Source organism: Taudactylus pleione, unplaced genomic scaffold (assembly GCF_031769625.1).
Source record: "Taudactylus pleione unplaced genomic scaffold, aTauple2 ptg002376l, whole genome shotgun sequence".
In the NCBI taxonomy this organism is placed as follows: Eukaryota; Metazoa; Chordata; class Amphibia; order Anura; family Myobatrachidae; genus Taudactylus; species Taudactylus pleione.
Window position 1 is genome coordinate 5,450 of NW_028286764.1, and position 72,089 is coordinate 77,538.

General features: G+C 46.3%; 2 protein-coding genes across 2 annotated transcripts; both read left to right on the forward strand.

The window, feature by feature from the left end:
• The first annotated feature begins 2,509 nt into the window (after positions 1–2,509).
• CASP9 (caspase 9) lies at positions 2,510–37,905 on the forward strand. The gene is made up of 9 exons (XM_088466068.1): positions 2,510–2,755; positions 22,702–22,909; positions 25,764–25,804; positions 26,555–26,731; positions 26,807–26,896; positions 31,194–31,341; positions 33,794–33,973; positions 35,429–35,538; positions 36,839–37,905. The coding sequence occupies exons 1-9, from the start codon at positions 2,624–2,626 to the stop codon at positions 36,929–36,931; spliced, it is 1,179 nt and encodes a 392-aa protein (XP_088322194.1). The 5' UTR covers positions 2,510–2,623; the 3' UTR covers positions 36,932–37,905.
• Positions 37,906–51,797: 13,892 nt separating this feature from the next.
• CTRC (chymotrypsin C) lies at positions 51,798–59,198 on the forward strand. Its single transcript, XM_088466064.1, has 7 exons — positions 51,798–51,837; positions 55,292–55,383; positions 55,472–55,572; positions 57,310–57,432; positions 57,935–58,071; positions 58,433–58,578; positions 58,998–59,198. The coding sequence occupies exons 1-7, from the start codon at positions 51,798–51,800 to the stop codon at positions 59,196–59,198; spliced, it is 840 nt and encodes a 279-aa protein (XP_088322190.1).
• The last annotated feature ends 12,891 nt before the right edge of the window (positions 59,199–72,089 follow it).

A 72,089-nucleotide genomic window follows, 5' to 3' on the forward strand; every position in this document is an offset into this window, starting at 1 on the left:
GGGGGCAGCTGCCTAAGGGCTCTGGAACATGAGGGGGTAGCTGCCTAAGGGCACCGGAACATGAGGGGGTAGTTGCCTAAGGGCACCGGAACATGAGGGGATAGCTGCCTAAGGGCGCCGGAACATGAGGGGGTAGCTGCCTAAAGGCGCCGGAACATGAGGGGGTAGCTGCCTAAGGGCGCCGGAACATGAGGGGGTAGCTGCCTAAGGGCGCCGGAACATGAGGGGGTAGCTGCCTAAGGGCGCCGGAACATGAGGGGGTAGCTGCCTAAGGGCGCCGGACAATGAGGGGGTAGCTGCCTAAGGGCGCCGGAACATGAGGGGGTAGCTGCCTAAAGGCGCCGGAACATGAGGGGGCAGCTGCCTAAGTGCGCCGGAACATGAGGGGGCAGCTGCCTAAGGGCGCCGGAACATGAGGGGGCAGCTGCCTAAGGGCGCCGGAACATGAGGAGGCAGCTGCCTAAGGGCGCCGGAACATGAGTGGGCAGCTGCCTAAGGGCGCCGGAACATGAGGGGGCAGCTGCCTAAGGGCGCCGGAACATGAGGGGGCAGCTGCCTAAGGGCGCCGGAACTTGAGGGGGTAGCTGCCTAAGGGCGCCGGAACATGAGGGGGTAGCGGCCTAAGGGCACCGGAACATGAGGGGGTAGCTGCCTAAGGGCACCGGAACATGAGGGGGTAGCTGCCTAAGGGCACGGGAACATGAGGGAGTAGCTGCCTAAGGGCACCGGAACATGAGGGGGTAGTTGCCTAAAGGCGCCGGAACATGAGGGGGTAGCTGCCTAAGGGCGCCGGAACATGAGGGGGTAGCTGAGTAAAGGCGCCGGAACATGAAGGGGTAGCTGCCTAAGGGCGCCGGAACATGAGGGGGTAGCTGCCTAAGGGCGCCGGAACATGAGGGGGTAGCCGTCTAAGGGCGCCGGAACATGAGGGGGTAGCTGCCTAAGGGCGCCGGAACATGAGGGGGTAGCTGTCTAAGGGCGCCGGAACATGAGGGGGTAGCACGCTGAGGCTGCCTAGGAGAAAAATGAAGGATTTCTAGACCAGGGGTCAGCAACCTTTTTACTTTCCAATGCATTATTATATATAGTGCATCCGGAAAGTATTCACAACGCTTCACTTTTTCCACATTTTGTCATAGTACAGCCTTATTTAAAAAAATGGAATACCCCATAATGACAACATGTGAAAAACATTTTTTTTTAGATTTTTGCAAATTTAATAAAAAAAAAAAAAAAAACACTAAGAAATCACATGTACATAAGTATTCATGGCCTTTGCCAGAAAGCTCAAAATTGAGCTCAGGTGCGTTTCCACTGATCATCCTTGAGATGTTCCTATAGCTTAATTGGAGTCCACCTGTAGTAAATTCAGTTGATTGGACATGATTTCGAAAGGCATATACCGGTCTATATAAGGTCCCACACTTGACAGTGCATGTCAGAGCACAAACCAATCATGAAGTCCAAAAAATTGTCTGTAGACCTCCTAGACAGGAGGCACAAATCTGGGGAAGGGTACAGAAAAAGTTTTCCAAACTGCACCTGAAGGACTCTCAGACCATGAGAGACAAAGATTGAACTCTTTGGCGTGAATGCCAGATGTTCTGTTTGGAGAAAACCAGGCACCGCTCATCACCAGGCCAATACCATCCCTACAGTGAAGCATGGTGGTGGCAGCATCATGCTGTGGGGGTATTTTTCAGCGGCAGGAACTGGGAGACCAGTCAGGATAGAGGGAAAGATGAATGTAGCAATGTACAGAGACATCCAGGATGAAAACCTGCTCCAGAGCGCTCTTGACCTCAGACTGGGGTGACGGTTCATCTTTCAGAAGGACAACGACCCTAAGCATACAGCCAAGATATCAAAGGAGTGGCTTCAGGGCAACTCTGTGAATGTCCTCGAGTGGCCCAGCCAGAGCCCAGACTTGAATCCAATTAAACATCTCTGGCAAGCCTATGTACAGTATAGGGGGCCATAGATTTGTGGCGTCATACTCTCTTACAGATATACTTAGAATTGGCCGTATTAATGATCGGTATTCACCCAGAGAATAAAATCTCTCCAGCACACAGAAGTGTTACATGTAATAAATACAGTGCGGACATCCCCGGCTGTATTTCAAGAGGAAACACAATAAATTAGTCTAAAAGATTAAAGTTAGTAAAGATCCTAAAGGAGAAACTAGTTAAAGGTTGATGCTAAAGCTTTACTGTGTGACCCTGTGCACAACTAAGTGAAAATTTGATTAGCTATGTACTAAGATGGTAAAGTGCACCTTGAAATGCGCTAAAAGTAAGCGCATTTGCCCACCTAATGCGTATCTCAGGATTTCCTGTTGGTAAAGGACCCATAACAAGGTGTAATTCCTTTAGATCAGTTACAGCCAGCTACACATCATGGATCTAGATTCCTATCACATGGCCTATGCAATGTCACCCTATTGGAATGGAATGAAAAGGTTTAAATTGGGTGTACTGACATGGCCGCCCAGCGCTTCAAAGCGGAGAGTACACATATGGCAGCCAAGCCGCGCAGGCGCAGAGGGGAAGCCGCGCAGGCGCAGTGCTGGAGCTGAGCCTTGTTGCCGGAAGTAGACAGTGACAGAGACACACAGGTGAGTATGGAGGAGCGACACCGGCAGCGGCTGCGGCGGAACCGGATGGCGCTGGTCACCTCCATGCAGGTGGCAGATCTCTGGGACCCACTGGTGCAGAATGGGGTCTTCAGCAATGACATGGTGGAGGAGATCCAGGTGAGGCGGCACCGGACGTATGGGGCAGTGGCTGGGGGCAACGGGGACATTACCCTCAGGAGGGGTAGTAATGGTATTACACGGAGGGGCTGTAATACCTGTTCTTATAGTGAGGGGAGTGTGTATGTGTATGGGGTAGTAATGATATTACATAGAGGTGTAATAGTGACATAGTGAGGAGAGTGTGTATGTGTATGGGGTAGTAATATATTATATAGAGGGGTAATAGTGACATTATAGTGAGGAGAGTGTGTATGTGTATGGGGTAGTAATATATTATATAGAGGGTAATAGTGACATTATAGTGAGGGGAGTGTGTATGTGTGGGGGTAGTAATGATATTACATAGAGGGGTAATAGTGACATTATAGTGAGGGGAGTGTGTATGTGGGGGGTAGTAATGTATTACATAGAGGGTAATAGTGACATTATAGTGAGGAGAGTGTGTATGTGTGGGGGTAGTAATGATATTACATAGAGGGGTAATAGTGACATTATAGTGAGGAGAGTGTGTATGTGGGGGGTAGTAATGTATTACATAGAGGGTAATAGTGACATTATAGTGAGGAGAGTGTGTATGTGTGGGGGTAGTAATGTATTACATAGAGGGGTAATAGTGACATTATAGTGAGGAGAGTGTGTATGTGTGGGGGTAGTAATGATATTACATAGAGGGGTAATAGTGACATTATAGTGAGGAGAGTGTGTATGTGTGGGGGTAGTAATGTATTACATAGAGGGTAATAGTGACATTATAGTGAGGAGAGTGTGTATGTGGGGGGTAGTAATGTATTACATAGAGGGGTAATAGTGACATTATAGTGAGGAGAGTGTGTATGTGGGGGGTAGTAATGTATTACATAGAGGGTAATAGTGACATTATAGTGAGGAGAGTGTGTATGTGTGGGGGTAGTAATGATATTACATAGAGGGGTAATAGTGACATTATAGTGAGGAGAGTGTGTATGTGTGGGGGTAGTAATGATATTACATAGAGGGGTAATAGTGACATTATAGTGAGGGGAGTGTGTAAGTGTGCGGGGTAGTAATGTATTACATAGAGGGTAATAGTGACATTATAGTGAGGGGAGTGTGTATGTGGGGGTAGTAATATATTATATAGAGGGGTAATAGTGACATTATAGTGAGGAGAGTGTGTATGTGGGGGGTAGTAATATATTATATAGAGGGGTAATAGTGACATTATAGTGAGGAGAGTGTGTATGTGTGTATGGGGTAGTAATGTATTACATAGAGGGGTAATAGTGACATTATAGTGAGGAGAGTGTGTATGTGGGGGGTAGTAATGATATTACATAGAGGGGTAATAGTGACATTATAGTGAGGGGAGTGTGTATGTGTGGGGGGTAGTAATGATATTACATAGAGGGTAATAGTGACATTATAGTGAGGAGAGTGTGTATGTGTGTGGGGTAGTAATGTATTACATAGAGGGTAATAGTGACATTATAGTGAGGAGAGTGTGTATGTGTATGGGGTAGTAATATATTATATAGAGGGTAATAGTGACATTATAGTGAGGAGAGTGTGTATGTGTGGGGGTAGTAATGATATTACATAGAGGGGTAATAGTGACATTATAGTGAGGGGAGTGTGTATGTGTGGGGGGTAGTAATGATATTACATAGAGGGTAATAGTGACATTATAGTGAGGGGAGTGTGTATGTGGGGGGTAGTAATGTATTACATAGAGGGTAATAGTGACATTATAGTGAGGAGAGTGTGTATGTGTGGGGGTAGTAATGTATTACATAGAGGGTAATAGTGACATTATAGTGAGGAGAGTGTGTATGTGGGGGGTAGTAATGTATTACATAGAGGGGTAATAGTGACATTATAGTGAGGAGAGTGTGTATGTGGGGGGTAGTAATGTATTACATAGAGGGTAATAGTGACATTATAGTGAGGAGAGTGTGTATGTGTGGGGGTAGTAATGATATTACATAGAGGGGTAATAGTGACATTATAGTGAGGAGAGTGTGTATGTGTGGGGGTAGTAATGATATTACATAGAGGGGTAATAGTGACATTATAGTGAGGGGAGTGTGTAAGTGTGCGGGGTAGTAATGTATTACATAGAGGGTAATAGTGACATTATAGTGAGGGGAGTGTGTATGTGGGGGGTAGTAATGTATTACATAGAGGGGTAATAGTGACATTATAGTGAGGAGAGTGTGTATGTGGGGGGTAGTAATGATATTACATAGAGGGGTAATAGTGACATTATAGTGAGGAGAGTGTGTATGTGGGGGGTAGTAATGATATTACATAGAGGGGTAATACTGACATTATAGTGAGGAGAGTGTGTATGTGGGGGGTAGTAATGATATTACATAGAGGGGTAATAGTGACATTATAGTGAGGGGAGTGTGTATGTGTGGGGGTAGTAATGATATTACATAGAGGTGTAATAGTGACATTATAGTGAGGAGTGTGTATGGGGTAGTAATATATTATATAGAGGGGTAATAGTGACATTATAGTGAGGAGAGTGTGTATGTGTGGGGGGTAGTAGTAATGTATTACATAGAGGGGTAATAGTGACATTATAGTGAGGAGTGTGTATGTGGGGGGTAGTAATGTATTACATAGAGGGGTAATAGTGACATTATAGTGAGGAGAGTGTGTATGTGTGCGGGGTAGTAATGTATTACATAGAGGGGTAATAGTGACATTATAGTGAGGGGAGTGTGTATGTGGGGGGTAGTAATGTATTACATAGAGGGTAATAGTGACATTATAGTGAGGAGAGTGTGTATGTGGGGGGTAGTAATGATATTACATAGAGGGTAATAGTGACATTATAGTGAGGAGAGTGTGTATGTGGGGGGTAGTAATGTATTACATAGAGGGTAATAGTGACATTATAGTGAGGGGAGTGTGTATGTGTGGGGGGTAGTAGTGATATTACATAGAGGGGTAATAGTGACATTATTGTGAGGAGAGTGTGTATGTGTGGGGATAGTAATGTATTACATAGAGGGGTAATAGTGACATTATAGTGAGGAGAGTGTGTATGTGTGGGGGTAGTAATGTATTACATAGAGGGGTAATAGTGACACTATAGTGAGGAGAGTGTGTATGTGTGGGGGGTAGTAGTGATATTACATAGAGGGGTAATAGTGACATTATAGTGAGGAGAGTGTGTATGTGGGGGGTAGTAATGTATCACATAGAGGGGTAATAGTGACATTATAGTGAGGAGAGTGTGTATGTGGGGGGTAGTAATGTATTACATAGAGGGTAATAGTGACATTATAGTGAGGAGAGTGTGTATGTGTGGGGGTAGTAATGATATTACATAGAGGGGTAATAGTGACATTATAGTGAGGAGAGTGTGTATGTGTGGGGGTAGTAATGATATTACATAGAGGGGTAATAGTGACATTATAGTGAGGGGAGTGTGTAAGTGTGCGGGGTAGTAATGTATTACATAGAGGGTAATAGTGACATTATAGTGAGGGGAGTGTGTATGTGGGGGGTAGTAATGTATTACATAGAGGGGTAATAGTGACATTATAGTGAGGAGAGTGTGTATGTGGGGGGTAGTAATGATATTACATAGAGGGGTAATAGTGACATTATAGTGAGGAGAGTGTGTATGTGGGGGGTAGTAATGATATTACATAGAGGGGTAATAGTGACATTATAGTGAGGAGAGTGTGTATGTGGGGGGTAGTAATGATATTACATAGAGGGGTAATAGTGACATTATAGTGAGGGGAGTGTGTATGTGTGGGGGTAGTAATGATATTACATAGAGGTGTAATAGTGACATTATAGTGAGGAGTGTGTATGGGGTAGTAATATATTATATAGAGGGGTAATAGTGACATTATAGTGAGGAGAGTGTGTATGTGTGGGGGGTAGTAGTAATGTATTACATAGAGGGGTAATAGTGACATTATAGTGAGGAGTGTGTATGTGGGGGGTAGTAATGTATTACATAGAGGGGTAATAGTGACATTATAGTGAGGAGAGTGTGTATGTGTGCGGGGTAGTAATGTATTACATAGAGGGGTAATAGTGACATTATAGTGAGGGGAGTGTGTATGTGGGGGGTAGTAATGTATTACATAGAGGGTAATAGTGACATTATAGTGAGGAGAGTGTGTATGTGGGGGGTAGTAATGATATTACATAGAGGGTAATAGTGACATTATAGTGAGGAGAGTGTGTATGTGGGGGGTAGTAATGTATTACATAGAGGGTAATAGTGACATTATAGTGAGGGGAGTGTGTATGTGTGGGGGGTAGTAGTGATATTACATAGAGGGGTAATAGTGACATTATTGTGAGGAGAGTGTGTATGTGTGGGGATAGTAATGTATTACATAGAGGGGTAATAGTGACATTATAGTGAGGAGAGTGTGTATGTGTGGGGGTAGTAATGTATTACATAGAGGGGTAATAGTGACACTATAGTGAGGAGAGTGTGTATGTGTGGGGGGTAGTAGTGATATTACATAGAGGGGTAATAGTGACATTATAGTGAGGAGAGTGTGTATGTGGGGGGTAGTAATGTATCACATAGAGGGGTAATAGTGACATTATAGTGAGGTGAGTGTGTATGTGGGGGGTAGTAATGTATTACATAGAGGGTAATAGTGACATTATAGTGAGGAGAGTGTGTATGTGTATGGGGTAGTAATGATATTACATAGAGGTGTAATAGTGACATAGTGAGGAGAGTGTGTATGTGTGGGGGTAGTAATGATATTACATAGAGGGGTAATAGTGACATTATAGTGAGGAGAGTGTGTATGTGTATGGGGTAGTAATGTATTACATAGAGGGTAATAGTGACATTATAGTGAGGAGAGTGTGTATGTGTATGGGGTAGTAATGTATTACATAGAGGGGTAATAGTGACATTATAGTGAGGAGTGTGTATGTGGGGGGTAGTAATGTATTACATAGAGGGGTAATAGTGACATTATAGTGAGGAGAGTGTGTATGTGTGCGGGGTAGTAATGTATTACATAGAGGGGTAATAGTGACATTATAGTGAGGGGAGTGTGTATGTGGGGGTTAGTAATGTATTACATAGAGGGTAATAGTGACATTATAGTGAGGAGAGTGTGTATGTGGGGGGGTAGTAATGATATTACATAGAGGGTAATAGTGACATTATAGTGAGGAGAGTGTGTATGTGTATGGGGTAGTAATGATATTACATAGAGGTGTAATAGTGACATAGTGAGGAGAGTGTGTATGTGTGGGGGTAGTAATGATATTACATAGAGGGGTAATAGTGACATTATAGTGAGGAGAGTGTGTATGTGTATGGGGTAGTAATGTATTACATAGAGGGTAATAGTGACATTATAGTGAGGAGAGTGTGTATGTGTATGGGGTAGTAATGATATTACATAGAGGGGTAATAGTGACATAGTGAGGAGAGTGTGTATGTGTGGGGGTAGTAATGATATTACATAGAGGTGTAATAGTGACATTATAGTGAGGAGAGTGTGTATGTGTGGGGGTAGTAATGTATTATATAGAGGGTAATAGTGACATTATAGTGAGGAGTGTGTATGTGTATGGGGTAGTAATGTATTATATAGAGGGTAATAGTGACATTATAGTGAGGAGAGTGTGTATGTGTGGGGATAGTAGTGGTATTACATAGAGGGATAATAGTGACATTATAGTGAGGGGAGAGTGTATGTGGGGGGTAGTAATGTATTACATAGAGGGTAATAGTGACATTATAGTGAGGGGAGTGTGTATGTGGGGGGTAGTAATGTATTACATAGAGGGTAATAGTGACATTATAGTGAGGAGTGTGTATGTGGGGGGTAGTAATGTTATTACTAAGAGGGGTAATAGTGACATTATAGTGAGGAGAGTGTGTATGTGTATGGGGTAGTAATGTATTACATAGAGGTGTAATAGTGACATAGTGAGGAGAGTGTGTATGTGTGGGGGGTAGTAATGATATTACATAGAGGGGTAATAGTGACATTATAGTGAGGAGAGTGTGTATGTGTATGGGGTAGTAATGTATTACATAGAGGGTAATAGTGACATTATAGTGAGGAGAGTGTGTATGTGTATGGGGTAGTAATGTATTACATAGAGGGGTAATAGTGACATTATAGTGAGGAGTGTGTATGTGGGGGGTAGTAATGTATTACATAGAGGGGTAATAGTGACATTATAGTGAGGAGAGTGTGTATGTGTGCGGGGTAGTAATGTATTACATAGAGGGGTAATAGTGACATTATAGTGAGGGGAGTGTGTATGTGGGGGGTAGTAATGTATTACATAGAGGGTAATAGTGACATTATAGTGAGGAGAGTGTGTATGTGGGGGGTAGTAATGATATTACATAGAGGGTAATAGTGACATTATAGTGAGGAGAGTGTGTATGTGGGGGGTAGTAATGTATTACATAGAGGGTAATAGTGACATTATAGTGAGGGGAGTGTGTATGTGTGGGGGGTAGTAGTGATATTACATAGAGGGGTAATAGTGACATTATTGTGAGGAGAGTGTGTATGTGTGGGGATAGTAATGTATTACATAGAGGGGTAATAGTGACATTATAGTGAGGAGAGTGTGTATGTGTGGGGGTAGTAATGTATTACATAGAGGGGTAATAGTGACACTATAGTGAGGAGAGTGTGTATGTGTGGGGGGTAGTAATGTATTACATAGAGGGTAATAGTGACATTATAGTGAGGAGAGTGTGTATGTGTATGGGGTAGTAATGATATTACATAGAGGTGTAATAGTGACATAGTGAGGAGAGTGTGTATGTGTGGGGGTAGTAATGATATTACATAGAGGGGTAATAGTGACATTATAGTGAGGAGAGTGTGTATGTGTATGGGGTAGTAATGTATTACATAGAGGGTAATAGTGACATTATAGTGAGGAGAGTGTGTATGTGTATGGGGTAGTAATGATATTACATAGAGGGGTAATAGTGACATAGTGAGGAGAGTGTGTATGTGTGGGGGTAGTAATGATATTACATAGAGGTGTAATAGTGACATTATAGTGAGGAGAGTGTGTATGTGTGGGGGTAGTAATGTATTATATAGAGGGTAATAGTGACATTATAGTGAGGAGTGTGTATGTGTATGGGGTAGTAATGTATTATATAGAGGGTAATAGTGACATTATAGTGAGGAGAGTGTGTATGTGTGGGGATAGTAGTGGTATTACATAGAGGGATAATAGTGACATTATAGTGAGGGGAGAGTGTATGTGGGGGGTAGTAATGTATTACATAGAGGGTAATAGTGACATTATAGTTTATAGTGAGGGGAGTGTGTATGTGGGGGGTAGTAATGTATTACATAGAGGGTAATAGTGACATTATAGTGAGGAGTGTGTATGTGGGGGGTAGTAATGTATTACATAGAGGGTAATAGTGACATTATAGTGAGGGGAGTGTGTATGTGTGGGGGGTAGTAGTGATATTACATAGAGGGGTAATAGTGACATTATAGTGAGGGGAGTGTGTATGTGTGGGGGTAGTAGTGATATTTCATAGAGGGGTAATAGTGACATTATAGTGAGGAGAGTGTGTATGTGTGTATGGGGTAGTAATATATTATATAGAGGGTAATAGTGACATTATAGTGAGGTGAGTGTGTATGTGGGGGGTAGTAATGTATTACATAGAGGGGTAATAGTGACATTATAGTGAGGAGAGTGTGTATGTGGGGGGTAGTAATGATATTACATAGAGGTGTAATAGTGACATAGTGAGGAGAGTGTGTATGTGTGGGGGTAGTAATGATATTACATAGAGGGGTAATAGTGACATTATAGTGAGGAGAGTGTGTATGTGTATGGGGTAGTAATGTATTACATAGAGGGTAATAGTGACATTATAGTGAGGAGAGTGTGTATGTGTATGGGGTAGTAATGTATTATATAGAGGGTAATAGTGACATTATAGTGAGGAGAGTGTGTATGTGTGGGGATAGTAGTGGTATTACATAGAGGGATAATAGTGACATTATAGTGAGGGGAGAGTGTATGTGGGGGGTAGTAATGTATTACATAGAGGGGTAATAGTGACATTATAGTGAGGGGAGTGTGTATGTGGGGGGTAGTAGTGGTATTACATAGAGGGGGTAATAGTGACACTATAGTGAGGAGAGTGTGTATGTGTGGGGGTAGTAATGTATTACATAGAGGGTAATAGTGACATTATAGTGAGGGGAGTGTGTATGTGTGGGGGTAGTAATGTATTACATAGAGGGTAATAGTGACATTATAGTGAGGGGAGTGTGTATGTGGGGGGTAGTAATGTATTACATAGAGGGTAATAGTGACATTATAGTGAGGAGTGTGTATGTGGGGGGTAGTAATGTATTACATAGAGGGTAATAGTGACATTATAGTGAGGGGAGTGTGTATGTGTGGGGGGTAGTAGTGATATTACATAGAGGGGTAATAGTGACATTATAGTGAGGGGAGTGTGTATGTGTTGGGGTAGTAGTGATATTACATAGAGGGGTAATAGTGACATTATAGTGAGGAGAGTGTGTATGTGTGTATGGGGTAGTAATATATTATATAGAGGGTAATAGTGACATTATAGTGAGGAGAGTGTGTATGTGTGGGGGTAGTAATGATATTACATAGAGGGGTAATAGTGACATTATAGTGAGGGGAGTGTGTATGTGGGGGGTAGTAATGTATTACATAGAGGGTAATAGTGACATTATAGTGAGGAGAGTGTGTATGTGGGGGGTAGTAATGATATTACATAGAGGGGTAATAGTGACATTATAGTGAGGAGAGTGTGTATGTGGGGGGTAGTAATGTATTACATAGAGGGTAATAGTGACATTATAGTGAGGGGAGTGTGTATGTGTGGGGGGTGTAGTAGTGATATTACCTAGAGGGGTAATAGTGACATTATTGTGAGGAGAGTGTGTATGTGTGTATGGGGTAGTAATATATTATATAGAGGGTAATAGTGACATTATAGTGAGGAGAGTGTGTATGTGTGGGGGTAGTAATGATATTACATAGAGGGGTAATAGTGACATTATAGTGAGGGAGTGTGTATGTGGGGGTAGTAATGTATTACATAGAGGGTAATAGTGACATTATAGTGAGGAGAGTGTGTATGTGGGGGGTAGTAATGATATTACATAGAGGGGTAATAGTGACATTATAGTGAGGAGAGTGTGTATGTGGGGGGTAGTAATGTATTACATAGAGGGTAATAGTGACATTATAGTGAGGAGAGTGTGTATGTGGGGGGTAGTAATGTATTACATAGAGGGTAATAGTGACATTATAGTGAGGGGAGTGTGTATGTGTGGGGGGTAGTAGTGATATTACCTAGAGGGGTAATAGTGACATTATTGTGAGGAGAGTGTGTATGTGTGTATGGGGTAGTAATATATTATATAGAGGGTAATAGTGACATTATAGTGAGGAGAGTGTGTATGTGTGGGGGTAGTAATGATATTACATAGAGGGGTAATAGTGACATTATAGTGAGGGGAGTGTGTATGTGGGGGGTAGTAATGTATTACATAGAGGGTAATAGTGACATTATAGTGAGGAGAGTGTGTATGTGGGGGGTAGTAATGATATTACATAGAGGGGTAATAGTGACATTATAGTGAGGAGAGTGTGTATGTGGGGGGTAGTAATGTATTACATAGAGGGTAATAGTGACATTATAGTGAGGAGAGTATGTATGTGGGGGGGTAGTAATGTATTACATAGAGGGTAATAGTGACATTATAGTGAGGGGAGTGTGTATGTGTGGGGGGTAGTAGTGATATTACATAGAGGGGTAATAGTGACATTATTGTGAGGAGAGTGTGTATGTGTGGGGGTAGTAATGTATTACATAGAGGGGTAATAGTGACATTATAGTGAGGAGAGTGTGTATGTGTGGGGGTAGTAATGTATTACATAGAGGGGTAATAGTGACACTATAGTGAGGAGAGTGTGTATGTGTATGGGGTAGTAATGATATTACATAGAGGGGTAATAGTGACATTATAGTGAGGGGAGTATGTATGTGGGGGGTAGTAATGTATTACATAGAGGGTAATAGTGACATTATAGTGAGGGGAGTGTGTATGTGTGGGGGGTAGTAGTGATATTACATAGAGGGGTAATAGTGACATTATTGTGAGGAGAGTGTGTATGTGTGGGGGTAGTAATGTATTACATAGAGGGGTAATAGTGACACTATAGTGAGGAGAGTGTGTATGTGTATGGGGTAGTAATGATATTACATAGAGGGGTAATAGTGACATTATAGTGAGGGGAGTGTGTATGTTTGTGGGGTAGTAATGTATTACATAGAGGGGTAATAGTGACATAGTTAGGGGAGTGTGTATGTGGGGGGTAGTAATGTATTACATAGAGGGGTAATAGTGACATTATAGTGAGGAGAGTGTGTATGTGGGGGGTAGTAGTGGTATTACACAGAGGGGTAATAGTGAGATTATAGTGAGGAGAGTGTGTATGTGGGGGGTAGTAATGTATTACATAGAGGGGTAATAGTGACATTATAGTGAGGGGAGTGTGTATGTGGGGGGTAGTAGTGGTATTACATAGAGGGGGTAATAGTGACATTATACTGAGGAGAGTGTGTATGTGTGGGGAGTAGTAATGTATTACATAGAGGGGTAATAGTGACATTATAGTGAGGAGAGTGTGTATGTGTGGGGGGTAGTAATGTATTACATAGAGGGGTAATAGTGACATTTATTGTGAGGGGAGTGTGTATGTGTGGGGGGTAGTAATGTATTACATAGAGGGGTAATAGTGACATTATAGTGAGCAGAGAGGGGGTATTAGTGGTATTACTGAGAGCAGATAGGGGGTAATAGTGGTATTACTGAGAGTAGAGAGGCTATATAAGTGGTATTATATAGAGCAAAGAGCGGTGTAACAGTGGTATTATATAGAGTGTATTACAGGTGCCATGGAATATTTTTACGCAGGGCATATTTATCAGCGATTATTTTATATGAGGGTTCTATGTGTGAATTATGTTCTATCCGTAACTTCCAGTCAGTCTTGTATATGTACAGATCTGTTCTTACATATTTTTGCTGCAGTCGGGCCAAGAAGCCCCTCTCTGTGCGCCACAGTCTGTGAGACTCTGCTAGCGCCGGAAGTCTTTTTTGCTAAAAATGAATTTGTTGCAATGCCATGAAACCTGGACACACCAGCAGCCTGTGCCGATTAATGTGATATGTGACACTTGTATATCTGTGTGTGACCGAGTCTCTGAATCTGTATATGCGGTGCTAGAATTCAGCGGTCACAGCTTTTTTCATACCAAATTCAGTTGTGCTTCATATACAGACTCGGGAGCACACAGATATACAGGTGTCACATATCACATTACTCAGCGCAGTCTCCCATATACAGACTCAGGAGCACACAGATATACAGGTGTCACATATCACATTACTCAGCGCTGTCTGCTATATACAGACTCAGGAGCACACAGATATACAGGTGTCACATATCACATTACTCAGCGCAGTCTCCCATATACAGACTCAGGAGCACACAGATATACAGGTTTCACATATCACATTACTCAGCACAGTCTCCCATATACAGACTCAGGAGCACACAGATATACAGGTGTCACATATCACATTACTCAGCGCTGTCTGCTATATACACACTCAGGAGCACACAGATATACAGGTGCCACATATCACATTACTCAGCATAGTCTCCCATATACAGACTCAGGAGCACACAGATATACAGGTGTCACATATCACATTACTCAGCGCAGTCTCCCATATACAGACTCAGGAGCACACAGATATACAGATGTCACATATCACATTACTCAGCGCAGTCTCCCATATACAGACTCAGGAGCACACAGATATACAGGTGTCACATATCACATTACTCAGCGCAGTCTGCTATATACAGACTCAGGAGCACACAGATATACAGGTGCCACATATCACATTACTCAGCGCAGTCTGCTATATACAGACTCAGGAGCACACAGATATACAGGTGCCACATATCACATTACTCAGCGCAGTCTGCTATATACAGACTCAGGAGCACACAGATATACAGGTGCCACATATCACATTACACAGCGCAGTCTCCCATATACAGACTCAGGAGCACACAGATATACAGATGTCACATATCACATTACTCAGCGCAGTCTCCCATATACAGACTCAGGAGCACACAGATATGCAGGTGCCACATATCACATTACACAGCGCAGTCTCCCATATACAGACTCAGGAGCACACAGATATACAGATGTCACATATCACATTACTCAGCTCAGTCTCCCATATACAGACTCAGGAGCACACAGATATACAGATGTCACATATCACATTACTCAGCGCAGTCTCCCATATACAGACTCAGGAGCACACAGATATACAGGTGTCACATATCATATTACTCAGCGCAGTCTCCCATATACAGACACAGGAGCACACAGATATACAGGTGTCACATATCATATTACTCAGCACAGTCTCCTATATACAGACTCAGGAGCACACAGATATACAGGTGCCACATATCACATTACTCAGCGCAGTCTCCCATATACAGACTCAGGAGCACACAGATATACAGGTGTCACATATCACATTACTCAGCACAGTCTCCCATATACAGACTCAGGAGCACACAGATATACAGGTGTCACATATCACATTACTCAGCGCAGTCTCCCATATACAGACTCAGGAGCACACAGATATACAGGTGTCACATATCACATTACTCAGCGCAGTCTCCCATATACAGACTCAGGAGCACACAGATATACAGGTGTCACATATCACATTACTCAGCACAGTCTCCCATATACAGACTCAGGAGCACACAGATATACAGGTGTCACATATCACATTACTCAGCGCTGTCTGCTATATACACACTCAGGAGCACACAGATATACAGGTGCCACATATCACATTACTCAGCATAGTCTCCCATATACAGACTCAGGAGCACACAGATATACAGGTGCCACATATCACATTACTCAGCATAGTCTCCCATATACAGACTCAGGAGCACACAGATATACAGGTGTCACATATCACATTACTCAGCGCAGTCTCCCATATACAGACTCAGGAGCACACAGATATACAGATGTCACATATCACATTACTCAGCGCAGTCTCCCATATACAGACTCAGGAGCACACAGATATACAGGTGTCACATATCACATTACTCAGCGCAGTCTGCTATATACAGACTCAGGAGCACACAGATATACAGGTGCCACATATCACATTACTCAGCACAGTCTCCCATATACAGACTCAGGAGCACACAGATATACAGGTGCCACATATCACATTACACAGCGCAGTCTCCCATATACAGACTCAGGAGCACACAGATATACAGATGTCACATATCACATTACTCAGCGCAGTCTCCCATATACAGACTCAGGAGCACACAGATATACAGGTGCCACATATCACATTACACAGCGCAGTCTCCCATATACAGACTCAGGAGCACACAGATATACAGATGTCACATATCACATTACTCAGCGCAGTCTCCCATATACAGACTCAGGAGCACACAGATATACAGATGTCACATATCACATTACTCAGCGCAGTCTCCCATATACAGACTCAGGAGCACACAGATATACAGGTGTCACATATCATATTACTCAGCGCAGTCTCCCATATACAGACACAGGAGCACACAGATATACAGGTGTCACATATCATATTACTCAGCACAGTCTCCTATATACAGACTCAGGAGCACACAGATATACAGGTGCCACCTATCACATTACTCAGCGCAGTCTCCCATATACAGACTCAGGAGCACACAGATATACAGGTGTCACATATCACATTACTCAGCGCAGTCTCCCATATACAGACTCAGGAGCACACAGATATACAGGTGTCACATATCACATTACTCAGCGCAGTCTCCCATATACAGACTCAGGAGCACACAGATATACAGGTGTCACATATCACATTACTCAGCACAGTCTCCCATATACAGACTCAGGAGCACACAGATATACAGGTGTCACATATCACATTACTCAGCGCAGTCTCCCATATACAGACTCAGGAGCACACAGATATACAGGTGTCACATATCACATTACTCAGCGCAGTCTCCCATATACAGACTCAGGAGCACACAGATATACAGGTGCCACATATCACATTACACAGCGCAGTCTCCCATATACAGAATCAGGAGCACACAGATATACAGGTGTCACATATCACATTACTCAGCACAGTCTCCCATATACAGACTCAGGAGCACACAGATATACAGATGTCACATATCACATTACTCAGCGCAGTCTCCCATATACAGACTCAGGAGCACACAGATATACAGGTGTCACAGATCACATTACTCAGTGCAGTCTCCTATATACAGACTCAGGAGCACACAGATATACAGGTGTCACATATCACATTACTCAGCACAGTCTCCTATATACAGACTCAGGAGCACACAGATATACAGGTGTCACATATCACATTACTCAGCGCAGTCTCCTATATACAGACTCAGGAGCACACAGATATACAGGTGTCACATATCACATTACTCAGCGCAGTCTCCCATATACAGACTCAGGAGCACACAGATATACAGGTGTCACATATCACATTACTCAGCACAGTCTCCTATATACAGACTCAGGAGCACACAGATATACAGGTGTCACATTACTCAGCGCAGTCTCCCATATACAGACTCAGGAGCACACAGATATACAGGTGTCACATATCACATTACTCAGCACAGTCTCCCATATACAGACTCAGGAGCACACAGATATACAGGTGTCACATATCACATTACTCAGCACAGTCTCCCATATACAGACTCAGGAGCACACAGATATACAGGTGTCACATATCACATTACTCAGCGCAGTCTCCCATATACAGACTCAGGAGCACACAGATATACAGGTGCCACATATCACATTACTCAGCGCAGTCTCCCATATACAGACTCAGGAGCACACAGATATACAGGTGTCACATATTACATTACTCAGCGCAGTCTCCCATATACAGACTCAGGAGCACACAGATATACAGGTGCCACATATCACATTACTCAGCGCAGTCTCCATATACAGACTCAGGAGCACACAGATATACAGGTGCCACATATCACATTACTCAGCGCAGTCTCCTATATACAGACTCAGGAGCACACAGATATACAGGTGTCGCATATCACATTACTCAGCACAGTCTCCCATATACAGACTCAGGAGCACACAGATATACAGGTGTCACATATCACATTACTCAGCACAGTCTCCCATATACAGACTCAGGAGCACACAGATATACAGGTGTCACATATCACATTACTCAGCGCAGTCTCCTCCCATATACAGACTCAGGAGCACACAGATATACATGTGTCACAGATCACATTACTCAGTGCAGTCTCCCATATACAGACTCAGGAGCACACAGATATACAGATGTCACATATCACATTACTCAGCGCAGTCTCCCATATACAGACTCAGGAGCACACAGATATACAGGTGCCACATATCACATTACACAGCGCAGTCTCCCATATACAGACTCAGGAGCACACAGATATACAGGAGTCACACATCACATTACTCAGCGCAGTCTCCCATATACAGACTCAGGAGCACACAGATATACAGGTGTCACATATCACATTACTCAGCGCAGTCTCCCATATACAGACTCAGGAGCACACAGATATACAGGTGCCACATATCACATTACTCAGCGCAGTCTCCCATATACAGACTCAGGAGCACACAGATATACAGGTGTCACATATTACATTACTCAGCGCAGTCTCCCATATACAGACTCAGGAGCACACAGATATACAGGTGCCACATATCACATTACTCAGCGCAGTCTCCATATACAGACTCAGGAGCACACAGATATACAGATGTCACATATCACATTACTCAGCGCAGTCTCCTATATACAGACTCAGGAGCACACAGATATACAGGTGTCGCATATCACATTACTCAGCACAGTCTCCCATATACAGACTCAGGAGCACACAGATATACAGGTGTCACATATCACATTACTCAGCACAGTCTCCCATATACAGACTCAGGAGCACACAGATATACAGGTGTCACATATCACATTACTCAGCGCAGTCTCCTCCCATATACAGACTCAGGAGCACACAGATATACATGTGTCACAGATCACATTACTCAGTGCAGTCTCCCATATACAGACTCAGGAGCACACAGATATACAGGTGTCACATATCACATTACTCAGCGCAGTCTCCATATACAGACTCAGGAGCACACAGATATACAGGAGTCACACATCACATTACTCAGCGCAGTCTCCCATATACAGACTCAGGAGCACACAGATATACAGGTGTCACATATCACATTACTCAGCACAGTCTCCTATATACAGACTCAGGAGCACACAGATATACAGGTGTCACATATCACATTACTCAGCGCAGTCTCCTCCCATATACAGACTCAGGAGCACACAGATATACAGGTGTCACATATCACATTACTCAGCGCAGTCTCCTATATACAGACTCAGGAGCACACAGATATACAGGTGTCACATATCACATTACTCAGCGCAGTCTCCCATATACAGACTCAGGAGCACACAGATATACAGGTGTCACATATCACATTACTCAGCACAGTCTCCTATATACAGACTCAGGAGCACACAGATATACAGATATCACATTACTCAGCACAGTCTCCTATATACAGACTCAGGAGCACACAGATATACAGGTGTCACATATCACATTACTCAGCGCTGTCTCCTATATACAGACTCAGGAACACACAGATATACAGGTGTCACATATCACATTACTCAGCGCAGTCTCCCATATACAGACTCAGGAGCACACAGATATACAGGTGTCACATATCACATTACTCAGCGCAGTCTCCTATATACAGACTCAGGAACACACAGATATACAGGTGGCACATATCCCATTACTCAGCAGTCTCCTATATACAGACTCAGGAGCACACAGATATACAGGTGTCACATATCACATTACTCAGCGCAGTCTCCCATATACAGACTCAGGAGCACACAGATATACAGGTGTCACATATCACATTACTCAGCGCAGTCTCCCATATACAGACTCAGGAGCACACAGATATACAGATGTCACATATCACATTACTCAGCGCAGTCTCCCATATACAGACTCAGGAGCACACAGATATACAGATGTCACATATCACATTACTCAGCGCAGTCTCCCATATACAGACTCAGGAGCACACAGATATACAGATGTCACATATCACATTACTCAGCGCAGTCTCCCATATACAGACTCAGGAGCACACAGATATACAGGTGTCACATATCACATTACTCAGCACAGTCTCCTATATACAGACTCAGGAGCACACAGATATACAGGTGTCACATATCACATTACTCAGCGCAGTCTCCTATATACAGACTCAGGAGCACACAGATATACAGGTGCCACATATCACATTACTCAGCGCAGTCTCCCATATACAGACTCAGGAGCACACAGATATACAGGTGTCACATATCACATTACTCAGCACAGTCTCCCATATACAGACTCAGGAGCACACAGATATACAGGTGTCACATTACTCAGCGCAGTCTCCCATATACAGACTCAGGAGCACACAGATATACAGGTGTCACATATCACATTACTCAGCACAGTCTCCCATATACAGACTCAGGAGCACACAGATATACAGGTGTCACATATCACATTACTCAGCGCAGTCTCCCATATACAGACTCAGGAGCACACAGATATACAGGTGTCACAGATCACATTACTCAGTGCAGTCTCCATATACAGACTCAGGAGCACACAGATATACAGGTGTCACATATCACATTACTCAGCAGAGTCTCCTATATACAGACTCAGGAGCACACAGATATACAGGTGTCACATATCACATTACTCAGCACAGCCTCCCATATACAGACTCAGGAGCACACAGATATACAGGTGTCACATATCACGTTACTCAGCGCAGTCTCCCATATACAGACTCAGGAGCACACAGATATACAGGTGTCACATATCACATTACTCACCGCAGTCTCCTATACACAGACTCAGGAGCACACAGATACACAGGTGTCACATATCACATTACTCAGCGCAGTCTCCCATATACAGACTCAGGAGCACACAGATATACAGGTGTCACATATCACATTACTCAGCGCAGTCTCCCATATACAGACTCAGGAGCACACAGATATACAGGTGTCACATATCACATTACTCAGCGCAGTCTCCTATATACAGACTCAGGAGCACACAGTTATACAGGTGTCACATATCACATTAATCAGTGCAGTCTCCCATATACAGACTCAGGAGCACACAGATATACAGGTGTCACATATCACATTACTCAGCACAGTCTCCTATATACAGACTCAGGAGCACACAGATATACAGATATCACATTACTCAGCACAGTCTCCTATATACAGACTCAGGAGCACACAGATATACAGGTGTCACATATCACATTACTCAGCGCTGTCTCCTATATACAGACTCAGGAGCACACAGATATACAGGTGCCACATATCACATTACTCAGTGCAGTCTCCTATATACAGACTCAGGAGCACACAGATATACAGGTGTCACATATCACATTACTCAGCGCAGTCTCCCATATACAGACTCAGGAGCACACAGATATACAGGTGTCACATATCACATTACTCAGCGCAGTCTCCCATATACAGACTCAGGAGCACACAGATATACAGGTGTCACATATCACATTACTCAGCGCAGTCTCCTATATACAGACTCAGGAGCACACAGATATACAGGTGTCACATATCACATTACTCAGCGCAGTCTCCTATATACAGACTCAGGAGCACACAGATATACAGGTGTCACATATCACATTACTCAGCGCAGTCTCCCATATACAGACTCAGGAGCACACAGATATACAGGTGTCACATATCACATTACTCAGCGCAGTCTCCATATACAGACTCAGGAGCACACAGATATACAGGTGTCACATATCCCATTACTCAGCAGTCTCCTATATACAGACTCAGGAGCACACAGATATACAGGTGTCACATATCACATTACTCAGCGCAGTCTCCCATATACAGACTCAGGAGCACACAGATATACAGGTGTCACATATCACATTACACAGCGCAGTCTCCCATATACAGACTCAGGAGCACACAGATATACAGGTGTCACATATCACATTACACAGCGCAGTCTCCCATATACAGACTCTGGAGCACACAGATATACATGTGTCACATATCACATTACTCAGCACAGTCTCCTGGTGCATCCTAGGCGCATCACATTGCGACTTATATGCATTTGTGGCGAAAAGAGACGCCCAGTACTAGCGAACTTGAACGGAACCTGGCGGCTCACACACACCAGGCAAGTTACGCTGCGTGGCGTATTGAGGCTAGATGTATAAGGACATCTCTTTACCGTCTCTTACATCTGACCCTGTACAAGAGCTATAGAGCGATACGCACACCAGAAAGCACTGAACGCAGAATCATGTACGTGATTGTTTTATATAAGGGTCCTATGTGTGAATTGCGTTGTATCCATAACTTTCAGTCACATTTTAGTTGTCTGTGTAATCCAAAAAAATTTAAGTGACCCCGTTGCTGGTCTGTGATAACAATGTACCGTGTGTACTTTATAACATTATGTAAGTGTCGCTCTCTAGCACTCTGATAAGGTGATAGGTCTACGTGTTCTGCTGTACTACCTGCAGCATACGGGAACACGGTTACTATCTAATTGTCATATGTGTGTGACTTACAGAGCTTTTCTCCCTTATCTTTTCACAGAGCGCTGGCACGCGACGGGATCAAGCTAGGAAATTATTGGTTGAATTGGAGTCCCGAGGTAGCCAGGCCTACCCGCTGTTCTTGCTGTGTCTGAGGGACAGCGGGCAACACAGCCTGGCTGACCTCCTACAGGACATTGGAGGTAGTTCTGAGGTTAAGCCTGCCCAAATAACACCCACACCTATACCAAGGCTCCCGGAGGAGAAACGTAAGCTTAAATATAAACCTATGGTGACGCCTGGGGAATCGTTTAGTGTTGGACTTACAGCTGTTTTATTTAATTTTTTCGCCTTTTTCCATTAGAATGCCTTACCGTACTGCGCTTGCATAACAAAAATGAGGTCCTGATTCCGAGCTTTCGGCAATGCAGACACTTGCGCAGATCGAGCGATTTGTAAGCCATTGCGCACGTGCAAATACCGCACTGTGCTTGTCCAGTTATTGTATTGCGATCACGCTTACACAGAGGGTTCACTCGCACAGTGAGTGACAGGTAGTCAGCGTTTAGGGGAGGTAACCGTTTAAACACTATTTCGTGGGCGCGCATAAATGAGCCGTTACTATCTTTCACAGCTTGAGTGCTCTTAGCGTGTCAGGAGAGACAGACTTGGGTTACTTGCTGCGTGACTGCCCGATCCCCTCCGATGTCGCTGATGATTACGCTGTTGCACGTCGTCGGACGGATGTGGGCGTCTCTATGCTGGGCTAAGCTTTGGAAGGCATTAGGCGTTCCGTAAGAGATCGCAGTTGCAAATGCATTTGCGTGAATCTCGGAATCGGGCCCCGAGTGCGCATTTTGGTTTTCATTTGGAATTAAAAACATTTTATATTAAACATGCAATTTGTCAGTAAGTAATGTTCTCCCTTGTGCCGATGACACAGCAATAACTTAATATATTGTATATGTGTGGCACAAATGCTCCTGTATACGAGCTGAACATGTCTTGAGGATGATTGCACAGAATATATACACAGACATACTGTATATATTGTGCAGTCATCCAAGACAGAGTGAACCCTAGCGGGATGGGTACGGATGTTGGCACTCGGAATCCCGGCGGTCAGAATGCCGACGCCAGCATCCCGACGGTTAGGATATCGACACCTGTCAGTAGGTATCCTAACCCCCCCCTCTCCCTACCCTAACCCTCCCTCACCGGTGCCTGAACCTAACCTCCCCCCTAGTGCCTAAACCTAACCTGCCCGCACCCTACCCTAACCCTCCCCCTCTCCCTACCCTAACCCTCCCCCTCTCCCTACCCTAACCCTCCCTCACCGGTGCCTGATCCTAACCTCCCCCCTAGTGCCTAAACCTAACCTCCCCTCTCCCTACCCTAACCCTCCCCCTCTCCCTACCCTAATCCTCCCTCACCGGTGCCTGATCCTAACCTCCCCCCTAGTGCCTAAACCTAACCTTCCTGCACCCTAACCTAAACCTCCCCCTACCCTAACCCTCCCTCACGGATGCCTAAACCTAACCTTCCCGCACCCTAACCTAACCTTCCCCCTCTCCCTACCCTAACCCTTCCTCACTGGTGCCTGATCCTAACTTACCCCCTAGTGCCTAAACCTAACCTCCCCGCACCCTAACCCTACCCTCCCCCTCTCCCTACCATAACCGTCCCCCTCTCCCTACCCTAACCCTCCTTCACCAGTGCCTGAACCTAACCTTCCCCCTAATGCCTAAACCTAACCTTCCTGCACCCTAACCAAACCCTACCCCTCTCCCTCCCTCACCGGTGCCTGAACCTAACCTCCCCCCTAGTGCTTAAACCTAACCTTCCCGCACCCTATCCTAACCCTCCCCCTCTCCCTACCCTAACCCTCCTTCACCGGTGCCTGAACCTAACCTAGCCCCTAGTGCCTAAACCTAACCTTCCTGCACCCTACCATAACCCTCTCCCTACCCTAACCCTCCCTCACCGATGCCTGTTCCTAACCTCCCGCCTAGTGCCTAAACCTAACCTCCCCGCACCCTAACCTAACCCTCCCCCTCTCCCTACCCTAACCCTCCTTCACCGGTGCCTGAACCTAACCTCCCCCCTAGTGCCTGAACATAACCTCCCCGCACCCTAACCTAACCTTCCCCCTCTCCCTACCCTAACCCTCCTTCACCGGTGCCTGAACCTAACCTCCCCCCTAGTGCCTAAACCTAACCTTCCTGCACCCTACCCTAACCCTCTCCCTACCCTAACCTTCCCCCTCTCCCTACCCCAACCCTCCCTCACCAGTGCCTGATCCTAACCTCCCCTCTAATGCCTAAACCTAACCTTCCCGCACCCTAACCTAACCCTCCCCTACTCCCTACCCTAACCCTCCCTCACCGGTGCCTCAACCTAACCTCCCCCCTAGTGCCTAAACCTAACCTTCCTGCACCCTACCCTAACCCTCCCCCTCTCCCTACCCTAACCTTCCCCCTCTCCCTACCCCAACCCTCCCTCACCAGTGCCTGAACCTAACCTCCCCCCTAGTGCCTAAACCTAACCTTCCTGCACCCTACCCTAACCCTCCCCCTCTCCCTACCCTAACCTTCCCCCTCTCCCTACCCCAACCCTCCCTCACCGGTGCCTGAACCTAACCTCCCCCTAGTGCCTAAACCTAACCTTCCCGCACCCTAACCTAACCCTCCCTCACTGGTGCCTGATCCTAACCTCCCCTCTAATGCCTAAACCTAACCTTCCCGCACCCTAACCTAACCCTCCCCTACTCCCTACCCTAACCCTCCCTCACCGGTGCCTGAACCTAACCTCCCCCCCTAGTGCCTAAACCTAACCTGCCCGCACCCTAACCTAACTCGCCCCCTTAGTGCCTAACCCCTAACGCTAATCCTCCCCCTAACCCCACTACTTACCTTTGGGATTCTGATAGTCGGGATGCCAGCACCGGGATTATGACAGATTATGACAGGTGCCAGAATCCCCGCTGTCGGGATATTGACCTCATCCCTGCCCCAGTATATGTATGCTTGTCTTGTCATTTAGTATGATGTTCAGTTGTGTAATATTTGTGATTGTTTCATAGACACATAACCTGTACACATTGAGTTGTGTTTTTTCTCTCAGGCATTGTTGACAAGACACCTAAATTCTTGGACGTGGAAAAGGTTTGTATTGTTTGTCCATGGTAAAGTTCTGTCCTGCTTCCTATAAGTAAGCTGCATTACTGCTGATAACATGTTACAGGGGGAATGGGAATGAAATCCCAACAGTGCTAGCCCGACGCGGAGGAAATCCCATCAGCGGAGTTAAGTAATCTATCCCTCCCCTCTCCCATATTTTTAAGTCCCTAAAGTGCATTTTGAAAATTCTTAAACCTAACCCCCCCCATCCCCGGCTACATCGCTACTTCCCTCCGGCGCTGGACGATCAATCTGGCGTTTTGTCGGGGTTCCGTCGTCGAGATTAACATAGGCGTCGGTAGTGTCGGGATTGAGACCGGCGGCCACATGGTTCTCTCATGTTTCCTGATCGCCATAACCAGCGCCAGAGCATCGCTGTTGTTGTACCGTTATGGCGAATGAGGGAAATTAGAAAATCTGGGCTAAAATGTTTCTCCGGACAGTCTCTAATCATCACACAAGTCCATTGTTTTACCATCAGCCTATGTGTTCTCCTTAAATAAATGCAGCATATATGTGTATGTGTATAAACGAGCATACTGTATACGTCATTCGTTTCTCGGCCTCTCCAGAGCGAGAATCAAACCTAATTAGTAGTAATTGGTAAAGTGACCTGTACCAGAAGGTGGAGGATGCGCTGTGAGACTTTCATTTAGTTTGTGGTGCATAGTGTGCGCCCAGTATAAGTGCTTGGTGAATCGTTCATCTATAAATGCTGTGACCGTCATTTCCCAGGACTACCCAATGAACTCCGACCCCTGCGGATACTGCCTAATAATCAATAATACGGAGTTCCTGAAATCCACTAACTTGTCCGACAGAACTGGTTCAAACATTGACCGAGATAAGCTGGAACGCCGAATGCGGTTGTTACATTTCGAGGTTGTGGTGAAGAATAACCTGAAGGGCGCGGTCAGTATGTTCCCTTTGTGATGGCTGACGCTTAGGTGTTACAGTCTATATAACGGTCATTGTGTACGTTTGCAGGAGATTCACAAGGAGCTGCAGGACCTGGCTACCAAGGACCACAGTAAGCGGGACTGCTGTCTGGTGGTGATCCTGTCTCACGGGTGTGAGGTGAGGAAGCCGTGATTCTAATGTGCACTATCGTCAGTTCTCATCACACGGTCATGTAGAGTAAGGGCCATATTCAGTATGGGAGCGAAAAGTCCGTGCTGGACTTTTCGCTCCACATCGGAGGTTAGAGTGGGGATAAAGTATCGGGCGCGTGCCCGCTTATCCCCGTATTCAATTAAAAAGGAGCTTAAACGGGACCCGGCGAAACTTGGATCTGTGAAGAAAAACGGGAATTTTTGGGAAATGTGCCTGGGGCCCCTCTAAAGATGTCCAGACATGGGGCATCACTATGGGTACCCCCATTTTGCCTGCTGAAGGAAGTCGGGGTTTGTAATAGCCGTGGCAGGTGCATATTTGTGGCTATGAAGAAGGGGTGGAGAATAGCACTTAGATTTTGGGGGGGGGGGGGAAATAACTATTCCTATCAAATTTGGGGTACATGAAAATGGGGGTAAGCATATTCATAAAAAAATGCACCTGCCGCTACTACCCGCATTCTTTTAAACACCTGCCGCATACTTGGGAACCCCCCTGAATTAATTTTGTTATTTAAAAATGTGTTCCCCTTGTGTTGGAGATCATGTGGAAAGGAAGGAACCTTTTTCTATACATGGTGGACCCGTGATAACCTCTTTTTGGGATCAGGTTCGTTCATTGATCTGTTATGTAATTGGAATTGATGTGCCGTTGGAGCCTGCAGTAGCTCTGTTAAATGTTCCTATACTTGGGATCTCCAGAACTCAGGACAAACTAATCATGCACATTTGTAACGCAGCCAAGTCTTTAATAGCCAAATTTTGGAAAAATCATAGTCCTCCGCCATTATCTGCATTAGAGACAAAGATTAATGATATAGCTTCCATGGAGTACATCACCAGTCTGCATAATAATGGGGTTAAGTTTCAGAAGATATGGGCCCTCATTCAGAGCCGTACGATCTGAGCAGAGCGCACGCTCTGAATGAGGGCCGGGCTCCATTTTCATGGAGCGTCCTCCTGGACGCTCGTATAGCTGTGGGTCACCACCCACAGGCTATACGAGCGTGCATTTTGATGGCCGCGATGGTCGTGACCATCGCGACCATCGAAATTGCGAGCCGGAGCCTGCGGTTGAGGTTTTCAACCGCAAGCTCCGGAGTGATTTTGGCTCTATCAGAGCCAAAATCACTCCCTCTGACATCACTAGTGATGTCAGTGGGCCGGCTTCTGACGGGAGGCGTTCCCGTGGGAACGCCCCCGTCAGGGAGGCACGCCCCCGGCACGCCCACCAAAGGGGGCGTGCTGTCAATCAACATTGAGAGCACGCCCCCTTTGATCGGACACAACGAGCGAAGGAAAGTCTTTCGCTCGTCGTGTCTGGCGCATGCGCACGACGGAGCTCCCTCCGTCGTGCGCATGCTCAGTGCAGACCATCGACCCACTTGCGGGCGGACAGCCGCTCGCGAGTGGGTCTGAATCAGGCCCATGGTCCCCATGGTTCCAATATCAATCTCTACCTACCCCAGGTCTCTACTGACTCTATAATTTTCCTCAGTATATATATATTTTTTTCCTTTCTTTCTTTTTTCTTTATAGTATTAATAGAAATATGAAGCATTTAGTATATTTATATATCTGATATCCTGTTTATGCAACATGATATTTAAGATTGTTTTATTTATCTGTATTGCAAAAAATTTTTTTTGCTGCATTTATGGGTTGACTCCCATTGTTTCTGTCATTAATAAATTTTGTATATTTTATTATTCAATAAAATGTAAAGATTTAAAAAAAAAAGTGTTCCCCCATATTTTTTATTTTTATTTTTTTAACCCCAAAATGGAATTAATAATAGGTGTCCCTATTTTTTTTTATTTTTTTTTTTAAAAAGCTTTTCCCAGGGGTGCAGGCTATTTTTTTATTTTTCTTTTAAGCCTGTACCCCTAAACCCCAATTCTGCACTTTTTTTCGCCATGTGAAACATGGTGAAAACTTTCGCACCGGCGAAAAGTCTTTGAAATTGAATACGGGGATAATTCAAACATGCGAAAATGACGTCATTGGCGATAATTTTATTCCGACTTTTCGCAGCCAAATTGAATATGGTCCTAAATCTTAATAAATGTTTATAGGGTTTTTCGTGTCTGACCAGCCCCTATTTTGCCATATTAGACTTTCAGAAACCAGAGTGAATGTTTTTGGGTAGGCGTCCACCTTTATGTGCTACCTCCACGGAACGCCATTATGGCTGTATATGTATATTTTTTTTTACTCTTTAGTCATCAATCAAAATTAACTTCAATGGACAGAAGAAACAAATGGTAAATGTTTATTTATTCTTCACAAATGGAGGTTATAAAAATGAGTGATTTATTTTCTTACTACTAAAAGAAGTGCAATTCATTGTAAATATAATATATATGTTTTTTTTTTTTTTTTTATAGCGTGCCGCCATATTATTCAGCACTTTGAATTTAATCTATAATCATTCCCCTCAGTCCCTGCCCCGTTGGAGATTGTAGTGTATTTATCACAAGCAAATTAGCCTACTAGTATGCTCTGGAGTTTGGGAGGAAAGAACATAAAAACTTCACACTGATAGGGCCTTGGTTGGCATAGAACTCAAGACCCCAGCTCTCTGCCGCTTATATAGTATTGTGTTAATATATGGAAACCTTTTTAGCCCTCAGCATTATAAATCCCAGCAGCTTGGTCTGTAGTGTATTAAACTTTTTTGGGGGAATATTCTATTTTGTGTACTTTTTGGGGGAATATTCTATTTTTGAAAAAAGGATAACAATCAGCGCTAAACCAATGAGCGTATAAAGGATCAAATATGCAAATAGGTCAAAGTAAAATTCAATAGACATAAATGATGTATGGCATGTGAAAATCAATCATATTAGACAATAGAAATGATGTGAAAAACTTTACTGTATGGATATACAATTTAAAATGGCACAACAGTAGATGTCAAATAGAATGATTACTACTGCTGTTATAGGACAAACTAAAGCGATGAGTAAATCTGTTGCTAATAGCAACCACAAATATCATGTACTGTAACCATGTCACCAAATGACTAACATACTGAGAACCTAATGATCAATGTTCAAAGTGCAATGTGCCAAGTGTAATAGCGGCGTCCCGCTTTCAATGTGACACTGATGTTAAATAAGGAAATGTGCACTGAGTATAACTTGTTGCTGTTTGTGCCCGATGTGGGTCAACATTGATCTTCTGCCCGGGTAGGAGAAAAACCACTCAGTGTGTCAGTGCAGGGACTCCGGCCTGGGCACAGAGGGCTGGTCTCCGAGTGAGTGATAGGTCTAACCAAAGACCTTATCCTACACTCCGGATGCTGAGCCCAGCAGTGCCCTGTCGAGGGAGGGGAAAGGCTGGAGTCGATCGTGCCCGATCACTGTCCGCGTCCCCCTCCTCATTCTATTTTGTGTAGTGTATTAAACTTTTTGGGGGGGAATATTCTAGCTGCAATTTCTTAATGTATCTCAGTACAGTCCTAGTATTTTAATCGCGTTTCTTGTATTGCAACTTTCTGACAAGCGAGAGCTACAAAAATGTATCGGAGGGACATATCTGTCCCACAGGACCTAGCTGGATGCTGAGAACTGTCCCTTTGTGTTCCCGGGAACATGCCCCATATTGGTAAATTAACATATTTTTCTATTGTTTCTAAGTTCCTGAGGACACAACAAATGTCCATTGTCGCACTGAGCGAGGAGATCTCTGTAACAGGCGCCCGGGTTCTGAGTATCACTATAGTGCCGCCTTGTACCTTTCGTCTTAGTCATCTATAGTCTATAGAAATACATCCGTGTCGGCATTTCATTACCGGCAACACATGCAAAGCTGGGCTAGAATGTGAATGGGCTCCAGAGCTGACTCTTTAATTCTTATTTTGCCAACAGCCTAGCTAAGAAAAACTGCTGATGTCATCACATAATGATGTCACAGCCACATGACCTTTGTCTGGCTCCTGCAGTGTGTTCTGCAAAGCTCAGACTGATACAGAATAATGGATGTGTCCGATTGGAGTTTTAGCTTTGCTGGTCCACAGGAAGATCTTTATTGTGCCACAGAAATCTCCCCGTTTAAAGATTATTATTATTATGAATATGTGACACGATTGTTCTTATCTGCAAATCTATCAGGGGAGGTTGATACGTAATGGTCAGAGCTGCATAGAATGATTGAGGGATCAGGGATAACTTTAGTGTTCCAGTATTAAAGGTCATGATGAAGGGCCCTATTCTCTGTCAGCGCTGTAAATAGTGGAACATTGTTTTTTTCATTGCCAGACGCGGCACACGCAGTTTCCAGGTGGGGTTTACGGGACTGATGGGGTGCGGATTCCTGTGGAACGGATCGTGGACTATTTCAATGGCTCCAATTGTCCCAGCCTGCGAGGAAAGCCGAAGCTGTTCTTCATCCAGGCCTGCGGTGGAGGTACTGACATGCAGCTCGCAGGGTGATGGGTCAATCAGTGTTTAGAAGACTGCCCCCCCACCCCCACCCCTCTCTGATACCCCTTTCAGACATACAACCCGGGAAATTTCCAGCTCAGACACGGCAATTTCTCCTGTGCAAATTCCCGGGTATTTGGTGGAGACCCCCCTTTCACACTACAGCGTCTACCCGGAAAATTCCCAGGTAGACCCTTTTCAGACATAAGCCGGGTTTTTTTCGTTTTTAATATTACCTGCCTCTCCTCTGCCCTTCCTAGCCCATCCCCTCTCCGGCTGCCGCTGATGATGTCATCATCATGCAGCAGGCAGCCGACCAATCACTGCAGCCAATTTTATTAAATTATTTATACCTGCCCTGGTGGTCCAGCGGGAGTGCGGGCAGCCCGCTGTGGCAGAGACCCGCTGGCGCTGTCCCCGGCGTCCGGCTGGGGTTCTCTGGACACAGCCACCGGCACGGGGGGTGGTGAGCAGCAGCGTTGAGCGTCCTATAGGACGCTCTACGCTGCCAACGCAATGTAAAAGCTGATTGGTGCAGCCCGGGAGTAAATTCCCGGGTAGCACCATTCAGACATAGGCAGGGTAATTTCCTGGTCGATTGAAGGGTCAGCTACCCGGGAACGTGTTTCCTGCTAGGTACCTTTCAGACATACGCGGCAGCCCGGGAATTTGGCTGAGGCAGGTCAAATTCCCGGGATTCTCGGTGTGTCTGAAAGGGGTATGAAAGTCCTAGATACTGTAATTGCCATTATCAAATTTAAAGGGCAATTAACACTTTAATACTTAAAATGTTATAAATGAAACATAAAGGTAAAATGACACTGTTTAGTTGTACTTGAGGTTCTACGGCAGCTATGTTAAAATTTTAAGTGCACGTGAGTAACCGGATCAATAGGGCAAAGTGCGTGGGGGGAAGGGTTCCAATACAGGACAATTTGCTTAATTAATAAAGCAAAGCTTGTCGGTTATACGTGCTGCCATTTTATGGTATTGCCTCTGTGCATCTCCGCCCGTCAGTCTCGGAGATTGCAGGCCTGTCATTCAGATTTTGGGTTTCGTCATTCTTGGTTTTTGCCAAGATGTCGCCTTTCATCAGGAGAAATGCAGCTGGTCACATACAGGAGAGATGCAGCTGGTCACATACAGGAGAGATGCAGCTGGTCACATACAGGAGAGATGCAGCTGGTCACATACAGGAGAGATGCAGCTGGTCACATACAGGAGAGATGCAGCTGGTCACATACAGGAGAGACGCAGCTGGTCACATACAGGAGAGACGCAGCTGGTCACATACAGGAGAGACGCAGCTGGTCACATACAGGAGAGTGACGCAGCTGGTCACATACAGGAGAGACGCAGCTGGTCACATACAGGAGAGACGCAGCTGGTCACATACAGGAGAGACGCAGCTGGTCACATACAGGAGAGACACAGCTGGTCACATACAGGAGAGACGCAGCTGGTCACATACAGGAGAGACGCAGCTCGTCACATACAGGAGAGACGCAGCTGGTCACATACAGTGGAGTGTAAACATCTGTTATTTCAGGGGCTATAAGAAGTTTAGGAATACACAGCGTTTGTATATTGATATGTAATGTTAACTTTTATTTGCTGTTAAAATACATTTATAGACATGCACAGAAACCATCTGGTTTATAAATGACTAATACCCAACACAGTCCAATTCTGTTTAACATTATATTGAGCATAATTAGTGTATATTATGAGGCTAGTTCTTTAAAAAATAGTAATAATAAAAAATACTTCACTTTTAAGCGCTATGAAGGCCAACTGTAATATATGTATATATGTTCCCCGCCTCCCCCTCTCCTAACGTAGCCCTGGGGTCTGTGTCAGTCAAACTTCACCATTCACCATTTAAAATTGGCATCTGTGTAGAATTGATCACAAGCCACAGCCAAGAGATTGATCCCTCCGCTCACTTCTCCCCCCTGCTTCCCTCCGCTCACTTCTCCCCCCTGCTTCCCTCCGCTCACTTCTCCCCCCTGCTTCCCTCCGCTCACTTCTCCCCCCTGCTTCCCTCCGCTCACTTCTCCCCCCTGCTTCCCTCCGCTCACTTCTCCCCCTGCTTCCCTCCGCTCACTTCTCCCCCCTGCTTCCCTCCGCTCACTTCTCCCCCCTGCTTCCCTCCGCTCACTTCTCCCCCCTGCTTCCCTCCGCTCACTTCTCCCCCCTGCTTCCCTCCGCTCACTTCTCCCCCCTGCTTCCATCATCTGCGTCACGGGTTGTGACGGGGGTTGTGAGGAGAACTGAGGAGCCCCAGGACAATCAGCTGCAGGTAGCAGGTCCTGGGGCTAAAGCTGCTGCAGGCTGAGGAGCAGATTAGTAACAAACGACGGTCGTGCAGCATTAGGTCAGAAGGAAGCTCGACTGCGGAAATGTTGATGGGACTCGTAAATGTGTCTCCGCAGATCAGAAGGACCGAGGTTTTTCCGTGGACTCAGGGGAGCCACCCAGCAAATATGATGCCCAGTCCTTGCAATCTGACGCCACCGCAGTCCGTCCGGATGTTGGGGACACGGATGAGACCGATGCCGTGGTGAGCCTGCCTACGTCCTGCGATATCCTTGTGTCGTACTCAACGTTTCCAGGTAAGAGTATATCGAGGCTTGGGGCACAGCGCTCTCCGTCTTATGTGGGAATGTCCCTAGCTGCTCCATGTAAAGAGGTGTCCCTGCCACGTAAAGAGGTGTCCCTGCCACTCAAAGCTGCCACGTATAGAGGTGTCCCTTGCCACGTATAGAGGTGTCCCTTGCCACGTATAGAGGTGTCCCTGCCACTCAAAGCTGCCACGAATAGGGGTGTCCCTTGCCACGAATAGGGGTGTCCCTTGCCACGAATAGGGGTGTCCCTTGCCACGAATAGAGGTGTCCCTTGCCACGAATATAGGTGTCCCTTGCCACGAATAGGTGTTCCTGCCACTCAAAGCTGCCACGTGTAGAGGTGTCCCTGCCTCTTGTTCAATAGATGTAGAAATATTTTTTATGGTGCGCTGTGGGATATTCCTGTTTGTCTGAATGTAATATCAAAGCTATTATGTATGTATGTATGTATGTATGTATGTATTTATGTCTTTGAATTAGTTAGGTGGAATTATATCCAAGTAAAACGTCCCCTTATCTGTTGATAGTCCAACTTGTAATCTGTAGGTCGGGTTTTCTTTAATTGTATAAAGTTTATGTGAGATCACGATGTATAGTCAAAAATGATCCTTATTAATGTCCTGGAAGGGAGCTCATAGAAAGTACATAGACAATCCATAGACAATCCCTAGATATCGATCCTGTTATGGCTGTGGGATGGGTGTTCTTATCACATAGATTGATGGGGCCGTGGCAGTCCTTGCACTCCTCTCCACCTCATATATAATGCGTTAGGTTAGGTAAGTAAATGTCTGTACTTAGTCCCTGCTGGCTCTCCTGGTCCCGGTGCTTGCTGAGGTGGTGATGAGGGTTAATCGTGTTTGCTGGTGCTATAAATTAGGCACTGTGGGCTGAAATCTAGTACAACACTATTTATTGTCTACATGAGTATAATCAGAGACTCATCAGTGTCCTGTAGTTAAAAAAAAAAAAAAAAAAAAAAAGTCCCAAAAATTATATATATTTTAGCAGAAGGTTGTCATGTCAAAGTCTATATAGTCAGGGGCATAGTCCAACGCGTTTCATCCAATATCTGGACTTTTTCCAGGGTGCTCACTCCTCTTCATATCAGTCTTTATATAAGGTGTGCAATTTACCGGAGTCCTTGCTCCCGCTGTCCGCGTCTCCCGTCTCCATCGGAGCGTCAGTCGGCCCTCTCCTCTGTTGTTCGTGTTACCTCCGCTAGAGTGTGCATTGAAGTCCTTAATTCTCTATTTACGCATGCACTGCCTTTGGCGGCCATTTTGTCTGTGTCCTGTGTGTTGCAGGACTTTCTATATGGCGGCCGTATTTTTGGTTAGAGTTGTTATTAAAAATGTTTCCAGGTAAGAGCGTCACTTACATGAGTGTGTATATATTATATATGAAATTAATCTAACGCTTAGAGACATGTTTGTGTGTCAGGTTACGTATCGTGGAGGGATAAAGTAAGCGGGACGTGGTACATAGAAGTTTTGGACGAAGTCCTAGAACAATATGCTGGAACCTTAGACCTGCAGTCATTGCTGGTGATGGTGAGTCTCTCTGTAACACATAGATCACAGACCTGCAGTCATTGCTGGTGATGGTGAGTCTCTGTAACACATAGATCACAGACCTGCAGTCATTGCTGGTGATGGTGAGTCTCTCTGTAACACATAGATCACAGACCTGCAGTCATTGCTGGTGATGGTGAGTCTCTGTAACACATAGATCGCAGACCTGCAGTCATTGCTGGTGATGGTGAGTCTCTCTGTAACGCATAGATCGCAGACATGCAGTCATTGCTGGTGATGGTGAGTCTCTGTAACGCATAGATCGCAGACCTGCAGTCATTGCTGGTGATGGTGAGTCTCTGTAACACATAGATCGCAGACCTGCAGTCATTGCTGGTGATGGTGAGTCTCTCTGTAACACATAGATCACAGACCTGCAGTCATTGCTGGTGATGGTGAGTCTCTATAACACATAGATCGCAGACCTGCAGTCATTGCTGGTGATGGTGAGTCTCTGTAACACATAGATCGCAGACCTGCAGTCATTGCTGGTGATGGTGAGTCTCTCTGTAACACATAGATCACAGACCTGCAGTCATTGCTGGTGATGGAGAGTCTCTGTAACACATAGATCGCAGACCTGCAGTCATTGCTGGTGATGGTGAGTCTCTGTAACACATAGATCACAGACCTGCAGTCATTGCTGGTGATGGTGAGTCTCTGTAACACATAGATCACAGACCTGCAGTCATTGCTGGTGATGGTGAGTCTCTGTAACACATAGATCGCAGACCTGCAGTCATTGCTGGTGATGGTGAGTCTCTCTGTAACACATAGATCGCAGACCTGCAGTCATTGCTGGTGATGGTGAGTCTCTGTAACACATAGATCACAGACCTGCAGTCATTGCTGGTGATGGTGAGTCTCTCTGTAACACATAGATCACAGACCTGCAGTCATTGCTGGTGATGGTGAGTCTCTGTAACACATAGATCACAGACCTGCAGTCATTGCTGGTGATGGTGAGTCTCTGTAACACATAGATCGCAGACCTGCAGTCATTGCTGGTGATGGTGAGTCTCTCTGTAACACACAGATCACAAGCTTTTGTGGGACTACATATCCCAGCATGCCCTGCCACAGTTTTAGCATGCCATAATAGCATAACTGTGGCACTGCATGCTGGGATGTGTAGTTCCACTGCAGCTGGAGGGCCCGAGTTTGACACCACTGCTCTAAAACAATGTTATGGAGATATTGATTCATTTAATGTAGTCTGCAGCCGGCTTTGTTCTCCTGTTGCTGAAACACTATCTTTTTTTTTTTTCCGGTTATCCAGGTCGCAAATAAAGTTTCATCGAAAGGAGTTTACAAACAGATCCCCGGATACTTTAATTTCCTCCGCAAAAATGTTTTCTTTAAAACGTGTTGACAATCGGGGTGTCAATTTGGGGGGAGCTACAGTCCCTCTGATTGTCTAAAAAAAGGGCTTATTTCCTAACTGCGGATTCAGCAACATAATTTCCAGTGATCGGGAGCCTGCGGGGAGGGCTCCCGTGCAGTCTGCAGTTGTACCTGGACTCACGCCTGTGGTTGTGTCTGTACAAATCTGTAACAGCTGTCAGATCTTCATCAGGAATATTGGATAAGAAAACTACTATGATGCCAGGAAAATGTCTGATTCCTCATTACCGCCTTCTGCTGGATTTGGCGCAGTGTAGACGGACGTGTCACTGATACAGATGCATTTAGTCACACCGTGGCCCTGAGGATATTGTGAATTCACCTGCAGTGATCACTACGCTTTCCGGCTGTACCCCTGGGATTTAAGGGGCAATTACAGTTAAAATAATGATCTTATATTAATAATTATTGAGAGGGATTTTTAAGTAACGTATAGATGTGCCAAGGTTTCAGCAATATTCATTCACATCTGCCCATTTTAAATCCATCAATTCCTCTTATAATGGAGTACAAGATAGTTTACTTTTTGATTTTAAAGGGCCATTAAACCAATGTTACAAGTTTATCCAACATGTACATATGGGACAGTTGTGATACACTGATATTTAGTTATATTCAAAAGCCATTGTTTTCTGTGATCACCCCCTTCCTAATCTGTGGCCGACTGCCCCGTGTCCTTCGTCTGGCTTTGTGTGGGGTATATCTTGTCAACATTTATAATGTCTACATGGTTTGCAGCAAGTCGTCACTGATCACATCGACACACATGTTGATACTGGTGGGATGTCTTCATGATTAGAATGTCGACAAAACATGCACTCCGCTGCCGCAGCCTAACCCTCTTTTCTGTGCTGAATGGCGACATTTTGGTGTCGGTATTAGGAATGCCGGCATAATGACTGTATCCCCTTTTTGTGGATAGGAGAAAATAAAATCGTCCATGGCTACAAAGTCTTGCGAAGTATCTCTGTGTTCCTGAAGCTTTTACATCTGTTATCTTATATTAGGGCTGATATAGCGTTGTAAGGAAATGTTCCTGTCCTATACTAGGGCCAAGATACAACTCCTAACAGGCGTATATACAGCCAAGTGCTGGTCTGCATGGGCCGTACTTGCCTGAACCTGTCCCTGACTGGACTCTGTCTACGTGAGAGGTCACCGTCCTACCCCCGTTCCCCCCCTCTAGTTATAGATGCATTTTTCATTCGCTCATTTTGTTGCAGGGCGAATTTACGAGGTGCCGCGCACATGGACATATGCCCAAATCTGTGACAGCGACTTTGCTTTATTTTAGTGCTGAATGAATCGCGGCGTTACAGGAAGCTATAGAGTAACTCTGGTGTTAGGGTTTCTGTCAGTATAATATATATAAGGTGACTCTGAATGAATCACGGCATTACAGGAAGCTATAGCGTAACTCTGGTGTCAGGGTTTCTGTCAGTATAATATATAAGGTGACTGAATGAATCGCGGCATTACAGGAAGCTATAGCGTAACTCTGGTGTTAGGGTTTCTGTCAGTATAATATATAAGGTGACTGAATGAATCACGGCCTTACAGGAAGCTATAGCGTAACTCTGGTGTTAGGATTTCTGTAAGTATAATATATAAGGTGACTCTGAATGAATCACGGCCTTACAGGAAGCTATAGCGTAACTCTGGTGTTAGGGTTTCTGTCGGTATAATATATAAGGTGACTCTGAATGAATCATGGCCTTACAGGAAGCTATAGTGTAACTCTGGTGTTAGGGTTTCTGTCAGTATATTATATAAGGTGACTCTGAATCACGGCCTTACAGGAAGCTATAGCGTAACTCTGGTGTTAGGGTTTCTGTCAGTATAATATATATAAGGTGACTCTGAATGAATCATGGCCTTACAGGAAGCTATAACGTAACTCTGGTGTTAGGGTTTCTGTCAGTATAATATATAAGGTGACTCTGAATGAATCACGGCCTTACAGGAAGCTATAGTGTAACTCTGGTGTTAGGATTTCTGTCAGTATAATATATATAAGGTGACTCTGAATGAATCATGGCCTTACAGGAAGCTATAGCGTAACTCTGGTGTTAGGGTTTCTGTCAGTATAATATATAAGGTGACTCTGAATGAATCACGGCATTACAGGAAGCTATAGCGTAACTCTGGTGTTAGGGTTTCTGTCGGTATAATATATAAGGTGACTCTGAATGAATCATGGCCTTACAGGAAGCTATAGTGTAACTCTGGTGTTAGGGTTTCTGTCAGTATATTATATAAGGTGACTCTGAATCACGGCCTTACAGGAAGCTATAGCGTAACTCTGATGTTAGGGTTTCTGTCAGTATAATATATAAGGTGACTCTGAATGAATCACGGCATTACAGGAAGCTATAGCGTAACTCTGGTGTTAGGGTTTCTGTCGGTATAATATATAAGGTGACTCTGAATGAATCATGGCCTTACAGGAAGCTATAGTGTAACTCTGGTGTTAGGGTTTCTGTCAGTATATTATATAAGGTGACTCTGAATCACGGCCTTACAGGAAGCTATAGAGTAACTCTGATGTTAGGGTTTCTGTCAGTATAATATATAAGGTGACTGAATGAATCGCGGCATTACAGGAAGCTATAGCGTAACTCTGGTGTTAGGGTTTCTGTCAGTATAATATATAAGGTGACTGAATGAATCACGGCCTTACAGGAAGCTATAGCGTAACTCTGGTGTTAGGATTTCTGTAAGTATAATATATAAGGTGACTCTGAATGAATCACGGCCTTACAGGAAGCTATAGCGTAACTCTGGTGTTAGGGTTTCTGTCGGTATAATATATAAGGTGACTCTGAATGAATCATGGCCTTACAGGAAGCTATAGCGTAACTCTGGTGTTAGGGTTTCTGTCAGTATATTATATAAGGTGACTCTGAATCACGGCCTTACAGGAAGCTATAGCGTAACTCTGGTGTTAGGGTTTCTGTCAGTATAATATATAAGGTGACTCTGAATGAATCACGGCATTACAGGAAGCTATAGCGTAACTCTGGTGTTAGGGTTTCTGTCAGTATAATATATAAGGTGACTCTGAATGAATCACGGCCTTACAGGAAGCTATAGCGTAACTCTGGTGTTAGGGTTTCTGTCAGTATAATATATAAGGTGACTCTGAATGAATCACGGCCTTACAGGAAGCTATAGCGTAACTCTGTTGTTAGGGTTTCTGTCAGTATAATATACAAGGTGACTCTGAATAACGGCCTTACAGGAAGCTATAGCGTAACTCTGGTGTTAGGGTTTCTGTCAGTATAATATATAAGGTGACTCTGAATCACGGCCTTACAGAAAGCTATAGCGTAACTCTGGTGTTAGGATTTCTGTCAGTGTAATATATAAGGTGACTCTGAATGTATCACGGCCTTACAGGAAGCTATAGCGTAACTCTGGTGTCAGGGTTTCTGTCAGTATAATATATAAGGTGACTGAATGAATCACGGCCTTACAGAAAGCTATAGAGTAACTCTGGTGTTAGGATTTCTGTCAGTATAATATATATAAGGTGACTCTGAATCACGGCCTTACAGGAAGCTATAGAGTAACTCTGGTGTTAGGGTTTCTGTCAGTATATTATATAAGGTGACTCTGAATGAATCACGGCTTACAGCACAATACAATGCAGGACAAGGACATGGATAATAGACGTTGCTACATAAGCAGCTGAGCAATAAGCAACCAAGTGTTAGGTGCCCTAGTGGTGAGTAAGAAGTAGAGGAAAGTAGAGTAAGGAGAAGCACAAGAGGGTAGAGGACCCTGCTCGTAAGAGCTCACATTCTAAAGGGGAGGGACAGACAAACAGGTGTGACACAGATGGGGCAGACGGGGAGGAAGAAGCATGGAGTAGCAAGTTAGGATGAGAGCTGGAAAGCATTGATGAAGTAGTGGGGTCTTGAGACCTGTTTGAATGATTGTAGAGGTGGAGAGAGTTCCAAAGGTGGGGAGCAGTACGGGCAAAATCTTGGAGGTGGGAGGAAGTAATCAGTTGGCATGAGACGTGGCGTGCTTTAGATGAATGAAGTGGATGGGCTGGAGAATGAGGGGAGATGAGATCAGAGATGTACAGTCAGGTGCATAAATATTGGGACATTGACAGAATTTTCATATTTTGGCCTCTATTCACCACCACAATGGCTTTGTAATGAAACAAACAAGATGTGCTTTACCTGCAGACTTTCAGATTTAATTTGAGGGTAATTACATCCAAATCAGGTGAACGGTGTAGTAATTACAACGGTTTCTATATGTGCCTCCCACTTTTTAAGGGACCAAAAGTAATGGGACAAACTAAACAATCCTAAATCTAACTTTCACTTTTTAATACTTTGTTGCAAATCCTTTGCAGGCAATTACAGCCTGAAGTCTGGAACGCATAGACATCACCAGACGCTGGGTTTCATCCCTGGTGATGCTCTGCCAGGCCTCTACTGCAAATGTCTTCAGTTCCTGCTTGTTCTTGGGGCATTTTCACTTCAGTTTTGTCTTCATCAAGTGAAATGCATGCTCAATCAGATTCAGGTCAGGGGATTGACTTGGCCATTGCATAACATTCCACTTTTTAGCCTTAAAAAACTCTTTGGTTGCTTTTGCAGTATGCTTCTGGTCGTTGTCCATCTGCACTGTGAAGCGCCATCCAATGAGTTCTGAAGCATTTGACTGAATATGAGCATATAATATTGCCCGAAACACTTCAGAATTCATTCTGCTGCTTTTGTCAGCAGTCACAACATCAATAAATACAAGGGAACCAGTTCCATTGGCAGCCATACATGCCCACACCATGATACTACCACCACCATGCTTCACTGATGAGGTGGTATGTTTTGGATCATGAGCAGTTCCTTTCCTTCTCCATGCTCTTCTCTTCCCATCACTCTGGTACAAGTTGATCTTTGTCTCATCTGTCCATAGGATGTTGTTCCAGAACTGTAATGGCTTTTTTAGATGTTGTTTGGCAAACTCTAATCTGGTCTTCCTGTTTTTGTGGCTCACCAATGGTTTACATCTTGTGGTGAACCCTCTATATTCACTCTTGTGAAGTCTTCTCTTGATTGTTGACTTTGAAACATATACACCTACCTCCTGGAGAGTGTTCTTGATTTGGCCAACTGTTGTGAAGGGGTTTTTCTTCACCAGGGAAATAATTAATCTGTCATCCACCACAGTTGTTGTCCGTGGTCTTCCGAGTCTTTTGGTGTTGCTGAGCTCTCCGGTGCGTTCTTTCTTTTTGAGAATGTTCCAAACAGTTGATTTGGCCACACCTAATGTTTTTGCTATCTCTCTGATGGGTTTGTTTTGATTTTTCAGCCTAATGATGGCTTGGCTTGCTTCACTGATCGTGACAGCTCTTTGGATCTCATATTGAGAGTCGACAGCAACTGATTCCAAATGCAAATGTCACACCTAGAATCAACTCCAGACCTTTTACCTGCTTAATTGATAATGAAATAACGAGGGAATAGCCCACACCTGTCCATGAAATAGCTTTTGAGTTGATAGTCCCATTACTTTTGGCCCCTTAAAAAGTGGGAGGCGCATATAGAAACCGTTGTAATTCCTACACCGTTCACCTGATTTGGATGTAATTACCCTCAAATTAAATCTGAAAGTCTGCAGTTAAAGCACATCTTGTTCGTTTCATTTCAAAGCCATTGTGGTGGTGAATAGAGGCCAAAATATGAAAATTCTGTCAATGTCCCAATATTTATGCACCTGACTGTATCTGGGAGAAGATTGGGAGAGGGCTTTGAAAGTGAGCGTGAGAACCTTGAATTAGGTTTGGGAAGGGAAGGGGAGCCAGTGGAGGGCTTGTAGGAGAGTTGAGGCCGATGTAAAGTGTTTAATGTTGACCTCAGCTGATGACATTATAAAAGTCGACATGACTACATCCCGACAAAAAACTGTTTCCAACGGGATGCAGTCAGAAAGCCGACAGTCGAAATGCCGGCCGCCGGCTTCCCGACTGTACCATTCCGACAGGACTAATGACGGGCGTTGAAATCCTGACGCCTGTCATGAGACCTACGCCGGGAGCCCGACGCCCGGCATACCGAATGAAGGTAAGTCGGGCGCTGGGTGCGGACAGCCGCTGGGGGAGTGTTAGGTTAAGGGCTCCTGGGGGGTACTTAGGGTTAGGCACTCCCCAGGGAGGGTTAGGCTAGGGGAAAGGGGGGTTAGGGTTAGGCACCCATGGGGGAGGTTAAGGTTAGGCACCCCCCCGGGAGACTTAGGGTTAAGCTGTGGGGAAGGGGGGTTAGGTTTAGGCACTTAAAGGGGGGGAGGGTTTAGGCACCCCTAAGGGTGGGTTGGTGGGGGGGGGGAATAGGGTTAGTAAAACTTTAAAAAACTCACCTGTTGGGATCATCTCTTGCCGGCCTTCCGGCGTTGGGATTTGAACCTGCGTCTGGCGGTATTTCATACCGATTCCAACGATAATAGCGCAAGACTGGTGCATGGAAATAAATTGGATTTTTTTTTGTCCACCATTTTGTTGTGCCAGTGCATTACACATCTGTGACAGTAATGTGTCTTATGCCACTTGCCTGGCATGAACATGTTAATTACTGGTATACAATTATTCTTTTTTTTAATAACCTAAACAAAGATGTTACTTTGAAAGCAAATCTTCGGTACAGGACGCTGTGGCGGATGAACGTGCTGTATGTCAGGGCTGCAGGGAGAGGCCCATTCCTGTAGCCGTGAGAAGAGATCCACCTGCCGTCTATTATATTATCCTTGAAACCTGCCAGGAAAAATAGCTGCAAATTATACTAAAACATGTTTACCCCAGTCAGGGTGCTTCCCCAAGCAGAGCAGCGATTCTCAGTTACTTAGTAAGTTGGGAAATTAGTGCAAAACTTAGTAAATTGGGAAATTAGTGCAAACTTTTTTTTGATTCTATAAATGAACTGTATCTGAATGAGTGATACATAAAGCACTGATAGATCATACCTAGTACTTTATGGGAAGCTCACCTTACCAGTAACAGTGAGTTTATTCAGGGTCAGAGACCTTTTCGACCTTCAGCTGTTGCCTGTTGGAGATAACCACAATATTTTAGACGATTAGATAATCACTGTGGGGGAATTTACTAAGTGCCAAGTTTGGGAAGCTGGCAGCATTGAAGAGTATTTCCATCGGTTTTACATCCCAACGCAAAACCACACTTATCCAGACACCCCTACTGACTTTTCCCAGTTATTAAACTGAAAACGTACCCAAACAATGAGATGCTTCTGAGAGATGGGAGTGATAGAAATTACAGACAATTGGCACGGCGGTTCCCACATACTGACCAGTCGGAGTGGGCCCATTCATTTCAATGGGGATGACCGGCTCTAGGCCATTCATGAGACAACTTATGTGGGATTTCTTTGTACCAAGCCAGGACATGGATGCTACATGGACCAAAGAAGATATTCCCATTGGATCTGAGTGTGAAATAAATATGTAAAATCTTTTTGTTAATGAAATATTTTATTTTTTTACAGGTGCCAGCAGGCCCTAGATGCCAGGGCATGTTAGCCCTTGTGGTTCTCTTATTGCCAGCATTGAGGCTACCAATATCTAATATTGTATGGAAGTGCTTACAGCACAGGTCTTCCTTATATGCCATCACACCCCTCCACATCCCCCTTTTGTGTGATTAGACCACTCCATGTGCCCCTATATGCCATCACACCCCTCCACGTTCCCCATTTGTGTTCTTAGACCACTCCATGTACCCCTATATGCCATCACACCCCTCCACGTGCCCCTTTTGTGTGATTAGGCCACTCCATGTACCCCTATATGCCATCACACCCCTCCACATGCCCCTTTTGTGTGATTAGACCACTCCATGTACCCCTATATGCCATCACACCCCTCCATGTGCCCCTTGTGTGTGATTAGACCACTTCATGTGCCCCTATATGCCACCACACACCCCTTTATGTGCCCCTTGTGTGTGATTAGACCACTCCATGTGCCCCTATATGCCCTCCACGTTCCCCTTTTCTGTGATTAGACCGCTCCATGTGCCCCTATATGCCATCACACCCCTCCACATGCCCCTTTTGTGTTATTAGACCACTCCATGTGCCCCTATATGCCATCACACCCCTCCACGTACCCCTTTTGTGTGATTAGACCACTCCATGTGCCCCTATATGCCATCACACCCCTCCACATGCCCCTTTTGTGTGATTAGACCACTCCATGTACCCCTATATGCCATCACACCCCTTCACATGCCCCTTGTGTGTGATTATACTGCTCCATGTACCCCTATATGCCATCACACCCCTCCACGTGCCCCTTGTGTGTGATTAGACCACTCCATGTACCCCTATATGCCATCACACCCCTTCACATGCCCCTTGTGTGTGATTATACCGCTCCATGTACCCCTATATGCCATCACACCCCTCCACGTACCCCTTTTGTGTGATTAGACCACTCCATGTGCCCCTATATGCCATCACACCCCTCCACATGCCCCTTTTGTGTGATTAGACCACTCCATGTACCCCTATATGCCATCACACCCCTTCACATGCCCCTTGTGTGTGATTATACCGCTCCATGTACCCCTATATGCCATCACACCCCTCCACGTGCCCCTTGTGTGTGATTAGACCACTCCATGTACCCCTATATGCCATCACACCCCTCCACATTCCCTTTTTGTGTGATTAGACCACTCCATGTACCCCTATATGCCATCACACCCCTCCATGTGCCCCTTGTGTGTGATTAGACCACTTCATGTGCCCCTATATGCCATCACACCCCTCTATGTGCCCCTTGTGTATGATTAGACCACTCCATGTGCCCCTATATGCCCTCACTGTTCCCCTTTTGTGTGATTAGACCACTCCATGTGCCCCTATATGCCATCACACCCCTCCACATGCCCATTTTGTGTGATTAGACCTCTCCATGTGCCCCTATATGCCATCACACCCCTCCACGTTCCCCTTTTGTGTGATTAGACCACTCCATGTGCCCCTATATGCCATCACACCCCTCCACGTTCCCCTTTTGTGTGATTAGACCACTCCATGTGCCCCTATATGCCATCACACCCCTCCACATGCCCCTTTTGTGTGATTAGACCACTCCATGTATCCCTATATGCCATCACACCCCTTCACATGCCCCTTGTGTGTGATTAGACCGCTCCATGTACCCCTATATGCCATCACACCCCTCCACGTGCCCCTTGTGTGTGACTAGACCACTCCATGTGCCCCTATATGCCATCGCACCCCTCCACGTGCTCCTTGTGTGTGATTAGACCACTCCATTTGCCCCTATACGCCATGACACCCCTCCACATGCTGATTTTGTGTGACTAGACCGCTCCATATGCCCCTATATGCCATCAGATCTTCAGACTCCTGCTGATTAAAACACCATTGTCGAAGATGAATTAGGAAATGAACACTAAGGGGCACATTCAATTAGATGCAAAAAGTCCCGTACTTTTCGCATGCCGGATTTTTTACTGACATAGCTGGTTTTCCATGCGAAAAAGCATCTCGCTTGTTCCCGTATTCAATTAGAAATCGGCGAAAACGGGACCCGGCAAAACGCAAAGAGGTGAAAAGTGCTGTCAGTTTTGGGGAAATCAGCCTGACACCCCCCCCCAAAAAGATGCACTGACATTGGGGATCACTATTGATACCCCCGAATAGCCGTGCTGACGGTATTTGGGGTACTTAAATGCTCTCAATAGCTGCTAATTAGCTTCTTTGCACAAGTCCTGAAGAATAGCTTTCACCAGTGTTTTTTGGTGAAAATAAGTAGTCCCAGCAAATTTGGGGTACGCGAAAATGGGCGCTAGCATATTTTGAAGTTGCTAAAGTGAAGATTTAAAAAAACTATAAAAGTCCACCTGCAAACTTAAAAACACCTGGGGCATACTTGGGGACCCCCCTGGAGTCTATTTCGCTAGTTTTAAATTTGTCCCCCAACTTTGGACTTTTTTGCCCCCAAAATGAAAGTACTTTTTTGGGGTGATCTAAAGTATTTTAAAACTTTTTTGACGCAGTTTACCTTTGGGGGACTGTCCCAAGGGTGCAGGTTTTTTATTTGCACCCCAAAACCCCAATTTCGACACCTATTCATAGGCAAAACTTTTTCGCTTGTTCCACTGCATTGAGTTTCCGCACCGGTGAAAAGTCTCCGGAATTGAATACGGAGGAAACTTTTCGCATGGCAAAAGGACGTCACTCGCGATACTTTATCGCTGAAACCGGCTTTTCGCCACTAATTGAATACGGCCCTAAATGCTGACAAATGATAGCTAGGGGTATATTTACTAAAGTTAATTTTTTTTAGAAGTGGAGATGTTGCCTATAGCAACCAATCCTATTCTAGCTATTATCTTCAAGAAGGTGCTAAATAAATGATAAGTAGCATCTGGATGCTATGGGCAATATCTCCACTTCTCAAACCCGCATTTTAGTAAGTATACCCCTCAGTGTGAATGATAAAATGTGAGATTTCTTTGAATGCAGTAACTACTCTACTGCCAACCAACCTAGCAGCACATTGCTGTGTATAAATGGGATTACACTTCATTTTTGTTTTATAAATTTTTCAAAAAATATCCTTTATCCCATCTTCTATAATGTATGTGGGGTTTAAAGTAGATAAGCCATGCAACATGGAATTAATGGATAATGATAAATGTGCAGGGTCAAAGCAGGAATTATCTGTTGCAGCCTTTGAGGAGTGACTGAAGTAATGGAAGCAGCTGCTTGCACTTCTATCTGCCTCATGTTGCCTGGTGAGGTGAGCACCAGAAGTGGTCCCTTATTACAGTGCCTGCTGTGTGAGGTGAGCAGGGTCCAATGTGAGGTGAACCCCAGAGGTGGTCTTCCATAGCAGTGATTGGCCGCAGCAGCGTGAGGTTAGTTGGGTCCAATGTGAGGTGAACCCCAGAGGTGGTCATCCATAGCAGTGATTGGCCGCAGCAGCGTGAGGTTAGTTGGGTCCAATGTGAGGTGAACCCCAGAGGTGGTCATCCATAGCAGTGATTGGCCGCAGCAGCGTGAGATGAGCTGGGTGCAATGGGGGAGGTGAACTCCAGAGGTGGTCCTCCATAGCAGTGATTGGCCGCAGCAGCGTAAGGTTAGTTGGGTCCAATGTGAGGTGAACCCCAGAGGTGGTCTTCCATAGCAGTGATTGGCCGCAGCAGCATGAGGTTAGCTGGGTCCAATGTGAGGTGAACCCCATGGGTGGTCATAGCAGTGATTGGCCGCATCAGGGTGAGGTTAGCTGGGTCCAATGTGAGGTGAACCCCAGAGGTGGTCCTCCATAGCAGTGATTGGCCGCAGCAGTGTGAGGTTAGCTGGATCCAATGTGAGGTCAACCCCAGAGGTCGTCCTCCATAGCAGTGATTGGCCGCAGTGTGAGGTTAGCTGGGTCCAATGAGGGAGGTGAACCCCAGAGGTGGTCCTCCATAGTAGTGATTGGCCGCAGTGTGAGGTTAGCTGGGTCCAATGAGGGAGGTGAACCCCAGAGGTGGTCCTCCATAGTAGTGATTGGCCGCAGTGTGAGGTGAGCTGGGTGCAATGAGGGAGGTGAACCCCAGAGGTGGTCCTCAATAGCAGTGATTGGCAGCAGCGTCGTGAGGTGAGCTGGGTGCAATGAGGGAGGTGAACCCCAGAGGTGGTCCTCCATAGCAGTGATTGGCCGCAGCAGTGTGATGATAGCTGGGTGCAATGAGGGAGGTGAACCCCAGAGGTGGTTCTCCACAGCAGTGATTGGCCGCATCAGGTTGAGGTTAGCTGGGTCCAATGTGAGGTGAACCCCAGAGGTCGTCCTCCATAGCAGTGATTGGCCGCAGCAGTGTGAGGTTAGCTGGGTCCAATGTGAGGTGAACCCCAGAGGTCGTCCTCCATAGCAGTGATTGGCCGCAGCAGTGTGAGGTTAGCTGGGTCCAATGTGAGGTGAACCCCAGAGGTCGCCCTCCATAGCAGTGATTGGCCACAGCAGCGTGAGGTTAGCTGGGTCCAATGAGGGAGGTGAACCCCAGAGGTGGTCCTCCATAGCAGTGATTGGCCGCAGCAGTGTGAGGTGAGCTGGGTGCAATGGGGAGGTGAACCCCAGAGGTGGTCCTCCATAGCAGTGATTGGCCGCAGCAGCGTGAGATGAGCTGGGTGCAATTGGGGAGGTGAACTCCAGAGGTGGTCCTCCATAGCAGTGATTGGCAGCAGCAGTGTCGTGAGGATAGCTGGGTGCAATGGGGAGGTGAACCCCAGAGGTGGTCCTCCATAGCAGTGATTGGCAGCAGCAGTGTCGTGAGGATAGCTGGGTGCAATGGGGAGGTGTACCCCAGAGGTGGTCCTCCATAGCAGTGATTGGCAGCAGCAGTGTCGTGAGGATAGCTGGGTGCAATGGGGAGGTGTACCCCAGAGGTGGTCCTCCATAGCAGTGATTGGCCGCAGCAGCGCGAGGTGAGCTGGGTGCAATGGGGGAGGTGAACCCCAGAGGTGGTCCTCCATAGCAGTGATTGGCAGCAGTGTCGTGAGGTGAGCTGGGTGCAATGGGGGAGGTGTACCCCAGAGGTGGTCCTCCATAGCAGTGATTGGCAGCAGCAGTGTCGTGAGGATAGCTGGGTGCAATGGGGAGGTGTACCCCAGAGGTGGTCCTCCATAGCAGTGATTGGCAGCAGCAGCATGAGGTGAGCTGGGTGCAGAGGAGTTCAGCCCCTGATGTGTCATTTTGCAGCTTTGCCAGCCCTAACTACAGGCACCACAGCAGGTTAGCATCATTATACATGACCCTGACCATGCTGAGATTATATTCTTTTAATTCATAAGCCACAGTTGTGCCATTGCTTTCAGTATTTATTCCTGTCCCACTTTTGTTGCATAAATAAAATGTCCCTCTTTCGAAAAGTGTCACCAAAGTCCAGGCTGCTGGCGGCAAAATCAGACGGCACAAACAGCGTGCGGTCTCCCCAAAAAGGATACTACCAGCAGTACTCTCTGACTTGCTGGGAACACCACACAAAGATGGTGCGACTTTTACACAAATCGGCGGATGCAGTCGATGGCCGACTCTGTTGAGTTCCATCGGTTGCGGCATTTGCATAAATTCACACTTGCACTGCGTAAAAGGACGCGGTCATGCAGGGATTAGCGTCCACCTCTTAAGCTAGGCCCTAAGGGGCCCATTTATCAATGATCGCTTTTGCAATGCGATCAGGACATGCCAGTAACGCCCCTGATCACAATGCAAAAAGCGATCCTATCGGCTGGATGTATCTTCAGGTACATGCAAGGACACGGGCTCCGAAAAGATCTCATCACTGCGATGTCTCCGGAGAGCTGCCGGCAAGTGCAGGGGGTGGTGCACATGCGTAGTCCTGTGGACTGCACATTCACATCCGCCATAGCCAAGGAGGGTTCCGGCGCATCCCTCCATCTGCCCATAGGCTACAGCGGCTGACGCCATCTTCAGACGGCTTTAGCTGCGGGGGCCAATATCTGGAATGCATCACATTCCGGATATTGGTAAATTTGGAACCTATGGGGTAGGCGGCTGCCAGCGGCAATGGAGGAATCACAGCAGGTATTGGAGATACCTGCTTGCGGTCCTTCCTTCATAGAGACGGGGGATAGTTAGTATTTGAGGTAAACCACCAAAAACTGGTGTTTTCGGGGATTTTTACCTCAAATACACTTTGATAATGGGCCCCCAGGTAAGGAATAAATTGGAAAACTTACAGGTGAACTACAGGTCCCAGCATGTCCAGTGATAGGGTTTGCTGGGACCTGTAATTTGCCAGGAAAGGGAAAAAAACACTTTTTGTCTGGTTTGAAACCATTTTATTACCCCTCAGGGTAGAGCTCTGGTCCTGTCAGGTGTGGTGCGTTATTTTTGCAGGCCCGAATCCCCTGAGGAGAGCAGCCGTGTTCTGAACATGCTGGGACTGCTGACATCATGGCAGTGCGACATCACACTGCCCCCCCTGCTTATGATGAGCGACCCCAGCCCAACCTGTCAAATCCTAGCGCTAGTCACAGCTTATTCAGGGGAACACCTACACTCAGCGTCTGCTGGTGGCACCTTAGTGAGGGAGAACACACTTTTTCAAACCTTTATTACATGCCGGAATAGGCCAAGCTATCGGCAATGTGTTTTAAAACCACCACACATCACTGGCAGCTTAGATTCTCGCTGTCCAAATCGCCAATACATCAGCCTGTGGTCAATGCATGCACCGTGATAATGAAGCTTTTCTCAGCGCTCAATCTGATGCTCCCACTCAGAGGACACCACGGGGAAGCGGAACATGCAATGCCACCTGCCCTCACTAGAAATTTTTTGGACAGTTCTGGTGTGGTGTCCTGGTAGCATTTCTGAACCTGACGCATTTCTGCCCTGCTCACTTGAGTTTTCCATCTTAGACCGACCCTGAATGTCAGTTTTTTCGCTACGTTACTTTTGCATCAAAGTGGAATCTTGATGTGACATCTCCAATTCAATGATCTTCTGATGTACTCCCTGAAGTCTTAGTTTGTGAACGTCAGGGAGCCTGAACATCTGTCCAGTTGAGGTGTTGGTGTAAATGATCACATTTGGCCCACAAACATGTAAAGTAAATATGGCTTTATCAGGCCAATGAATAATGAGTGCTAGAGTCATGGAGACTTGGAAGAACATCGCCAGGCCAGTGCCCAGTTAGAGAAACTTGGACTCCTCTCATTGGCTCACAGTATCTGAGCTGCAGGATGTAGTGGCAGAAAGTCAGGTAGCTTGAGTATAAAAGTGGCTACTTGGGACAAAGGGGGTTCTAATAAGTCACAATGTTCAAGCTTGTGGTGCTCGCGATCTGTCTGGGCTACGGTAACTTCAAACTTTCTCCTCAACTTTAGTTTTCTCTGACGCCATGCAAATCTTAAAAAATTACTATGAAAATTCACTATCAGATCTAAAATAGCAATAATGCTGAAAATAAAGAATTCTTGTATATTGTATATCATATAATATTGTATATGTGTATATTATATGTGGAATTTTAACTTTTTTTCCCAGTTATCTAATTTGTATACAGTATATCTCTATTATCTTTTACAATACATAATCACCTTTGTGCTCTCTTCTTCTCCTGACAAGATAGCAGCTCTGTTGAAGTGAACCCACCGCCATTGGGCTGTTATTTTGTGGGCTGACCCTTTGAATTATATAGGACAATGATATCACTGATTCCATATGAATGAAGGAGACTGCATTCCTGTGAACATTGGTTCACCTCAAAAAATTCTGCTTCCGATGTGTCTAGGTGACAGGACTGTTTTAAGAAATAACTTGTGGGGGTGCCACACAAGCACTTTCTGCATGCAATGTATAACTGCCACATTACTCCGACATTCACTGCTAACTGCTAATAACCTGGGTTACTGGTTCTTTGGCCAAGTTTCCAACTCTCCCTAATGCCAGCGAGAGTCCAGGTTATGACATTTATCACTGGTGAGTTTGACCCTGAAGATGTCCCAATCTGTCAATATCTACGAACTGCCAAATACATTTTTCTCTGCTTATCATATGCAATTTCTCATCTCTTATTATTCTCAGGGTTTAATAAGTCAATATATATTATAGAAGCGTAATTCCAATGCACATTAACCATTTTATAATCAAATTGAAAAAACATGACATAATGGAATTATGGTCTTACAAGGTCCACCTAGATGGTATCGCACAGAACAGCCTTAGTACCACAGGGGACAATTGTCCCCGGAAACTATTTGTCAGAATCCCGGTGATGTCTTTTGATGGACCTGATGCTAGATGCCAGTGCTGATGTAGATGTATCTTGTGATGGACCTGATGTCTGATCTGGTGCTGATGTTGATGTATCATGTGCTAGATCCGGTGCTGATGTAGATGTATCATGTGATGGACCTGATGCTAGATCTGGTGCTGATGTAGATGTATCCTGTGATGGACCTGATGCTAGATCCGGTGCTGATGTAGATGTATCCTGTGATGGACCTGATGCTAGATTCGGTGCTGATGTATCATGTGATAGACCTGATGCTAGATCTGGTGCTGATGTAGATGTATCCTGTGATGGACCTGATGCTAGATCCGGTGCTAATGTAGATGTATCATGTGATGGTCCTGATGCTAGATCTGGTGCTGATGTATCCTGTGATGGACCTGATGCTAGATATGGTGCTGATGTAGATGTATCGGATTCAGTATGATTGACTGTCGGCCGCATGGCCAGTGGTTCAAATCCCGACAAATCCCGGCAGCAGTGAAAATCCTGATCGTCCCAGGGTAAGTATTTCCTACCCTATTCTACCCCCTAACCCTCCCTTAGAGGTGCCTAACCCTAACCTCCCCCCAAGTGCCTAAACCTAATCCCCCCTTTCCTGCCGCCTAAACTTAAGTCCCCCGGTGGGGGGTGCCTAACCCTAACCTCCCCCTGGGGGTGCCTAACCTTAACCCTCCCTTCGCCTAGCCTAACCCTAAACTTCCGGGGAGGTGCCTGACCCTATGTCCTCCCCACTAACCCTAACCCCCCCCCCCGCGGCTGTCTGCACCCTTCGATCAGTAAGCTGGGTGTTGGGCTCCGGGCATAGGTAAAATGACACGTCGGGATTTCGATGCCTGTCATTTATCCCCTTGCCGGGATTGGGCAGTTGGGAAGCCAACGGTTGGGATTCTGTCTGTCGGCTTCCCGACTGCTTCCCAGATGTATCATGTGATGGACCTGATGCTAGATCTGCTGCTGATGTAGATGTATCATGTGATGAACATGATGCTAGAGCCGGTGCTGATGTATCTTGTCATGAACATGATGCTAGAGCCGGTGCGTAGATGTATCTTGTGATGGGCCATGTGCTCAATCAGATGCTGAGGTTGATGTATCTAGTTATGAACATGATGCTAGATGTGATGCTGATAATGTATCTTATGATGGATCTGATGCTATATCCTGTGCAGATGTAGATGTATCTTGTGATGGACATGTTGCAAGATTCGGTGCTAATGTAGATGTATAATGTGATGGACCTGATGCTGAATCCAGTGCTGATGAAGTTGTATCTTGTGATGGACCTGATGATAGATCTGGTGATGATGTAGATGTGTCATGTGGACCTGATGCTGAATCCAAAGCTGATGAAGATGTATCTTGTGATGGACCTGATGCTAGATCCTGTGCTGATGAAGATGTATCTTGTGATGGTCATGGCGCTAGAACCAGTGCTGATGTAGAAGTATCTTGTGATGGACCTGATGCTAGATCCTGTGCTGATGAAGATGTATCTTGTGATGGTCATGGCACTAGAACCAGTGCTGATGTAGATGTGTCTTGTGATGGACCTGATGCTAGATCCGGTGCTGATGTAGATGTATCTTGTGATGGACCAGATGCTAGATCCTGTGCTTATGTAGATGTATCTTGTGATGGACTGGATGCTAGAACCGGTGCTGATGTAGATGTATCTTGTAATGAACATTATGGTAGATCCGGTGCTGATGTATCTTGTGATGAACATGATACTAGAGCCGGTGCGTAGATGTATCTTGTGATGGGCCTGATGCTAGAACCGGTACCTAGATGCATCTTGTGATGGACCTGATGCTAGATCAGATGTTGATGTATCTTCTTATGAACATGATGCTGGATCTGGTGCTGATAATGTATCTTGTGATGGACATGATGCTAGATCGGCGCGTAGATGTATCATGTGATGATACCTGATGCTAGATCCGGTGCTGATGTAGATGTATCTTGTGATGGACATGATGCTAGATCTGGTGCTGATGTAGATGTATCTTGTGATGGACCTGATGCTAGAACCAGTGCTGATATAGATGTATCATGTGATGGACCTGATGCTAAAACCGATGCTGATATAGATGTATCATGTGATGAACCTGATGCTAAAACCGGTGCTGATGTAGATGTATCATGTGATGTACCTGATGCTAGATCCGGTGCTGATGTAGATGTATCATGTGATGGACCTGATGATAGATCCGATGCTGATGTAGATGTATCATGTGATGATCCTGATGCTAGATCCGGTGCTGATGTAGATGTATCATGTGATGGACCTGATGCTAGATCCGGTGCTGATATAGATGTATCTTGTGATGGACCTGATGTTGGATCGTGTGCTGATGCAGATGATCATGTGATGGACCTGATGCTAGATCCAGTGCTGATGTAGATGTATCATGTGATGGACCTGATGCTAGATCCGGTGCTGATATAGATGTATCTTGTGATGGATATGATGTTGGATCATGTGCTGATGTAGTTTTATCTTGGTTATTGCAGCCTACAGCTGTGGCGTTCCAGCTGTACAACCCATCCTCTCCAGCAGAGTGGTTAATGGAGTAGACGTTTTACAGAACAGCTGGCCATGGCAGGTATGGGCAGCCGGGAAAGTACAGCCATCGGGGGGGCCAAATGTTCAAAAAATAAAATGACAATGAATGTAACCTTTGCTCCCTATAGATCTCTCTGCAGTATCAGGGAAGTAGCGGCAACTGGGGACACACCTGTGGTGGAACTCTCATCTCTGAGAACTGGGCTCTGACAGCTGCTCACTGTATCAGGTACAAGCCAAGCACTGAATGTATAAAAACTAGTATCAAAACAATAGATCAGACAGCTTTTCTATCCTATAACAGTTCTATGTGATAAGTATCTATTTACACCAGTACATTCAACCACTTTGTTGCATGGGGGGCGATCATGTTGATTTATTGCAATGCTGACATTACAGTTCGAATGGCGGGGACAATGCTTTGCCCTGTATTTTCAAAGGGAGAATGCAATAATTTGTGTTGTTGGTTTGGGGAATCAGGGTGGTGGGGGAACGACTGGCATAGAGTCCCCCGTATTCCCAGTAACCAGCATCGGGCTTAACCAGCCCAGGGGGTAATGCCATAGCAGGGGGACATACATTACGGGGTCTCCCTGCTATCACATTATCCTACCCCAAAACTGGTCACCCAAGCCCTGGGACTCCTCGGAAAGTGGGTAACCCGCCCTGTGATTGGCTAAGAGCAGTCTGGATCTTAGCCCATCACACCTGAAGTGCAGGAAACCACGCGAGAAAAGTCATTTCGGGACGCTATACTGTAACATACAGTCTGCCGGGCATGGATCTTCTGAAGATGGGATTCTACTGGACAAAGGGAACTGACCACCTCCATGGGCTAGGTGAGGATGTAGTGTGAGTGTGTAGTAAAGGATTACCACAGTTGATGTGTGAGTACTGTCTTTTTTTGGGATACAGGTGCCTGTAGGCCCTTACTATCCGAGTATGTTGGCATTTGTGGTAGTCCAGGTGGCGGGATGCCAGTACAGGCTTTCTAGGACCTGTAGTCCCACTGTAAAGAACAATATTTTTCACACAATAACCCTGCACCCACAGCCACCATAGGTGCAGGTAGTAGCCCCAGGCTTCACCCCATCCCTGAGGGCTCCCCAGGAGGGGGGACCCCATTTTGGGGGCATCCCCACCTTCTGAGGAATCCGAGGGCTAAGGTGACCAGTTTGTAGCTGGATAATGTTATGGCATGTGAGCCCATGACGTTTGTCCCCCTGCTATGGTATTACCCTCCAGCTGATTGAGCCTGGTGTTGTTTACTGGAAAAATGTGGGAACCCCATGCTGGTCCCCCTCCCCCCAATTTTCCAGTACCGGGATGGGCTTATAGGTCCTGGGCTGGTTATGCTTTTTTTTTTGGGGGGGGGGGGGGGAGGTGGTCTGCCATTTTTTTTTCTCTAATTACATCCATTTAATTAGACTACAACACACAGAAGTTGTATCATACTGATCTGTGCAGCACTTAGTGAGATAGGTCTATGTGATTTTTCTATTCTGCTCCGAGTTTCCTCCGTGTTCTATTGTGTTTTGAAACACGATTCTTAGTCAATCCATGAGTTATATTCCTGTCTGTGGACCGTATTCTTGGGTTGGTTCAATGGTCTATTGACTTCTATTTGCATGTTTTGGCGTCTATTTCTGTAGCGGATCGTGTTTTAGCGCTCGGGTTTGCCTTTAGTAAATCTTCAAGTTGCAAATTGATGGGAAACTCGCACGGGAATGCAAACTCGGCCTAACACGATTCTTTACCACCCTAATTTACCCACTATCCCAGTTGTGTCAAAGACAGTCAAGTTATCGAGTCAGGTAGCGTCTTCGATTTGTGTAGAGAGAAGGCACACATCAGGTTTTACCATTGTTTCACCATGTCATCTGCCAGATCTGTTCTTTTTATTGTCTCACTGGAAGAGTCAAAATAACGAGTTTTCATATATTTTTTTTCCTCTACATTTTCCCAGCTCTGGCCGCGTGTACAGAGTGTTGGTGGGAAAACACAATCTCAAGGAAGAGGAAGAAGGATCTGTTGCCATTTCCCCTGAGAAGATCATCGTTCATGAGAGCTGGAACTCCTTCTTCATCCTGTAAGTATAGCGTTGGCCAGGTCAGTGTCCACCATCTATGACGGGAGGCCATACCATTCTGGTGGATGCCACTCTACCATCTCTTCTAGGTTAAGCCCAACATTATCATTATCGGTCTTCCTGCTCTAAGTACACGAGCCAAGGTGAACGATAGACTCAATAACTATATTGCATCTGACTTCATTCTCGCTCCTACTGGGCTCCCATTTTTAATAGGCCTAGAATAGGTGGAATCCAAATTTACAAGCATGTTACGATAACATCACTGACGTGTCTGTAATACACCTGAACCCACAAAGTGTCACACAATTATCTCTCCATTGGAGAAAGTCTAACTTTCCAACTACAGACTGGCTCACCGTTATGTAACATTTGGCGAGAAAATTAAGTTTGTCACCCATCCATTGAATAAAGTTACACTCGCCATGTAAAAGTGGCTCTGAGGCATGAGGCTTTCGAGCACATCTGAAACTCAACTTTCCATTCCTTGTCTATATCGCAGTAATGACATCGCTCTTATCAAGCTTTCCGAGCCTGCACAGCTGAGCCACTCTGTCCAGCCAGCCTGTCTCCCAGCTAATGGCGCCATCCTGGAACACGACTCTCCCTGCTACGTGACTGGATGGGGTCGTCTCTACAGTAAGATGCAGCTTTGATATTCCCTTTAAATCACATTTTAAATACTACACAGAAGAGGACATAGAGTACCTCTCACTTACATACAGTGCACCCAGCCATAGCTAATATTTATAAGAATAAAGGCTATGAAATCACTAGGAATGTCTGGCAGCCCTGAGGCATGACGGACAGTGATCTGTTGTTTGTGCCTCACAAAATGGTACTTGTACTGTAGATAGGCGACAGGTCCACCACTAAGACTGTTCCCATGTTATGTTATGTGTTCAGGGCACAGAATATTTTCCATATGGAAATGTAGTATCCAGAATGCAAACCCTTACAGCCTTGATGGTCAGTTTATGTGATAAATGTTGTCTTTCAGCCAATGGTCCAATCGCTGATGTCCTGCAGCAGGCTCTTCTTCCTGTGGTGTCTCACGAAGTCTGCTCCAAGAGTGATTGGTGGGGTTTCCAGGTCAGGACCACCATGGTCTGCGCTGGAGGAGATGGAATCGTATCCGGCTGCAATGTAAGAAACGTTCTCCAGTTGGTTTTTACTTCCTGTTATTTTATCTAGTCCGTGGTGGTTATTATAACTCCTAGGGGTCTATTTACTAAGATGGGAGTTCTATTTAAGAAATGATGTTGCCCATAGCAACCAATCAGATTCTACTTCTCATTTATCTAGCACCTTCTAGAAGATAATACCTGGAATCGGATTGGTTGCTATGGGCAACATCACTTCTTAAATAGAACTCCAATCTTAGTAAATTTGCCCACTAGTCTGGTAATGGTGAATACGCGTAAGAGTGTTACAAAGTTGGGCATTATTTAGAGATGGGTAACAAGATGAGACTGTTTAGTTGGGGTGACATACAGCCTTTACATGTTATCTACAGCTATAGACACTGCACAAAGCATTTACCTGTTTGATGTATCAATTCACAGGGGGACTCCGGTGGTCCCCTGAACTGCCAGGCTGTCAATGGAGCCTGGGAGGTCCATGGTGTTGTGAGCTTTGGCTCCGGAATGAGCTGCAACTACGAGAAGAAGCCGACCGTGTTCACCCGCGTGTCTGCTTACATCTCCTGGATCGAGCAGGTGAGCAATGTGTACACAGCAATGTCACGTGTCCAGTGTGTTCTTTAATATGCATGCTAAACACCAACATGTCAAGCTGCAATTGTCTATCAGGTAAATCTGTCACACATGCACAATATTAAAGGGACCCGGCATAAGCACGTTCACCTCAGTCTGCCCCCTGCTCCACCCATCCCGCAGCCCATCCCCCTCTATATCTAGTGCTCCAACCACCTCTGTCCATGGCTCCTCCCTATCCTGCTCCCTCTCTATACCACCCAGCCTCCCGCTCTGTCTGCTCCTCACCCTGCTCTGTGCCACCCCATCCCCCTCTATATCTAGTGCTCCAACCCCCTATCTGTCCATGGCTCCTCCCCATCCTGCTCCCTCTCTATACCACCCAGCCTCCCGCTCTGTCTGCTCCTCACCCTGCTCTGTCCCACCCCATCCCCCTCTATATCTAGTGCTCCAACCCCCTATCTGTCCATGTCTCCTCCCCATCCTGCTCCCTCTCTATACCACCCAGCCTCCTGCTCTGTCTGCTCCTCCCCCTGCTCTGTCCCAGACTGCACATTCCGTCTTATCCCACCCCTGCCTCCTGCGGCTGCATCCTTACCCATTCCCAGCTACTCTATGGCTAGGCTAGGGTCTGCTGTGGCAATGGGAGAATTTAAAGGGGAGGCACATGCCCTGGCTCCCACTGCGCCCAGAGCCAGAATTAGGTCTCATGGGGCCCTAGGCTAGATACCGGTTTTGGGGCCCCCTTCCTCAAACAATCCATAACACTACATTTTCATTCCTAATTCATGTCGCTGTACAGCACCCTGAAGAAAAGGTCCATCATTTGGCCCCGCTGATTGCCCCCTCTATAGCTCTCACTACCAGTCCATTCCATATCACACTGACTCACTGCCCTCTCACAGCGCTCACTCACTCAGCACACTGACCTCCATCCCAGCTCACTCACTGCTTCCATATCACACTGACTCACTGCTCTCTCACAGCACTCATTCACTCAGCACACTGACCTCCATCCCAGCTCACTCACTGCTTCCATATCAGACTGACTCACTGCTCTCTCATAGCACTCACTCAGCACACTGACCTCCATCCCAGCTCACTCACTGCTTCCATATCAGACTGACTCACTGCTCTCTCATAGCACTCACTCAGCACACTGACCTCCATCCCAGCTCACTCACTGCTTCCATATCACACTGACTCACTGCCCTCTCACAGCACTCACTCAGCACACTGACCTCCATCATAGCTCACTCACTGCTTCCATATCACACTGATTCACTGCTCTCTCACAGCACTCACTCACTCAGCACACTGACCTCATCCCAGCTCACTCACTGCCCCCCATAGCACACTGACTCATTGCTCTCTCACAGCACTCACTCACTCAGCACACTGACCTCCATCCCAGCTCACTCACTGCTTCCATATCACACTGACTCACTGCCCTCTCACAGCACTCACTCAGCACACTGACCTCCATCCCAGCTCACTGCCCCATAGCACACTAACTCACTGCCCTCTCACAGCACTCACTCAGAACACTGACCTCTATCCCAGCTCACTCACTGCCCCCCATAGCATACTGACTCACTGCTCTCTCACAGCACTCACTCAGCACCCTGACCTCCACCCCAGCTCACTGCCCCATAGCATACTGACTCACTGCCCTCTCACAGCAATCACTCACTCAGCACACTGACCTCCATCCCAGCTCACTCACTGCCCCATAGCACACTGACTCACTTCTCCCTCACACCAATCACTCACTCAGCACACTGACCTCCATCCCAGCTCACTCACTGCTTCCATATCACACTGACTCACTGCTCTCTCACAGCACTCACTCACTCAGCACACTGACCTCCATCCCAGCTCACTCACTGCTTCCATATCACACTGACTCACTGCCCTCTCACAGCACTCACTCACTCAGCACACTGACCTCCATCCCAGCTCACTCACTGCCCCCCATAGCACACTGACCTCTGTCCCAGCTCACTCACTGCCCCCCATAGCACACTGACCTCTGTCCCAGCTCACTCACTGCCCCCCATAGCACACTGACCTCTTTCCCAGCTCACTCACTGCCCCCCAGAGCACACTGACCTCTGTCCCAACTCACTCACTGCCCCCATAGCACACTGACCTCTGTCTCAACTCACTCACTGCCCCCCCATAGCACACTGACCTCCATCCCAGCTCACTCACTGCCCCCATAGCACACTGACCTCCATCCCAGCTCACTCACTGCCCCCCCATAGCACACTGACTCACTGCCCTCTCACAGCACTCACTCAGCACACTGACCTCCATCCCAGCTCACTGCCCCATAGCACACTAACTCACTGCCCTCTCACAGCACTCACTCAGAACACTGACCTCTATCCCAGCTCACTCACTGCCCCCCATAGCATACTGACTCACTGCTCTCTCACAGCACTCACTCAGCACCCTGACCTCCATCCCAGCTCACTGCCCCATAGCATACTGACTCACTGCCCTCTCACAGCAATCACTCACTCAGCACACTGACCTCCATCCCAGCTCACTCACTGCCCCATAGCACACTGACTCACTTCTCCCTCACACCAATCACTCACTCAGCACAGTGACCTCCATCCCAGCTCACTCACTGCTTCCATATCACACTGACTCACTGCTCTCTCACAGCACTCACTCACTCAGCACACTGACCTCCATCCCAGCTCACTCACTGCTTCCATATCACACTGACTCACTGCCCTCTCACAGCACTCACTCACTCAGCACACTGACCTCCATCCCAGCTCACTCACTGCCCCCCATAGCACACTGACCTCTGTCCCAGCTCACTCACTGCCCCCCATAGCACACTGACCTCTGTCCCAGCTCACTCACTGCCCCCCATAGCACACTGACCTCTTTCCCAGCTCACTCACTGCCCCCCAGAGCACACTGACCTCTGTCCCAACTCACTCACTGCCCCCATAGCACACTGACCTCTGTCTCAACTCACTCACTGCCCCCCCATAGCACACTGACCTCCATCCCAGCTCACTCACTGCCCCCATAGCACACTGACCTCCATCCCAGCTCACTCACTGCCCCCCCATAGCACACTGACTCACTGCCCTCTCACAGCACTCACCCAGCACACTGACCTCCATCCCAGCTCACTCACTGCCCCATAGCACACTGACTCACTGCCTTCTCATAGCACTCACTCACTCACTCACTCAGCACACTGACCTCCATCCCAGCTCACTCGCTGCCCCCCATATCACACTGACATCCATCCCAGCACACTAACTGCCCCCCCATAGCACACCTACTCACTGCCCCCAAAGCACACTGACCTCCATCCCAGCTCACTCACTGCCCCATAGCACACTGACTCACTGCCTTCTCATAGAACTCTCACTTGCTCAGCACACTGACCTCCACCCCAGCTCACTCACTGCCCCCCCCATAGCACACTGAGCCCCTCACAGCACACACCGACCCAGTTACTGCTCACCTCACAGCACCGTACTGCCCCTTACACTGCCCTCCCAGCACCACATACTGCCCCCTTCACTGCCCTCTCACAGCACCACATACTGCCCCCTTCACTGCCCTCCCAGCACCACATACTATCCCCTTCACTGCCCTTCCAGCACCACATACTGTGCCCCCTACAGTGCCCTCCCAGCACCACATACTGCCCACCTCACAGCACCACACACTGCCCCTTCACTGCCCTCCCAGCACCACATACTATCCCCTTCACTGCCCTCCCAGCACCACATACTGTGCCCCCTACAGTGCCCTCCCAGCACCACATACTGCCCACCTCACAGCACCACATACTGCCCCCTTCACTGCCCTCTCACAGTACCACATATTGCTCCATTCACTGCCCTCTCACAGCACCACATACTGCCCTCACAGCACCACATACTGCCCCCTTCACTGCCCTCTCACAGCACCACATACTGCCCCCTTCACTGCCTGTCTCACAGCACAGAACCCCTCTCCCCTCACAGTATAAACTACCCTTCCCTCACAGCACAGACCCCCTCCCCTCTCAGCACAGAACCCCTCTCCCCTCACAGCACAAACCACCCTCCCCTCACAGCACAGACCCCCTCCCCTCTCAGCACAGACCCCCTCTCCCCTCATAGTACAAACTACCCTCCCCTCACAGCACAGACCCCCTCTCCCCTCACAGTACAAACCACCCTCCCCTCACAGCACAGACCCCCTCCTCTCTCAGCACAGAACCCCTCTCCCCTCACAGTACAAACTACCCTCCCTCACAGCACATACCCCCTTTACCCTCTCGGCACAGACCCCCTCTCCTCTCAGCACAGAACCCTTTCCCCTCACAGCACAGACCCCTCTCCCCTCACAGCACAGACCCCCTCTCCCCTCACAGCACAGACTCCCTCCCCTCTCAGCACAGAACCCTTTCCCCTCACAGCACAGAACCCCTCTCCTCTCAGCACAGAACCCTTCAACCTCACAGTACAGACCCCCCTCCCCTCTCAGCACAGAACCCTTTCCCCTCAAAGCACAGACCCCCTCCCCTCACAGAACAGACCCCCTCCCCTCTCAGCACAGAACCCTTTCCCCTCACAGCACAGAACCCTTCCCCTCACAGTGCAGACCCCCTCTCCCCTCACTGCACAGAACCCCTCTCCTCTCAGCACAGAACCCTTTCCCCTCACAGCACAGACCCCCTCTCCCCTCACGGCACAGACCCCATCCCCTCTCAGCACACTAGCCTTTCCCCTCACAGCACAGACCCCCTCCCCTCTCAGCACAGAACCTTTTCCCCTCACAGCACAGAACCCCTCTCCTCTCAGCACAGAACCCTTTCCCCTCAAAGCACAGACCCCCTCCCCTCACAGAACAGACCCCCTCCCCTCTCAGCACAGAACCCTTTCCCCTCACAGTACAGAACCCTTCTCCCCTCATGGCACAGACCCCCCTCCCCTCCCCTCACAGCACAGAAGCCTTTCCCCTCACAGGACAGAACCCTTCTCCCCTCACTGCACAGACCCCCTCCCCTCTCAGCACAGAAGCCTTTCCCCTCACAGCACAGAACCCTCTCCCCTCACAGCACAGACCCCCTCTCCCCTCACAGCACAGACCCCCTCTCCCCTCACAGCACAGACCCCCTCTCCCCTCACAGCACAGACCCCCTCTCCCCTCACAGCACAGAACCCCTCTCCTCACAGCACAGACCCCTCTCTCCTCTCAGCACAGAACCCTTTCCCCTCACACCACAGACCCCCTCCCCTCACAGCACAGAACCCTTTCTCCTCACAGTACAGACCCCCTCTAATCTCACAGCACAGACCCCCTCTCCCCTCACAGCACAAAACCCCTCTCCTCTCATAGCACAAAACCCCTCTCCTCACAGCACAGATCCCCTCTCCTCTCAGCACAGACCTCCTTTCCCCTCACAGCACAGATCCCCTCTCCTCACAGCACAGAACCCCTCTCCCCTCACAGCACAGACCTCCTCTCCCTTCACAGCACAGACCCCATCCCCTCTCAGCACAGAAGCCTTTCCCCTCACAGCACAGACCCCCTTTTCCCTCACAGCACAGAACCCCTCTCCCCTCACAGCACAGACCCCATTTTCCCTCCCAGCACAGACCCCCTCCCCTCTTAGCACAGACCCCTGTCCCCTCACAGCACAGACCCCCTGTCCCTTCACAGTACAGACCCCATTTTCCCTCGCAGCACAGACCCCCTGTCCCTTCACAGTACAGACCCCCTCCCCTCACTGCACAAACCCTCTCCCTTCACAGGCCAGACCCCTGTCCCCTCACAGCACAGACCCCCTGTTCCTTCACAGTACAGACCCCCTCTCCCCTCACAGCACAGAACCCCTTTCCCCGCACAGCACAGACCCCTTCCCTTCTAGGAGGTCGCCTAGTGGTAAATCCGACCCTGACTGCACGTCCATTTTGGAGACGGGACAGAACTCAGAAGATTATATATTATCCTAATTAGCAGCCGGTCAAAATCACAGGACATTGTCACGCCCGCGAAAAGTCCCATTTGAGCGCTTAGACGGGTCACTTTTCATAATTTCTGCCAGCTCCGGGGGCTGCAATTACAAATGTTAGCGCCAGCGGCTGTGCGTGCCCGAACAGAGCAACAATTGAATTGCTCCGCTGGGCACCATCTAGTGGCCACCGGCGTGCAGAACACTTAAATTCCCCCCATAGAGGTGAGGAGCAGCGTTAGCCTTTTATATATATATTCTGATTCAGAGTCGCGAGCAAATAAAAGAATAAAAAGGAGCAAACATGGAACAGCGTTGTTTTTACACTGAAATGCAGAATTACGCTAGGACACGTCCACTCCCAACTATAAACCTCTCTGCACACTGTAAGGGCCCCATCTGCTCTGCGAGATTGTTGTGTCTAGATGCAGATTGCTCCTTTTTGTGCTCCTTAACTCTGAATTAGACACGTTTGGCATAAGTGACAGCAAAGTCTAAACTCTGACAAAACCGATTTACCTGAATGAAACAATTACAGATAATCTCATATTATATCTCACTTGCAGAAAATCGCCAGCAACTAAGAAGGGACCCCTGACCGGCTTTCCCCGACTGTGGCGAGATTTTATCATCCTTCAACTTTTATTTAATGATTTGCTCAATTTATTCATTCTGTAATCCAATAAAGAGAAAAGAGCATATGGACTCATTTTGTGTGAAAAACCTCTTATTGTCTGCAAGGATGATGTAGAGACACTGATTGATGCTCCAGCCTGATGGTTCAGAAACTTGTAGCTGTGGAATTTGTGTAATAAAACAATACAACATGTCACACCACATCTGCACTCATCATCTGTTCCATACACAAAGCATTCATGTAACAGAAGGTGTTTCAGGTACCCTCACATTCTCCTGCAGCTTTGTTCAAAAATAAACTGATATTCAGTGTTTCCTGAATGGGGTATAACAGTGCAAAATTGGGGTGGGTACTGGTGATGCCGCTGTAGCGTACTGGGCCCCCTGGTCTGGAGCAAGCAGAGAATGAGCCTGAGCATAGGAGGTATGATACCTTTTGAGGAACAGAGCAACCTGGCCTAGCTGGTCCCCTGTGATGGCTGCACAACCAGCGCCCATGGTAGTTCCACCACTTCCCTGACAGTTCTGCCTCAGAGTGATGGTGGAAGGAACACTAAGGGGAGAATTTATGAAGCGGAGGCTTCTGTAAGCCGCCGCTTCCCTGCGGGTTGCATGTGCATTTTTAAAACAGCACCCGCAGCCCGTGTAAAGCCCGGCGTGCTTAACACTGAGTCCAGGTGCCACTTAAAATACTCAGCTGCAGCCTGCCAGGAAGCAGCGGCTTACAGAGGCCGCTGCTTCGGAAATTCTCCCCAAAGCCTCCAACAAAGCAAATCGCAGCTCTCCTCACACTGCAACTTCTCTTTCTGACATAACTTCAGACGGTCGGTATTGTATGTACATTAAGCTATAGGTCTCTTCTCAGACATGTCAGACTCACGCTGTACAGAGCCCCCCTTAAACAAAATTCAGATCTCTTTAGTTCATTATATATATATATGTTTATTTGGACTATCATTAATAGCTCTCTCCCGTAGCAGCCACCTTGTATTTTAGATTTATTGCTCTCTTGAAGGTTGAAGGGCAGACAGAGAGCGTTGTACACACGAATCTGGAACGCTGACGCACAGCCCCAACAAGTCACATTTTCAGGGAATATGTAGAAGTGTTTTCCAGGTAAAAGAGAATCCACCTGTCTAGGAATAATGGAGACATGAAATAATGACTTACTGGAGAATGAGGAGCTTAGCAATCCTGGTGGTAAATATCTGCGCGTTCTATGTACAGTAGTAGCACATTCTTCCTGTATTCACCATATAGATTGCAGGGTTCATATAGACGCCACACTCACCCCGCACCAGTGTGACCGTGCGCTGCGGGAGATCCTGGATACAAGAGCGACTGATTTATTTTCTAATATAGCAACTATGCAAAGGAGCGCTTGAAAATAGAAATTATATTTATGAGTCTAATTAAGTGTAGCGCGATCCCTGTGAAAACAAGAGGGTTAGTGGTATTCAATGTCTATAAAACACTTTTGCCCGATTAGGTGGTTTATGAGTGCGTGTGCTGTGGGTTCCAAGATTGCCAGTTCTAAGGCTGTCACAGAATGGTTTGCAGGTGCGTCTGACTAACTAGCCCTGTCTCTGCCTACCTTCCATGCTGATCTTCACCGCCGTTGGCTGGTCCCCTCTGTACTTGCTTGTTTAGTCCGCTGGTGCATACGATATGAAGTGCTGCTCCAGTGTGGGATAAAACAGTCTTTGTAAGCAAGTTGCACCCAACGCGTTTCAGGCATTCCCGCCCTTTATCAGGGATGACTTAAGTTGAAATATAATCTCTGTTTATAGAGAAAACGGAAGCCAGAATTTGAGCTCCCAGTTATAAAAGCGGCTACCATGTGTTGGTGTTTTCATGATGCCGAATAAAATATAAATGGGTATCGCGCTTCTATCTATAAAAAAGATTAAAAAATGATAGTGAACATTGAATACCACTAACCCTCTTTTTTTCACAGGGATCGCGCTACACATGATTAGACTCATAAACATAATTTCTATTTTCAAGCGCTCCTTTACATAGTTGCTATATTGTTATTTTTACAAAGTGAGCTGCTATTGTTGCTATACTTTGTTTCAGTAGCACGGCATTACACATTTTCTTTGTGATTTATTTTTCTAAATAGTAACATCCTATGTATTGTGCACCGTGGTGCTAGAAAGAGTTTCTGCATAAACACGTTCAGATCTCCATCTGTCACAAAAAATAAATAAATGGAGCCCAATAGATGAAATAATGCACCAAGGATGTACTTTTCCATACATTAATCAAAATGAGCCAACAAAACTTCTTTGTTGGGAAAAGTATATGATCCTTTAGGTTTAGCGAAGGGGATAATCAGAATTGTATATTAATGGGACGACAATCAGTTGTGCATTGGGGCCGCCCTGCCCTATATTAGAAACATAAACCGGAGCCTCCACTGCCAGTGTCTGGCCTTCACCACGCACCTTGCCCATCCTAGACTTAGAGGGAGATTTCTCAGGACCTCAGACAAACACTTGCGGATGCTCATCAGGCTGGTAAAGGTTACAAAATGATTTGTAAAGATTCCTTGGGCTTCACCAAAAACCGAGCCTGATTTCAGATGTCTACGTAAACCCGATGGGTTGCGTACATATCCAGTTTATGTGGGTCTGCGCACGCTACGGCCATTAGGGGACAGGGAGAGGGTGGCATCGGCCAGAATTTTTGGAAATGGGGGCGTCACCCCTGTTTCCTGGGAGTGCTGAGGTCACGGTCTGCGTCAGTGGACACAGATTTCCTGGCCTCGCAAGTGGGCAGGAGACGGTCAGTCTGAGTATGCTTCAACTTACTCAGACGGCCGATGCCGGAAACGTAGCAATGTTTATCCGAGGTTGTGTCTTCGGATGCAGCAATCGGATGCGCAATGACGGTAGGAGGCGTCTTTTTCAAACAGACGCATCTTGCAGGAATTAACATGTAACTGTACGGTATCACACAGCACTTCCTGGTGGTCGTCCAACAAAATCACTCCGAAAGCAAGACCTATAATATGCTGGGGGGTGATCACAAAGAACCAATGTGGCTGCAACAGGACAGTGTGGAAGAACTATGAGTTGCACATTGTACCAGAACATTCCACAGGAGAACGTGAGAGGACCTGTTCAGCAGGAGTTGGGTTTTGGAGCAAGTCACAAGTCAGTCTACAAACATATATTGAACAGAAGAAATTTAGCCTTGTGTAATGGCTGAGCCAATGTCCAGACCCTATCTGATAGAAATCTTGTGGCCAGTGCCTGACCGGGAAGGGGGTTCATGCAAGAAGGCCCACCAACACCCATGTCTTGAAACAGTTCTGCAAGAAAGAAAGGGCCAAAATCCCTCACAACCGATGCACGGGACTGATCAATCACCTTAAACATTTTATTGGAGTTTATTGTTGCTCAAGGGAGTCACACCAGTTACCGACAGTCTAGGTTCAGATATCACAAGGGAATTTAATGTTGCATGAAGGAATTTTGCTCAATAAATGTATGAAAATGTATATACTTTTGTGCATTGTTTGATTCATTGGGTTCTATTTGTAAGAATCAGAAGATCTGAACTCATTTAAGGTTATACAGAAGGTTCAAAAACTTCTAAAGAGTTCACAAACTTCCCAGCACCACTGTGTAATTAAGCAAACTCCAATAAAAAGAACGTGTTAGTGCACAAACGTATACAGGACTAGATATTTGAAGGTGGAGGTCAAGTTCTGGTTACCCTGACCAGGGAATATGCCATACAGTATGCACTATTGACCAGATGAAGCGTTGGTCGCTACCACATGAATCAAATGCATGTATGGATGGGCGGGAGAGAGCTGCATCCCACCTAATAACCTGTCCCACCTTCTTTGGACTTCTTGATCTCTCCGGTCATTCTAAATGTTACCGGAGCATTATTTTTGGATTGAGTTTAAATGATAAAACATAAAACATACAAACACTTCTGTTTTCCAGACTCCTAAATCTCCCATTTCAAATCACAGGAGCTCATATTCCCAAACCTTTGGATTGAAATAATGAGGTGAAGGATCATACAGACTCTACGCTATATAAGTGTCACCACTGATTACACAGTGGGAAAGGAACATTAGGCAGTTTCCCCTGAACAAAGAGTTTTCACCAAAGTAGGTTAAAGGTCTTGGGGCCTTATTCACTATGGATCGCAATACTACGTACGCATGTAATGGGTTACTGTGATCGCTGGTCCTGTATATGCTGGAATTATGACACACAATACACTATGTATGACACATATAATGGGTTACTGTGATCGCTGGTCCTGTATATGCTGGGATTATGACACACAATACACTATGTATGACACATATAATGGGTTACTGTGATCGCTGGTCCTGTATATGCTGGATATATGACACACAATACACTATGTATGACACATATAATGGGTTACTGTGATCGCTGGTCCTGTATATGCTGGAATTATGATACACAATATACTTTGTATGACACATATTAAAGCTGGATAAGTGGTAATTATGCCCTCTTCATGGACTGGCCACACTCAATCTAAAATCAGGCATTTGGAAACCCCCTCTAGAAATCCTGCGTTTGCCATTGACCTCTACTTTACAATAGCCCAAAACTGGAAGACCCCCATCCCTTGCCTGTCTCTATTATGAAACAAAGTAAACAATAATTGTGTCATGTATTAGTATTTATCAATTATCCAGCTAAATTGTCCAGAGTTATTGAGGCCTGGGAGTTGTGAAGAGAGGACAAGGACAATCTAGTTGGACTCCTCAAGTTCTCTTGAAGAAAGGACCTTTATGGAGTTGGCTTGTAATGGATTCTGGGCCTGATTCAGAGCCGGACGCTATTTGCGAACGCTCGTTCAGAAAAAGGGTCCGGATATTTAAATCGAGCGCTCGCTCTTTGCGGTCTGTGGACGCCTCTATGTCTGAGCGAGCGTCCGAAACATGCGCTCGCTATTTTGTAAAGACGCCCCTTGGCTGCTCGCATCATACGTCATCTCCGCTATTTATTTGATTAATCGAGTACATCGAAAGGCGTCTGAACTGCTCGCAGTGCTTGTGGTAGGTTTTACTTCCCGCAATCACTGCGAGCAGTTCAGGCTAAAAGACAACCAAGTGACGTGGTCGATGCCGCTGCTTTGTTAATTATGCACACCCAGTAAACGCCCGTTTTGACCGTTTGGCACGCCTGCGTTCGGATCTCCACTCCCCGTTTTCAAGCACCTTCCCCTGTTACCACCCACAAACCCCTCATTCTGTCACTCAAATTAGCAGGCCCTCACTGTTTTACGAGCGCATGATTTCCGACCGCAATGACTGGTTGGCGCATGCGCATTACGACCCATACGCATGCGCAGATGTGCGAACATCGCTCGGAGCGAACGAGCGGCCGCTTACGAGCGGCTCTGAATCAGGCCCTCTGTCAGATTGCCACACTGTCTGGGTGATGTTATTGAGAACACAGTACTGGTCCCTCTGCCCTGATGTGTGGTATGCTGTAGGCATATTGACCAAAGACATAAATCATGCAGTGAATTTCAAGACTGACATTTCAGCCGCAAAACCAAATCTAGGACCCAACAGTACTTTGGCCAAACATGTACTAAGAACCTTATTTGAAAAACCATGCTAATTGTTGGAGCTTATTATATATATTGTGACAATCAGTATTCTTAGTGCTTTGAGTGTGCACCCGTATTGTTCCCCCTTTTTTTTCTGCAGTAGAACTACAAGTCTCATCAGAGTAGCACCTCTTATTATGTTTAAATTAGGATGTGCAGCTCAGCCCTCCCCCCCCTTGTTATTTTTCCTATGTATGTGTGTATTTAAGGCACACTTGAAGGTGAGACCCTCTTCTCCTGGGCTAGCACTCCTCCCACATGCCACAGGTGATTTTATTTAGTATAGGTCCTTTGTAGGGACAGAACTATGGGAGACAATGGAGGCACCTGGAGCCATAACAGTAGAAAGCAACCTCCATGAGGATGGAGGAAGAGGCAAAGGGTCCAGAGATCTCAGCAGACATCCATTGGAAAGACCTGCAACAGAGTTGACCCCAGTGCAGAGAAGAGGAGAAGACCACATGGAGACCAAGTAAGTGGTCTGTGTTAGTCTGAGGCCTCGAAGCTCAGCCTAGGCCTGTATCCAGCTCCATGCCTTAGAGCCCAGACCCATGCCTCAGAGCCCTCAGAGCTCAGCTCCAGGCCAGAGAGGCAGCCCTAGGTCTCAGTGTCCCATCCAGACCTCAGAGTCCAGTCCAAGCCTAGGAGCCTAGCACAGGCCTTACAGCCCAGCACAGCCTCAGGACAGTGGCAGA

Excerpts from the sequence above, each read along its gene's own strand:
- CASP9 (XM_088466068.1), top strand. The coding sequence starts at position 2,624 with ATGGAGGAGCGACACCGGCAGCGGCTGCGGCGGAACCGGATGGCGCTG. Across the intron at positions 2,756-22,701 it reads ACATGGTGGAGGAGATCCAG|AGCGCTGGCACGCGACGGGA; the intron begins GTGAGGCGGCAC and ends ATCTTTTCACAG. Across the intron at positions 35,539-36,838 it reads TGCAGTCATTGCTGGTGATG|GTCGCAAATAAAGTTTCATC; the intron begins GTGAGTCTCTCT and ends CCGGTTATCCAG.
- CTRC (XM_088466064.1), top strand. The coding sequence starts at position 51,798 with ATGTTCAAGCTTGTGGTGCTCGCGATCTGTCTGGGCTACG. Across the intron at positions 51,838-55,291 it reads CGCGATCTGTCTGGGCTACG|CCTACAGCTGTGGCGTTCCA; the intron begins GTAACTTCAAAC and ends TGGTTATTGCAG. Across the intron at positions 58,579-58,997 it reads GAATCGTATCCGGCTGCAAT|GGGGACTCCGGTGGTCCCCT; the intron begins GTAAGAAACGTT and ends ATCAATTCACAG.